At 47.3% G+C, this 72,089-nt stretch overlaps 1 protein-coding gene across 1 annotated transcript; it reads right to left on the bottom strand.

The window, feature by feature from the left end:
- Positions 1-32,409: 32,409 nt before the first annotated feature.
- On the bottom strand, positions 32,410-66,807 carry LOC137430576 (leucine-rich repeat-containing protein 3-like). Its single transcript, XM_068121394.2, has 2 exons — positions 66,545-66,807; positions 32,410-34,110 (listed from the first exon to the last, which is right to left on the bottom strand). Exon 2 carries the CDS (start codon positions 34,091-34,093, stop codon positions 33,251-33,253), a length of 843 nt encoding a protein of 280 aa, XP_067977495.1. The 5' UTR covers positions 34,094-34,110; positions 66,545-66,807; the 3' UTR covers positions 32,410-33,250.
- Between the last annotated feature and the right edge of the window lie 5,282 nt (positions 66,808-72,089).

Here is a 72,089-nt window from a genome sequence, read left to right as displayed (position 1 = left end):
GACCTTTGACCTTAAAATAGTTAATTTCCTAATTTTGTAACTCAATATGCAAATGATGATCACTTTTCAAGTCAATCGGATGAAAAATGACAATTTTAGAAACTTGACTTCAAAATGACATGAGACCTTTGACCTCAAAATCGATAGACTTGTTACTTATGACCAAATCTACCATCTGGTGAAGTTTTGTAAAGATCGGTTGAAAATTGTGACCTGCAGGCGACTGACATACAGAGACAGACAACCAAACAAGAAATATGTCGTGCATAGCACGATACTTTCGAAATCCCGAAAATAAGTTGTTGACCCTTTAGCCTTCACTGACCTCAAAAGTAATTGATGGTTGAATTCAGTGATCAAGTTGCAAATCCTCTTCAAATTTCAAGTCCAAATTTCCAGTTCCTCTTCAAATTTCCAAGCTGGCCTCCAAAGCCAGTCGCCGAATGGGCATTCTCCGTCGTGCGAAGTCCTTCCTTGGCACACCTGAGCTCCTCACTACATACAAGGCTTTCATCCGCAGCTCAATGGAGTACTGCTCTCCCCTCTGGGCCGGTACTCCTGCCTCACACCTAGCTCGGCTTCACGCTGTTGAAACCAAAGCTTTCAGAATCATTGCAATCTCCCGCGATGAAGTTAGCTCCGAGGACCTTTCATTCACTCACCGCAGGCAGGTTGGTGGTCTTTCTGTCTTCTACCGACTCCTCTCCGGCCTTGCTCCCCCAGCTCTGTCTGCTCTGTCCCTCAAATATTCCTACAGGTCGCACAAGATCTGCCAGCAACCCTCCTCTGGTGAAACTGCCAAAATCAAGACTTTCTGCTCACTTTCACTCTTTCATTCCTCTTTTCTCCCGCCTCTGGAACAAACTCCCTCACTCTCTTCAATCCCACTCCTCCCTCCAGGTCTTTAAAACAGCTGTTCACCACCATCTCCTATCTTCCCCCATCCAAAACCTTGATCTTTTCTACCCCCGCTAATTTCACCCCAGATCCACTTTCTGAAATACCGACTTCTTTCCTGGAAGTCCGAGCAGTGTCCATGTGGTTTTTTTTTTTAACCTCTTCCACCGCTCACCCCCCTTCCCATGCCTCCCCCCCCCCCCAAGCCCTCTAACTCCCACAGATCTCCCGATGTCCCTGTTCTCTGCTATTGTACTTGTGTGCTTCCCTCTCACTCCCTATCTTGTCTCCCGCCCCCTTTATTGTATGTTTTGTGTGTCCGTTTGTTTTTTTTGTGATTGATGTTAGCTCTTACACGAGCCTCGATCCTATATACAAAAAAAAAGGAGAAAGAAAAAAAGTCAATCAGATGAAAACTCAGGATTTTAGAAATTCGACCTTAAGTTGTTGACCGTTGGCGTATGTTGACCTTTCGGCCTATGTTGACCTTAATAATTGGTGGTTGAATTCAGTGATCTGATATGTAAATTCTCTTCAAATTTCAAGTCAATCGGATGAAAATTGAGGATTTAAAAGATATGACAAAGTTGTTGACCTTTGACCTATGTTGACCTTTTCAGCTTTTGGCCTCAAAATCAATCCTTATTCCAACTCCACTATTTGGTGAAGTTTCGTAAAGATCGTTTTGAAACTGTGACTTATAAGCGATTGACAGACAAACAGACAAACGACAGACAGAATAAAAAAGAAGACCAACCAATATATTTGAAAAGTCTTCGAATTTCACAAGTAACAGACAAACACCAGCCTGTGAATTATAGTAAGGATTTGTGATGCCTTTTTGAGTAAATCATACTCTTCCTGTGCGAGTTTACCATTTTTATGGTTACCATGGATACCTAACTACAAGAAAATAAAAATGTTGAAAAAAAAACGTCTTTTTCAAAATGAAGCTTCCACTTCAATGCAACTGTAACATTTTCTTTATTTATACATCTCAATACATGAAAAAGGTACAACCAAGACAAATTCAGTTTGGACAACTCCCTCTGACCATGCGTAAACAGTTTTACCTGTGTACACTTGCATCCCACTAATAAAACACCGCCTGTAATCTCTAGTTGTCTTGAAGAAATAGGTATAAAATGACCAGGTAGTTGTGAAAAGTCAGTCAAGATGCCTATGACGTCACACACACATTCCTCCCAGATCAGGGTGCCTGCTCTCATCGTTGATCAGGACTGACAACATTGAGACAAATATCACAGCTTTTGAAAACCTTGCGGTCCAAGATAAAAGACACATGATCGAAAATATGGTACTTTGTGAAATATTCAACGATATATGTGCCTGGGGTGTAAAAACACCCCAAAAGGACAGGATGAAGTTAACGAAACCTATAAAGGTGGATGGGAAAGGGTCGAACTCGTACCCTTATATTAGCGTGGCCAGGCGCGATTATCAAGGGACTTATTACCCTCGCCTGAGGAGGGGGTACTGCATTTGAGTCCGTTTGTTTGTTTGTTTGTTACTTGGCAAAAAAAAATAAAAAAATTGCAAGTATGTTGATCACTCCGGTTTGTGTGTTTGTGTGTGTGTGTTTGTTTGTTTGTCTGTCCGTTCACTTATACTTACCTACAGGACAATTTTAAACCAATCTTCACGAAGTGGTCCGACAAAATCCTATATATTTTTGGGGGCAAAAGGTCAAAAGGTCAAAAGGTCAACATAGGCCAAAGGTCAACCACTTTTTTCAAATTTCCAAAATCCACAATTTTCATCCGATTGACTTGAAATTTGAAGAGGCTTTACATATCGGCTAAGTGAATTCAACCACCAACTATTTTTGAGATCAGCATTGGCCAAAAGGTCAACATAGGCCAAAGGTCAACAACCATTTCAAATTTCTAAAATCCTCAATTTTCATCCGATTGACTTGAAATTTGAAGAGGCTTTACATATCGGCTAAGTGAATTCAACCACCAACTATTTTTGAGATTAGCTTATGCCTAAAGGTCAACATAGGCCAAATGTCAACCACTTTTTCGGAATATCTAAAATCCTCAATTTTCATCCGATTGACTTGAAATTTGAATGGGATTTACATATCAGTAAACTGAATTCAACCACCAACTATTTTTGAGATCACCATAGGCCAAAAGAGCAACATAGGCCAAAAGTCAACAACAATTTCAAATTGCTAAAATCCTCAATTTTCATCCGATTGACATGAAATTTGAATGGGATTTACATATCAGCAAACTGAATTCAACCACCAACTATTTTTGAGATCACCATAGGTCAAAAGAGCAACATAGGCCAAAAGTCAACAACAATTTCAAATTGCTAAAATCCTCAATTTTCATCCGATTCACTTGAAATTTGAATGGGATTTACATGTCAGCAAACTGAATTCAACCACCAACTATTTTTGAGATCACCCTTGGCCAAAAGAGCAGCATAGGCCAAAAGTCAACAACAATTTCAAATTCTAAAATCCTCAATTTTCATACGATTCACTTGAAATTTGAATGGGATATGCACAGTTAACTGAATTTAACCAACAACTATTTTTGAGATCAGCATAGGCCAAAAGGTCAACATAGGCCCAAGGTCAACCACTTTTTCAAATTTCTAAAAGCCTCAATTTTCATCTGATTGACTTGAAATTTGAATAGGATTTACATATCGGCATACTGAATTCAACCACCAACTATTGATGAGATCAACGTAGGCCAAAAGGTCAACATAGGCCAAAGGTCAACAACAATTTCAAATTTTTAAAATCCTCAATTTTCATCCGATTCACTTGAAATTTGAATGGGATTTACATAGCAGCAAACTAAATTCAACCACCAACTATTTTTGGGATCACCATAGGTCAAAGGTCAACAACAATTTTGAAATTTCTAAAATCGTCAATTTTCATCCGATTGGCTTGAAATTTAAAAAGGATTTTCATATCACCTTACTGAAAGCAACCACCAACAATTTTTGAGGTCAACATAGGCCAAAAGGTCAACATAGGTCGAATTTCTAAAATTGTCAATTTTCATCCGATTAGCTTAAACTTTGAAGACAGTTTGCATATCAGGTCACTGAATTCAACCACTAATTATTTTTGAGGTCAAAAGGATGCCCCACTGACATAGGTGGGCACCGGTCCGTTACTCTGTTACTCCGTTCCTAACGAAGTTACTTTTTTGAGTAACTGAGTAACGGACCTGTAACTTTTTTTTTTACTGTAACGGACCAAGTAACGGAAGTTAATTTTTGGTCCGCTACTCCGCTACTTTTTGCTCCATTACTCCGTTAGTTCGCTACTTTTTGGCCACTTGAATAGCCAACAACCAACAGCGTGCGCCGAAACAAATGCAGCCGAGCTGCGGCGACAGCTGACTTCCATTTCCGTTCTGTGTTCAGAACTTCAGTTCTGCAGTGTTCTTACTTCTTAGCAGCAGCAGCAGCATCGTTTCTCTATCGTCCAACTTAACTTGTCTTGAAGGATGACAAGCTGATGGACATGGCCTTCCTCAAGGAGCCAGTCCTGATGCGCGTCTTCGCCAAATACAACACGGCCGTCCCTTCCAGCGCCTCCGTGGAGCGCCTCTTCTCCATGGGCAAGGACGTCATCAGGGCAAAGAGAGCCACCTTCTCCTATGCCAGCTTGGAGCGTCTCATGTTCCTCAAGGTAAATAACGTTAAAAAGATTATATTTAGTGTACTTGCTTTTTTAACGTTTTTGTACTTAAATTAACTACTGTGCGCGATCGGGCAGGTCACACTTCATCCAACAACACAACAACAACATGCATTTAAACGCCATTTTCCCTGCTAGAGCGGGGGTTAGCCTTGCGGTCACCATGACAATCTTCTCCATTTTGCCCTATTTTCTGCATCTCTCCTTGTTAACCCCCTTGCCCGCATTTCTTCTTCCACCATCTTTAGCCAAGTCTTTCTCGGTCTTCCCCGTCCTCTACTTCCTTCTACATTAATTTCCATCACTCTTCTCAACCAGTCACTTTCATCCTTCCTCAACACATGACCAAACCATCTCAACCTGTTCCTCTTCACAGCATCAATCACAGGCAATATTCCCATCATCTTTCGCAATTCATCATTTGTCTTCCTCTCTCTCAACGATACTCCGCACATCCATCAAACCATTCGCATTTCCACCCTTTCCAGCCTTCGTTGCTGCTCTACGTTCATTACCCATGTCTCGCTCCCATAAATCATAACACTTCTCACACCTGCAGCATACACCTTTCCCTTCAGCTTCAGCGACACTCTCCTCTTCATCAGCACGCCACTCAGTTCCCGAAACTTCTTCCATGCACATCTCACTCGAGCAACCGTTGCTGAGTCTGATCCACCTTCTCCATTCAGCATGTCTCCGAGGTAGCAAAATGTTTTCACACCTTCCAGCTTCACGCCGTCTCCAAGATCCAACTCAACATTTCCTCCATCTGAAGCTCCCTCTGTGCACACCTTACATTTGAATGTAGCTGCCACACTGGTAAATGACCCTCTCAGACCACTACATTTTTGATGAACCCACTCAGTGCACATTGTACATTGAATGGAGTTCACTCCGACACCCTTCCTGCACACAGCACACGGCCACTTCCCAGTTCTTTCCACCTCACCACATGCTTTACCACTTGCCATCACCTTCGTCTTTCCGATATTCACCTTCAGACCTTTTGTCTCCATACATTCCTTCCACTTGTTCATCTTTTCCTTCAGTCCATCCATACTTTCCGCAATCAACACCAGATCATCTGCATACAACAACTCCCATGGTAAACCCTCCTTTACGTTCTGAGCCAGCACCTCCATCACAGCTACAAATAGTAGTGGACTTAGTACCGACCCCTGATGCACTCCCACCTTCACCTCAAACTCACCACTGTTCCCGTCCTTCGTCCTTACAGCTGTGCACGCTCTTTTGTACATTGCCATCACTACTCTGATCAACCATTCCTCCACTCCTAACTTCCTCAATGCCCATGTCAATACTTTGCGTGGAACCCTATCGGTACTAAGGGGGAGGGGAGGGGGGAGGGGAGAGGGAAGAGGGGGGATGGGGAGGGTGAGGGATAGGAGGGTGAGGGATAGGAGGGTGAGGGATGGGAAGGGGGAGGGGGTGGGAGGGGAGAGGGGCAGGGGGAGGGGTGGGGGGGAGGGGGGAGGGGAGGAGGGGGAGGGGGGAGTGGGGAGGGGAGGAGGGGGGAGGGGGGAGGGGGGAGGGGAGGGGAGGGGGGAGGGGGAGGGGAGGGGGGAGGGGAGGGGGGAGGGGGGAGGGGGGAGGGGGGATGGGGAGGGTGAGGAATAGGAGGGTGAGGGATAGGAGGGTGAGGGATGGGAAGGGGGAGGGGTGGGAGGGGAGAGGGGGCAGGGGGAGGGGTGGGGGGGAGGGGGGAGGGGTGGGGGGGAGGGTGAGGGATAGGAGGGGGGAGGGGAGGAGGGGGGAGGGGGAGGGGAGGGGAGGGGGGAGGGGGAGGGGAGGGGGGAGGGGAGGGGGGAGGGGGGAGGGGGGAGGGGGGATGGGGAGGGTGAGGAATAGGAGGGTGAGGGATAGGAGGGTGAGGGATGGGAAGGGGGAGGGGTGGGAGGGGAGAGGGGGCAGGGGGAGGGGTGGGGGGGAGGGGGGAGGGGGAGGGGGAGGGTGAGGGATAGGAGGGTGAGGGATGGGAAGGGGGAGGGGGTGGGAGGGGAGAGGGGGCAGGGGGAGGGGTGGGGGGGAGGAGTGGAGGAGGGAGGGGGGAGGGGAGGGGGGAGGAGTGGAGGAGGGAGGGGGAGTGAGGGGGAGAGGAGGGGAGGGGGAGAGGAGGGGAGGGGAGGGGGAGAGGAGGGGAGGGGGGAGGAGGGGTGGGGGGGAGGAGTGGAGGAGGGAGGGGGGAGGGGAGGGGGGAGGAGTGGAGGAGGGAGGGGGAGGGGAGGGGGGACGAGGGGAGGGGTGAGGGGGGGAGGAGTGGGGGAGGGGAGGGGGAGGAGTGGAGGAGGGAGGGGGGAGGGGAGGGGGGAGGAGTGGAGGAGGGAGGGGGAGGGGAGGGGGAGAGGAGGGGAGGGGAGGGGAGAGGAGGGGAGGGGAGGGGGAGAGGAGGGGAGGGGGGAGGAGGGGAGGGGGAGGGGGGAGGGGGAGAGGGGAGGGGGAGGGAAGGGGGAGGGGGGAGGGAAGGGGGGAGGGGGGAGGGAAGGGGGGAGGGGGAGGGGATGGGGGAGGGGGGAGGGGCCGGAGGGGGGGAGGGGCCGGAGGGGGAGGGGAGAGGGAAGAGGGGGGGATGGGGAGGGTGAGGGATAGGAGGGGATGGGGAGGGTGAGGGATAGGAGGGTGAGGGATGGGAAGGGGGAGGGTGAGGGATGGGAAGGGGGAGGGGGTGGGAGGGGAGGAGGGGAGAGGGGGGAGGGGAGGAGGGGAGAGGGGGGAGGGGGGAGAGGGGGGAGGGGGGAGGGGGGAGGGGGAGGGGAGGGGGGAGGGGAGAGGGAAGAGGGGGGATGGGGAGGGTGAGGGATAGGAGGGTGAGGGATGGGAAGGGGGAGGGGGTGGGAGGGGAGAGGGGGCAGGGGGAGGGGTGGGGGGAGGGGGAGGGGTGGGAGGGGGGAGGGGGAGGCGGAGGGAGAGGGGGGAGGGGGGACCCGGCAGAAGTACCCGGCATTGCTGGGCGGGGGAGGGGAGGGGAAGGGAGAAGAGGGGAGGAGGGGAGAAGGGTGGGGGAGGGGAGGGGGAAAAGGGAGGGGGAGGGGAGAAGGGGAGGGGGTTGGGTGGAGGGGGAAGGGGAGGGGGAGGGGGAGGGGGAAAAGGAGGGGGAGGGGGAAAAGGGAGGGGGGAGGGGGAAAAAGGAGGGGGAGGGGGGAAAAGGAGGGGGAGGGGGAGGGGGAAAAAGGAGGGGGAGGGGGAAAATGGAGGGGGAGGGGAGAAGGGGAGGGGAGAAGGGGAGGGGAGAAGGGGAGGGGTAGGGTGGAGGGTGAAGGGAAGGGGGGACGGAGGGGGGAGGGGGGGACAGAGGGGGAAGGGGGGACGGAGGGGGGAGGGGGGGACAGAGGGGGGAGGGGGGAGGGGGAAGGGGGAGGGAAGGGGATGGCCAGTCAACAATGACGTTGCAGTTCTCATGGTCGGAGAGCAGCACAACAATCGGACATAGTCCTGCATATTCGCAACAGCACGAAGCGGATTTTGGAGACTCACCGATCCTGTGACGCCCTCCAGTACCGGCGTTGCCGGGCGGGGGAAGGGAGACCCGTACATTCCCAACCCGTACATTCGCCCTCTCGACTCAAGCTCACTCGGACAAAAGCCTCGCACAAATTACACCGTGAAGGCCCAATGGTCATGTCTACGCCACAAATCACGGGCGCACTGAATTGAAAATATATAGAACGCTCATACTCCATGAAAAGTGAAGCCGCCGTGTCGCCATCTTGGTCAGCACGACTCAACCAACTCGCTTTGCGGATCTCGTTTTGTGCGGCAATAAACTGCTCCAATCGGTTACGGAAGGGTTATGGAAAGACGTTTCACAGCTGTTTCAAAGACATTGAATTCATATCGCACAAAATCGATACAAAACACGATCGCATAAAAGGTGAAAAAACGTGTGACGTGTGACGGGATGGAACATCACGTGATCGCTCTGAGCGAAACGGCTCGACCAACTCGCTTCGCGGATCTCGTTTTGTGCGGCAATAAACTGCTCCAATCGGTTACGGAAGGGTTGTGGAAAGACGTTTCACAGCTGTTTCAAAGACATTTAATTCATATCGCACAAAATCGATACAAAACACGATCGCATAAAAGGTGAAAAAACGTGTGACGTGTGACGGGATGGAACATCACGTGATCGCTCTGAGCGAATCAGTCTGGCAGCGGTAATGGAGCATCACGTGATCGCTCTGAGCGAATCAGCGAGCTGCTCTGGAACCGGCTGAGATTAGCGGGTACTTCGCTGAAATGCGCTGAGGTAAATATGAATAAAAAATATGGATCGTCAAATATTTTGAGTTCGGCCATGTCCGTCCCACGCTCAATGGCCATGTCTATGTCAAATATCAAGCACGTAAGCCTCTCCGTTTCGGAGTCTATCGGTAACATTACACACACACACACACACACACACACACACACACACACACACACACACACACACACACACACACACACAAACTGTGTTTTATATATATAGATTGTGGTGGACACGAAAGCTCACTGGCGCGAGGGCATCATTCCGCGCACCAAGTGGGCGGCGGCCACGCCCGAGGGGTAGGCGTGGCCGCGGGATATACACCGGGTGCACAGCCCGGAACGCTCCAGTGTTACAGTGGAGCTCTTGAATAAAGACTCTTACAACTTACCGCGTTGTCCGCTTCCTCCTTGCTTACAAGCAGCGCGCGTAACACCGCGCTTCATTGGTGACCTCGACGTGATGGTCAGCCGTCTCTGACCACCCGAACCCGCCACAGCCATGGCAACCAATGCGGTAGCGATAAAGCTCCCCGAGTTCTGGGAAGCTCAGGCGGAGATCTGGTTCCTGCAGGCCGAAGCCCAGTTCAGGCTTCGAGGCATCACGGCGGACGAGACACGCTACTGCCACGTCGTCGCCTCCCTCGGGGCCGGCACAGCCGCCCGCGTCGTGTCGGTCCTAAGGAACCCACCGGCCGACGACAGGTACGAGGCGATCAAGCGTCTCCTCCTCGCCACGTTCGGCCTCATGGTGGACGCACGGGCCGATCGCCTCTTGGACCTCCTCGAGCTCGGTGACATGCGACCGTCAGTCCGAATGGACCATATGCTGTCGCTCATGGGCGACGAAACCCCGAACGCTTTATTCCGGGCATTATTTCGATGCCAGCTGCCGGCAGGAGTACGCCTCGCGTTGGCTGGTTCTGCGACAACGGAACCCCGAGCGCTCGCCCCGAGCGCCCCGAGCGCCGACACCGAGCGCCGACAAGTTCTACGCGGCTTTGGACACGCAGGCGAGTTTCGGTGCGGCCATAGCGGCTCCCGAGCCCGAAACTGCTGCGGGTGCCCACCCCTACTACGCGACGCACTGCGTCGCCGCTGAACCTCCTGCGGGTGCCCACCCCTACTCTGAGGGGCGCCTCGTGGTGGCCGCAACGCCCCGCCCACCACCACTGCGGAAACCGCGGCCTCTGGCTTCGCCGCAAACCTGGTGCCATTTCCACGCTAGGTTCGGCCACGAAGCCCGGCAATGTCGCCTGCCATGCTCATTCGGCAGGTCGGGAAACGCCCGGGCCGGCCCTCGGTAGTGGCACTGAGCGCCGGCCGATTAAACAGCCTCCTGAACATAACGGACACCTTATCCGGGCGCTGTTACCTGTGCGACATGGGAGCACAGGTGAGTGTCGTTCCTGCCGGTACGTCCGACAAGCAGACCGCGGGCCGGGGTCCCGCTCTGCTTGCTGCCAACGGTACGCCCATTCGCACATACGGAAAACGCTGCTTTTCTCTGTGGTTCGGAGGGCAGGTTTTCCGATGGTCGTTCCTGACTGCCGACGTGCCTATTGAACTGCTTGGCGCGGACTTCCTTTGTGCCAATGGCCTCTTGGTGGACGTAAAGCACAGAAGGCTTGTCCAGGCTGAGATGTTCAGCTCGCTCGTGTGCGCGCTGCCCGCCTCGTTGAGCAGCTCACGGAGCGGCTCATTGAGCGGCTCGCCAAGCGGCTTGCTGGGCGGTTCGGTTCCGGCCAGGTTCATCTGCACGCTTCCGGCAGCGGACGAATTCACCCGCCTCCTCGCCCGTTTCCCGGCCCTCACGAGGCCCACCTTCTCGGCGGGGACCGTCAAGCACGGGGTGGAACATCACATCCCCACCGCCGGGCCACCGGTCTATGCCCGGGCACGCCGCCCATCCTGGGTGCAGCCAGAGGCATCCCAGCTGGCATCCCTGCACCCCGGACGCCGCCAGTCGCTAGAGGGCGCTTCGGCCGGGTCATCCGTTTGCCCCGCAAACTGGCCCTCCAGGTGCGCGGGAATTCTGGGGGGGCGCGTGTGGCAGACACGAAAGCTCACTGGCGCAAGGGCATCATTCCGCGCACCAAGTGGGCGGCGGCCACGCCCGAGGGGTAGGCGTGGCCGCGGGATATACACCGGGCGCGCAGCCCGGAACGCTCCAGTGTTACAGTGGAGCTCTTGAATAAAGACTCTTACAACTTACCGTGTTGTCCACTTCCTCCTTGCTTACAAGCAGCGCGCGTAACACCGCGCTTCAATATTTTGATTTATTATTTTTGGCCTCTATTGTGCAATCTATCTTGAAGACAACCTGTCATGTATCAGATTCATCAAGTCGTGAGTCTTGTGCAAATTTATTTTACAGAACTCAATAATTTATGGGACAGAAAAATAATCGGCTGTAGTTATGAATGAATTAAACTGGGACGCTAATTACATTGAATGATGATGGAACTGCACATATTGTAAGCACTACTACCGGATAGACGTTTTAAGTCTCGCCTTCCGGCTGTTTAGCCTGGGTTGGAATCCCGAACCAGCTACAAACTGTCATCCTGGTGTCTAACAGGCAGGACGAGGCATCAATGTGTGTGTGGAACCTCGGATGGACGTTAAACTGGGCGTCCCATCTGTTACGTGAATCTGTTACATCTGTTACTTGGTGGACATGAATCATACAGTGTCCTTCACAATGAGTAGGCAAGCTATCGCCGGCACATTGAACAAATTACAAATTCTTGATCTAACCTACAGGGGACACTGCATAAGAAAGGAAATTAATGAATTCTGACAGGAATATAATGTTGAATGTGTAAAAGTCACAAGGTACTCTGCTACTTTTAGTGAGCATTCATAAAACAAACAAAAACAAAACAAAACAAAACCAAAAACCAACAAAATCAACAAAACAAACCGCAACAACAAAACCAACAAAAACCAACAACAACTACTACTACCACTACTACTACTACTACTACTACTACTACTACTACTACTACTACTACTACTACTACTACTACTACTACTACTTTAATGACCCCAATATTATTGCCATCCTTCTTTTGGGTTCCTCCATGGAAAGCTTTTGGCCCAAGTCTTTCACAAACCAGTTGGAGCAGGACGTCAAGGAGTGAACGTCGTCACCGATAAGCTCCGTTTTAACCTTTTTAAGCGCTTTTTTATTTCTTCCCTTTGTATAATAAAAATATATGCTTTCCGGCGTTTCTTTGACTTTATTTAATAAAAGTAGCGGAGTAACGGAGTAACGGTAACTTCCGTTACTTTTTGTAACGGAGTAACGGAGTAATGGATAACGAAGTTACTTTTTTGAGTAACGGAGTAACGGGTAACGAAGTTACTTTTTTGAGTAACGGAGTAACGGGTAACGAAGTTACTTTTTTGAGTAACGGAGTAACGGGTAACGAAGTTACTTTGTAACGATGCCCACCTATGCCCACTGAGTGCCATGCTACTTTGTTCTGTTTTGCCAAGTGTCACTCTATGAGTGATTTTTCATTTGTTTGTTTGTTTGTTTGCTTGTCTGTCTGTCTGTCTGTTTGTTTGTCTGTTTGTCCACACAGAATAAATATGATTTTCCCTGCAACCGTTGGTCCGATTGACAGGAAATTTTCACCATAGGTGCAATTCCACCTGTATAATTTTTTCATGATAATTATGACATCCGAGGTCACGTGGTTCGGCCGCCATTTTGGAAAAAAACAAAAACTTTGCACCTCTATATCTCCGAAAACGGTGAATAGAAAAAATTGAGACATGGCTCATTGTAAAAAATTCTCCATGTGGAATAAAATATGTTAATGATGATGTCATAGGTGCCTCCATTATGACGTCATAATTTGACAAGCACAAAACTTCCTCCGATCAAGATGAAATTTCTTGAGCATAATCTCGGAATAAATTAGTTTAGAAAAAAAACAATGATGACGTCATCGGTCATGTGGTTCGGCCGCCATAATTGTTTCAACACAAAAGCCTTAAAAAACACTGAAAATACATCCTGGCGAGGGTTTGCAATCTCTGATTGCTCTTTCTTGTTTATCCTTGCAACCTGTAAAAAGGTCAATTGAACGGACAAAGATTCATAGTTTCATTCCGCACGAATAGCTTTGGTTTTACCATTCTTCCACTCCACATGACCACAAATCTAGATCTTGGTGTTGGCTGGCTTGAGATGTTAGGGTCTTGAGTCTCGTTGAAATAACACCAGGTGGGTTGACTCAGCCTGTCATCCTTCCAATTCCGAGGTTGGCAAAATGAGTACCAGCTTACTGGTAATGGGGGCACTGCGTCAGCGGCATAGCCGTGCTTCCAGAAATGATAGAGCCAAGCGGCCTCCAGCAGGTGGGAGGAGCATCGCTCGCTTTCTCAAGGCCCCGCCCACCGCTCTGCTGCTGGAACCACCCACCTCGGCGTGCCGCGAAATCACTCAGCAGTAAATGTTCCATTTTTCACGGATGAAAGCTTTTGAAAACACCTCGGCTGCGCTGCTTTTCGGCACGGCCAATCTCCATAAGCTCTAATCCCCAAATGTCGTGCACGATGAGTAATCCTCCATGGGTCCATTACCCTACTGCAAACTTGTGCGGACGTGCAATGGAACGATCTCCTGAAAGTTCAAATCGATGGATCGATCACTCAATATGGCTCAGAGCCAGGAGAGATGCTGCACGATTCATGGGGGCGGTTTGTTTGGTGATTGGGAGTTGGGATTGGGTATAGCAAATAGCAATTTATTATATAATAGAATACTATACATAATTAATCGATACATTTATCGTTTTTCATGATCACCCCGATTTCGAACCTCATGTTCACTAACGTGTTCATTTCAGTAACTTCGTGATTTTTCAAATTTTACAAGTTACAAGTGACTTAGCAATAACTAAAAACTCAAATTTTCAAATTTAGTACTAAATTACCCTTCAGTGTGTAGAATCACAATTCAACACAAAAAAACAGAAACAAATATGTTAAAGTATTAAAATTTGAATATTCAGCATATATGTACATTAGCCTTCATTTAGTTACCATGGCAGCGGTGTGCAATCCTTCAAAACATTGCCATTTCTACACAATTTGAGCAAAAAGTTTACATTTTTTCCCCTCCCAATCTGAAGCTGATACCCCTACCTGCAATTGGAGCAATCCAACACCGACCTTTGGGCTATTTATAGCATATGCACAGGTCACAACAACAATGCATACGGTACATGCGCTATGTCTATGGGGAAATTGTGTGCAGTGCATCACGAAACTGTGTACAACGTATTACCAAATTGTGTGCAGTGCATCACGAAACTGTGTACAACGTATTACCAAATTGTGTACAGTGCATTGCTAAATTGTGTACAGTGCGTCGCCAAATTTGGGACAGTGCGTCAACAAACCACTAAATTGTGTACAGTGCATCGCCAAATTGTGTACAGTGAATCACCAAATTGTGTACAGTGCGTTGCCGGATTGTGTGCAGTGTGTCGCCAAAATGTGTACAGTGCATCACCGAATTGTGTGCAATGCATCACCAAAATGGGTACAGTGCATCACCAAATTGTGTACAGTGCGTCGCCAAATTTGGGACAGTGCGTCAACAAACCACTAAATTGTGTACAGTGCATCGCCAAATTGTGTACAGTGAATCACCAAATTGTGTACAGTGCGTTGCCGGATTGTGTGCCGTGTGTCGCCAAAATGTGTACAGTGCATCACCGAATTGTGTGCAATGCATCAACAAAATGGGTACAGTGCATCCCCAAACTGTGTACAGTGCATCATCGAATTGTGTACAGTGCACCACCAAATTGTGTACAGTGCGTCACCAAATTGGGTGCAGTGCATCATCAAATAGTGTACGGTACATCGCCAAATTGTGTACAGTGCATTGCCATATTGTGTACAGTGCATTGCCAAATGGTGTACAGACAAAATCATGATTAACATGTTTCTTTTGGAAGCACTTATGATTCCGCACTCATAAATCATGAGCGAAACTTTACACGCGCGTTTATCTCAGAATTTATATTCTCAGAATTTATGAAGTGTGTTTAGGATCATTGTCCTGCAACAAGACCCATGACCTTATTTTTTTTTTATTTTTTTTGGATACAGAGTCGAGGCTCGTGAAAGAGCTAACATTTATCAAACAAACAAATCAAACAAACAAGCAAACAAAGTATATAAAAAGGGGAGCGGTCGACAAGATGGGGAGAGAAGGGGAGGAAGCACACAAACACAACATTTGAGAGCAGGGACATCGGGAGATGTGTGGGAGGGAGAGGGCCTGGGGGGAGGCAGGATAGGTATAAAACGCAAGGACACCAAGGACTTCCAGGAAAGAAATCGGCACCTAAAAAAAGTGGATTTGGGGTGAAATTAGCGGGGGTAGAAAAGATCAAGGTTTTGGATTGGGGAAGATAAGAGATGGTGGTGAACAGCCGTTTTAAAGACCTGGAGGGAGGAGTGGGATTGAAGAGAGTGAGGGAGTTTGTTCCAGAGGCGGGAGAAATGAGGAATGAAGGAGTGAAGGTGAGCAGAGAGTCTTGATTTTGGCAGTTTAACCATAAGAGGGTTGCAGGCAGATCTTGTGCGACCTGTAGGAATATTTGGGGGACAGAGCCCAGAGAGAGCTGGGGGAGCAAGGCCGGAGAAGAGTTGGTAGAAGACGGAAAGACAACCAACCTGCCTGCCGTGGTAAGTGAAAGGCCCTCGGAGATAGCGTCATCGCGGGAGATTCCAATGATTCTGAACGCTTTGGTTTCAACAGCGTGAAGACGAGCTAGGTGTGAGGCAGGAGCACCGGCCCAGAGGGGAGAGCAGTACTCCATTGAGCTGTGGATGAAAGCCTTGTATGTGGTGAGGAGCTCAGGTGTGCCAAGGAAGGACTTCGCACGACGGAGGATGCCCAGTCGGCGACTGGCTTTGGAGGCCAGCTTGGAAATGTGGTTTTCCCAGGAAAGATCATGTCAGATAGTGAGACCCAAAAGCTTGAGTGACAGAACTTCTTGGAGAGGATTATTCAGAAAGTAGATGGGAGGGTTGTCCAGTCTTTCTTTTCGGAGAGACATCGTAAGAGTGTGAGATTTGTCAGGATTGAAAGACATGTTCCACTTGTTTGCCCAGTCTGTGATTTTGTCCAGGTCTGCAGACTGTGAGGAGGCTGCAGACTGCCGATCTGAGGGATGAGGAATGGAGCAGCAGAGAGTGGAGTCATCAGCAAAGAGATAGAGAGGATTTTCAATGGAGTCAGAGAGATCATTGATGAAGACCAGAAAAAGCCACAGGGCCCAGAACACTGATTTGGGGAACTCCAGCCTGAATAGGAAAAGGAGATGAGAGAAACCCATTCAGGGCCACATGTTGACTCCGACTGGAGAGGACGTCCGCCAGCCATGTGTGGAGATTTCCATGGATACCAAAGGAGGAGAGTTTGGTGAGCAGAGCGGGGTGCCAGACCGTATCGAAGGCACATGATATGTCGAGGGAGACAGCTATAATTTCCTGTTTGGCATTGAGGACCTCCATCCATTGTTGAGACAGCAGAAGCAGCATGTCCAGAGGAGAGTGACCTGGTCTGAAACCAAATTGATGATCAGAGATCAAGCCATTGGAGAAGAGGAAGGATTTCATATCCGAAGCAATGATGGATTCCATGACTTTGCTGATAATTGGGAGAAGGCTGATTGGTCTGTAGTTGCTAGGATCTGTTTTTGCACCTTTTTTGTGCAAAGCGGTAATGTTGGCTGATTTCTAAGCAGATGGCAGTTGACCTTGAGCAAAAGAGAGGGTGAAGAGAACAGAGAGAGGGAGTGAAAGAGCGGAGGAACAGGATTTTAGGATTTTAGGATTTTAGGATCGGCTGATGCCGTCAGGTCCAGTTGCAGAATCAGAGTCGAGGGTTGACAGAAACTTTTCCACCTAGTCAGGAGGAAAGGACACGGAGTCCAGGAGCAGCTGGGTACGACTGGGTACGGTGGGTACAGAGAGGGATGGGTTTGGGACACAAGATTTAGAGGCAAACACAGAGTTGAGGCATTCAGCTTTTTCACGTGTGGAGTCAGCTGTGTAGCCGTTTGAGGTAAGGGAGGGGATGGAGGGGGAACAAACACCAGAACAGATTTGACCAGACGCCACCAGGATTTGGAAGAGGGAGACAGATAAGAGAGTTCGGTCTTGAGAACGGAGAGATATTGTTTCCTGGCTCTCCTGAGGGTGGACACACACTTGTTTCGGGCTTTGTGAAAGGAAATGAGATTTCCTTCCGAGGGAATTGCTTTCCAGGAGAGGAAGGCAAGTTGTTTCTGGGCAACAGCCTCACCACAAGAATCCATGTACCATGGATGGGAGGAAGGGTATGACAACTGAAGACGAGATGGGATAAATCTGTGCATGAGAGAGAGCAATTTACTTTGGAAGAATTCCCAGGATGAGTTGATGTCAGAGGTGGTAGAGATGGGAGACCAGTCCAGATGATTGATGGCTGCTTGAAGACCATGCCAGTTGGCCTGAGTGAAATGCCAGACTCGTCGACACTGAGCAGGCTCCCTGAGAATGGTCAGAGAGATGTCCACTTTAACAAGCACATGATCAGATGAGCCGATTGGAGCAGAAGAAGAGCAGCAGACATTTTCACGGAAGTTAGTCATAACCAAGTCCAGAAGAGAAGATGCTCCGTTGACTGAGATCCGGATCGGGAAATTGACAGATTGTGTCAGTCCCAGTGAGTCGCAGAAGTCCTTTGCTGAGGAGCCATGGCTGGTGAGAGAGCTACCTACACCCAGCCAACTGGCATGGTGACAATTGAAATCACCACATATGAGGAAGAGAGAGTTGGGATGAGTAGATAGAAGTTGGTCCATATTATCAGACAGCGAGATGTATATGGAGTCATCACTGTTTGGTGGATGGTACAACACACATATGAACAAGAGGTGGGAGCACAGGGGAAGCCGTAGCCAGAGGTATTCCTGGGGGTGAGGTGGAGAGAGTGCAGTGCAGGGCGAGTGAGGAAGAGAGTTTTTGATAAAGATAGCAACCCCACCTCCAGGACGAGGCTCAGGTCTATCATACCGGAGGAGGGAGTAACCCGGGAGAGATACAAAGGAATCAGAGACATCATGAAGAAGGAACGTTTCTGTTAAGCAGATCACGTCTGGTTTGTCAGAAGCAACCTGTATGGAGAGATCAGTTAAGTTTGAACGAAGGCCTCGGATGTTTGAGGTCCATACCGTTAATGAAGAGGAAGGGGGAGCATCGGATACAGAACAGGGGGGAGGAGGGGTAGTGTAAGATGTGGAAGAGGTGGAAGAGGTAGGGAGAGCTGTTGAAGGTGTGTCAGAGATTTTAGAATAGCTCGGAGAAAGGGTTTGATGGTGATTGGGTGAGGCACAATGAGGTGTTATTTGAGGAGGGGGAAGAGCGAGGCAGAAGGTTGGGGTAGATGGAGGTGAGAGTTGGAAGGGGGAAGAAGCGAGGAGGACGCTTTGAGGAGGGGGAGTGAGAGGGGGGAAATTGAGAAGAAATGAGGGTGGGGAGATTTGAAGGGGAGGGGCGAGGGGGGAGGTTGGGAGGGAAGGGACAAGGGGAGGGATTTGAAAGGGATGGGATATGGGGGAGATTTTGAGGGGAGGGGTGAGGGGGGAGTCTAGGAGGGGAGGGGCGAGGGGGAGTCTTGGAGGGGAGGGGTGTGGGGGAAGTTTAGGAGGGAAGGGGCAAGAGGGGAGATTTGAAAGGGATGGGTGATGGGGAGGATTTGGAGGGGAGGGGTGATGGGGAAGATTTGGAGGGGAGGGGTTATGGAGAAGATTTGGAGGGGAGGGGTGAGATTGGATTTTAGAAAGTGTACGATTAATGGGAAACGAACATTTATTGCAAAATGAGTTTCTTGTGACCTTCGAGTCAAAAATACGTTTAAGGACGCTGGAGGGAGGATGGAGTGCAGGAGAGTTTAGGGAATGGAGAAAAGAGGCACTGTAAGAGATGGAATTTTTTTGGGGATGAATAGATTTGGTGAGCAAGTCGAAAGCAACCTTTCTAAAGAAGAAGAAGAAAAAGGTGTTATAATATACGACGGATTACAGAACTTGAGGCGAAAGTGTCAACATTTTAAAGTTTAACAGTGAAAACTATCTGGGGAAATGGGGGAGAAACACGAGGTCGAAGACCGAACGAATGCATAAGAACGAATAAACGAATGAGAACAACGAATAAGAACAGAGAAGGAAATGGTTTTTTTTGTTTTTTTGTTTTTTTTTAGTTGAGATTTTAAACAAGGAAGTAGGCTATGGTGTGAAAAGACTGGGAAAAACAGAGAACGAAAGTTATTGGAGCACAAACGACAGACCGCTGAGAGAAAAACAAAGCCTCAAGGTTGGACACTGTACAAGGCCTCAAAAGACATGACACGAATTAACACGATTTTCTATACAGGTATGAAAGATTTGCACCGAAAATCTTCCTCGGGACACACTATACGTACACACACCATAAAATAAATACAGTTATAACGAAAATACAAATGGGAACAATTACTTAACTTCGATTTCGATGGAAAGCGTGGACAGCTGCGAATAAAAAAAACCACCTTTGACGGAGACCCTGATTTCTGACACTGGGTTGAACATTGCGCTCCAAAATGCCTTGGTAATCTCCTGATTTAATGATGCCATGCACACATTAAAGGCACCCAGTGCCAGAGGCGGCACATCAACCACAAAACATCACTGAACCTCCTCCATGTTTGATTGTAGGGAAAGTGTTCTTTCCTTTGAAGGCTTCATTTTGTTTTCTGTAAACATAGAGATTATGTGCTTACCATAAAGCTCTAATTTGGTCTCATCTGTCCACAGGACATTCTCCCAGAAGGATTTTGGCTTGTTCAGGTGTGTTTTGGCAAACTCCATTCGGGCTTTCTTATGTCTCTCTCTCTGCAGTGGGGTCCTCCTGGGTCTTCAGACATAGAACCCCCTTTCATTGAGTTGGTGACGGATGGTGCGAGTTGAATCTGTTGTACCTTGTGTCTGAAGGTCAGTTTGAATCTGTTTGGCAGTTGATCGAGGTGCTTTCTCTCCCATTCAAACAATCCTTCACTGGAATCTTCGATCAAGTTTTCTCTTGCGGCCACGTCCAGGAAGATTCGCTACAGTGTCATGGGCCTTAAACTTCCTGATAACATTGCATACGGTGGACACAGGAACTTCAAGGTCTCTGGAGATGGACCTGTAGCCTTGAGATTGTCCATGCTTGGCTGCAATCTTGTGTCTGACCTCCTCAGACAATTCTCTGGTTTTCTTTCTTTTCTCCAGGCACATTGTGGTACACACAGTGACATAAAACAGCAGAATGACTCCTTTTCTCCATTCAAACTGGTTGAATGAGTGATTTTTATATTTCAGGCACATGCAACTCACCACAGGTGAGTTCAATTCCAAAGTAAAGGAGAATCACCTGCTTGAAATCTAGTTATTTCTAAAAAGTGCCAATAATATTGTCCGGGCCATTTTCGGATTTCTGTGTGGAATAAGCTAAGATTTAGTAACTTTTTCAGCTTTTTGTTGTTTTGTTCCACTGCAAACCAAAGAATACATTTTTGGATACCAAAATATTTTTTAATTTGAACAATTTTCTGGAAGAAATGGTGCATTATTTGAAAAAAGTGCAAGGGTGCCAATACTTTTGGCCACGACTGTTGCTCCCCCAGCTCTCTCTGTGCTATGTCCCCCAAATTTTCCTGCAGGTCGCACAAGATCTGCCAGCAACCCTCTTCTGGTGAAACAGCCAAAATCAAGAATCTCTGCTCACCTTCACTCTTTCATTCCTCTTTTTTCCCGCCTCTGGAACAAACTCCCTCACTCTCTTCAATCCCTCTCCTCCATCCAGGTCTTTAAAACAGCTGTGCACCACCATGTCTTATTTTCCCCCATTCAAAACGTTGATCTTTTCTACCCCCGTTAAAACACTCCAAATCCACCTCTTTCAATCTCCAACTTCTTTCCTGAAATCCCTAGTTGTGTCGATTTGTTTTATACCATGCACCCCTTCCCTTCCCTGCTCGGCAAAAAAGGCCTTGTATGCTGAGAGTAGTTACGATTTATGAGGAAGAAATATATCAACATGGTGGACGATGCCTCGACTGCAGTTGGCTATAGGATCCCACTTTGATATATGGTCGTGGCTGATGGTGAGGTCTGGAAGTTTGAGAAGTTGAACCTCTTCCAATATCTGATAATGGAAATAGATCAGTAGGTTAATTTGACGATTCATCTGAAGCAACAGGGTGAAAATGAAATTTGCCTTGGTTGAGATTTGCCAGGGTTGAAGGACATGTTTGAAATATTAGGCCAGAATTTGATCCTTTCTAGGCCAGTGGAGAGGGAAGCTGCTGCTGCCTGCCTGTGAGTGGGATGTGGACTTGTACCATATATTGTGGAGTCACCTGCAAAAAGTAAGATAAGGTTTCTAGAGCATCAGAGAGGAGACGTTTATGGAAATGTGGTGCAAGAATAAGCCCAAGATGCAGCTTATGGTCAAAGTGCCCACGGCAGTTAAGATGCTATTTGATAAACCACTATTAATTTTAACAACTTCAATTATTCCCACCTTCTTGTGAGGTGAGCCTGTGATCTCCCTCTCCCCTCTGCCCACAATCTATTTGGCAGGAATTAGTAATTTGTCCAGGGTGCCGGCCATAGCTTATCTACTGCATAAAATAAATCATGGGATCCTTAACGTACACCAATTGATGCTGGCAGACGGGACACCAGTTCAACATCGATCTGAGGGACGATGGACAATTTGATGCCTCGGCCTGCATGTGAAGCACCAACGTGGGGGTTTACAGCTGGACCGAGTTGCAAACCCTGGCTAGATAGCTCAGAATTGAGAGTGCATATCTCGAAGATAACCTGGCAGCCCACCATTTTATAAAATCCTTTGTATTGTCTGAGAGCATGGTTCGACGCGCACAGAGAGATAAGTAGCCCATTGGTTGAGACTTGGTTGACATATAATTTGTATAAGTGAAGGATGCACTCGCCAAGGTGAAGATACAAAGGCCCATTATGTAAATGGAAACCAGTGAAAAAAGTAAACGTTGGGTGTAAAATAGAGGGTGGGAGTTTGAATGGAGAGGTGGAGGGGTGTGAAAAACCTAAACTAAGAAACAAATTGAACATTCTAGAAATCAGGATGGACAGACCTGAGGAAGTTTCAAGGGGAACTCATAAAAGTCATAATTTTGCTTTAATTCATTGATATTTTACTTTCAAGATATTGTTACGTTTATGGGGTTAAATAACAGGATCCCATAGGTAAGGTAGGATTGTATAATTGTAGCATGGACCGTGGATGCGTAGGAGAAATCTCGATGTACTTAAGTAAGGAAACTGTAGCTTAAGCGTGTTTATGTGTCTTCACACGAGGGGTGAAGCAGTGCTAATTAGTTAGGGATTAAGGCTAATTTTCCCCAGTACATGATTTCCCCTCTGTAACTTTCCCTTTACATTTTGCTGATAGGGCCGGCCATGAAAACCTCCTTTAAACAACATTTATAACCGCCGACAAAAGCCAAGCAGAGCCGATCGGACTCCCCGCCTCGAAAGGACCATAGGAAACAGGCCACGCCCCTGAGGGACATGATTAGCCCAGAGGTTGTGGGCGGGGCGAATTGGTAGGCTCACCTGAGTGAAGAAGAGGAGCGTGTCTCTCCCACGATCTTGGCTCTGACAAGAAGAAGGCTTCGCCATTTTTTTGGTCCTGTTGCTTGAAGAAGAAGCTGGCATTTTCAGTACGCTGACGATGAGAGAGAGCGGTTTTTCTGTACTGGCATGAGGAGGGCTCGAGTGAGGCAAAGAGGGCTGTCTTCACTGCTCGCCCCACGGCTATGGGAATCTTTGCCTTCGTCGGTCGGCGCCATCTTGTCTCTTCAGAGGCGTGGGATGCTCTGGGCTTCGCCACCGCCGCTGGCCTTACAAAAAGACTACTTAGGACCAAATAAGTGCACGATAAAAAGGGATTTGATTTTATCTTTCCCCTGTGTGTCCGTTTTTGAGTCCATGGGTGGAGGTACCTCAGTTAGAAATGTAGTTTACCTCGACATTTATTTCGTCTTGCTTTATTTTGTTATTAAATTCATTGTTGTTGAATTTATTGTGGTGTTTGCGTGTGGTTTCAGAATGAACCCGTGTGTTCCGTTCAGATAAACGTTTCACATTCCTTCATCCCGCGCATGTCAAAAATACCGCCATTTTCGGCCTGCCGCCTCGGGAGTAAAAACGTTTGGCTATTCGTCCAAGGCTGATTTTAATCGCTACGGACAGGACAATATTCATCACTGTCTCAGGAACCATTCACTCCTGGCTTTCAGATAGAGCTGGATGGTTTGCGGATGGTGAGGACTGGGTGGTGGACGGTGTCGGCTGGGTGGTGGACGGTGTTGGCTGGGTGGTGGACGGTGTCGGCTGGGTGGTGGACGGTGTCGGCTGGGTGGTGGACGGTGTCGGCTGGGTGGTGGATGGTGTCGGCTGGGTGGTGGCCGGCGTCAGCTGGGTGGCGTACGGTGCCGGCTGGGTGGCGTACGGTGCCAGCTGGGTGGCACACTGGGCAGACAGGTTGCAGGAACGGTCAGCTTGGTTGCAGGTAGAGGTGGCTGGTTTGCAAGTAAGGGCGGCTTGTTTGCAGGTATGGGCGGCTTGTTTGCAGGTAGGGGCAGCTTGTTTGCAGGTAGGAGGCGGCTTGTTTGTAGGTTGGGGCAGCTTGTTTGCAGGTAGGGGCGGCATGTTTGCAGGTAGGGGCAACTTGTTTGCAAGTATGGGCGGCTTGTTTGCAGGTATGGGCGGCTTGTTTGCAGGTAGGGGCAGCTTGTTTGCAGGCTAGTCAGCGTTTTTACTGTGGAACAGTGATGATGCTTACTCTCTTTATTATGGGAAAAAATTATTCATCACTATTCCATAAACTTCCTAACCCCTTACTTCCTAATAAAATACATTGTAGCGGCTGCCGCTGGGTTTTCACAATCGCCTTGCACCTATCAAGGACGCGGAGCGATCACCATGCCGGGCTCGTCCAGGACGCCCGGGCAGGCCCGCGCTCAACTTGCCAGGCCTCGGTCGGGACGCCCGGGCATGCCCGGGCATGCCCGGGCAGGCTCGCCCTCAACTTGCCAGGCCGCAGCCAGGACGCTGGGCCACGCCCCCTGGCGCCGGGCCTGGGCAAACCCCCTGGGTTAATCGATATATATTGCTGCCCGATAAACGGGTTTTCAGAGTGCCTGAGTGTTTGATTTCATTAAAGCAACTCGGATGAATTCTAGCTTTTTGTCGCGTCCATTCTTCCGATCGACGTGGGAGCCCCAGCTCCTTCATTGGTGACCTATCGACATGGACACGGCAGTCGCCCTTAAACTGCCTACCTTCTGGGAGGCTCACGCGGCGGTTTGGTTCGCGCAGGCGGAGTCCCTGTTCGCCCTGCGAGGCGTCACGGCCGACGACACCCGCTTCCACCATGTGGTAGCTGCGCTCGGGTCGGCTACCGCGGCCCGCGCCCTGAGCCTCCTCGAAAGCCCGCCAGCCGCTGACAAATACGGCGCGATTAAGAAGCTGCTCCTCGATGCTTTTGCCCTCCCATCGGCGGAACGCGCACGGCGCCTGCTCGAACTGCCTGAGCTCGGCGACACGCGCCCTTCCGAGCGAATGGACTACATGCTTTCACTGCTCGGCGAGCACTCTCCGGCATTCCTGTTCCGGGAGCTGTTCCTCCGTCAGCTGCCTAACCCGGTACGCCTCGCCCTGGCAAGCACGACGATCACAGATCCCCGGGCCCTTGCCAGAGAAGCCGACAAGATCTCCGCCGCAGGACAGCGCATCGCAGCGGCGACATGGGACCCACCGCCGTCCGACGCAACACCCATGGCGCCCGAGCACCCGGCACGGTCGACGGCCGACCTGCCGACGCAATTGGCGGCCGCTCTACCGAGCCGACCACCTCCAGCACGACGACCGAGGCCTCCACCTGACCAAGCGTGGTGTTACTATTATGCCAGGTTCGGACAGAAGGCCCGGACATGCCGACCCCCGTGCACCTTCGGCAGGCCGGGAAACGGCCGGGCCGGCGTTCATTACCAGCCATGAGCGCCGGCCACACGGGCAACTTACTGTTCATCATGGATAAAGCGTCCGGACGGCGCTTCCTGTGCGACACCGGCGCCCAACTGAGCGTCATACCCGCCTCTGACCAGGACAGGCAATCTGCGGTTTGCGGCCCCTCCTTGGTTGCGGCCAACGGATCGACTATCCGCACCTTCGGCCCGCGCAACGTCACCCTCTGCTTCGGCGGCCAACGCTTTGCTTGGACGTTTGTAACCGCCAACGTGCCCGTGGCTCTGCTCGGCGCCGACTTCCTCTGCGCACACGGACTGCTGGTGGACGTCCAACGGCGTCGTTTAATCAACGCTGAAACCTTCAGCTCCCTGGTATGCACATTGAGCAGCTCCGCGCCGACCGAGCTAGCATGCACCGTCCCGGCGGCGAACGAGTTTGCTCGCCTGCTCACGGAGTTCCCGGCCCTCACGCGGCCGACGTTTTCGGCCGTCGCAGTACGGCATGGGATCGAGCACCACATACCAACCACGGGCCCGCCGGTCTACGCCAGGGCCCGCCGCCTCGACCCAGCCAAGCTCGCCGTAGCGAAGGCCGAATTCGACGCGTTGGAGCACCTCGGCATCGTGCGGCGCTCCGATAGTGCGTGGGCCTCGCCACTGCACATCGTGCCAAAGCCGGGGGGTGGATGGCGCCCGTGTGGCGACTACCGCCGTCTCAATGACGCTACCACCCCCGACAGGTACCCGATCCCGCATATCCAAGACTTCTCCACCCGTCTGGCGGGACGGGTCATTTTTTCGAAAATTGATCTCATACGGGGATATCACCAGGTACCTGTCAGGGCGGCCGACGTCCCTAAAACGGCAGTCATCACGCCGTTCGGCTTATTCGAATTCTTGCGGATGCCGTTTGGTCTCAAGAACGCGGCTCAGGCGTTCCAGCGCTTGATGGACGGCGTGCTGCGTGACCTGCCGTTCCTTTTCGTTTACCTGGACGACATCCTCGTCGCCAGCACGTCCCGGGCCGAGCACCTCCTCCACCTCCGAACACTGTTCGGGCGCCTCAGCGAGCACGGCCTCATCGTCAACCCGGCCAAATGCCACTTCGGCACGACGGCCGTTGATTTTTTGGGCCACCACATCACCAAGAACGGGGCCGTGCCGCTGCCAACCAAGGTCGAGGCCATCACCACGTTCCCGCGTCCCCGCACCATAAAGGCCCTGCAGGAATTCCTGGGAATGGTGAATTTTTATCACCGCTTCGTGCCCCGCGCTGCTCAACTCATGCGGCCCCTCTACGAAGCCCTCCGGGGCAAGCCGGCCAAGCACGACATCGCCTGGTCCGCAGCAATGGATGCGGCCTTCCAACGCTCAAAGCGGGCCCTCGCCGACGCAACACTGCTCGCTCACCCGGTGCTCAACGCTCCCATCGCCCTCACCACGGATGCCTCCGACTACGCGGTGGGCGCCGTACATGAGCAATGGGTGAACGGGGTTTGGCAGCCACTCGCTTTTTTCAGCCGGCAGCTCCGGCCGAACGAGCTCAAATACAGCACGTTTGACCGGGAGCTCCTCGGTCTACACCTGGCCGTCCGCCATTTCCGCCACCTCCTGGAGGGCCGACCTTTCACGGCGTTCGTCGACCACAAGCCGTTGGTTTACGCCATGGCCAAGGTCACGGAGCCATGGTCGGCCCGCCAACAGCGCCACCTCTCCGCCGTGTCGGAGTTTACCACGGACATCCGGCACGTCGCCGGCAAAAACAACGCCGTGGCCGACTGTCTTTCCCGGGCCAGCGCGAACGCGGTCCACCTGGGCGTGGATTTTGCGCTTATGGCGGCGGACCAAACCACCGACACCACGGTGCAAGCCCTCCGGGCGGCGGACACGGGCCTCCGCCTGGCCGACATCCCCTGCGCGGACACTGTCCTGCTCTGCGACGTCTCCCAAGGCCAGCCTCGCCCCATCGTGCCCGTCACCTGGCGACGCCGCATCTTCGCCTCCCTCCACGGCCTTTCCCACCCGGGCCGGAAAGCTTCCCAGAAGCTGGTGTCGGCGCGTTTCGTCTGGCACGGCCTTCGTCGGGACGTCCGCGATTGGACCAGCACCTGCACGGCCTGCCAACAGGCCAAGGTCCACCGACACACCCAGGCCCCGCTGGCACCTTTCACCGTGCCCGAACGACGTTTCGACCACGTCAACGTGGATCTGGTGGGCCCCCTCCCCCCGTCACGGGGGTTCACACACCTGCTCACCATGGTGGACAGGACCACCAGGTGGCCGGAGGCCGTTCCCCTCGTCTCCACCACCACCGCCGACGTGGCGCAGGCTTTCATCGCCACCTGGGTCGCCTGCTTCGGCGCACCGGCGGACATCTCGTCAGACCGCGGACCACAGTTCACCTCCGAGCTGTGGGGCGCGGTCGCCCGCAACCTGGGGGTCAAGCTCCACCGTACTACGGCCTACCACCCCCAAGCAAACGGGTTGTGCGAGCGATTCCACCGCTCCATGAAGGCCGCGCTCATGGCCGGCCTTCAAGACGGCGGTTGGGCCGACCGGCTGCCGTGGGTCCTTTTGGGCCTTCGCACGGCCCCCAAGGAGGACCTCCAGGCATCCACCGCCGAGCTTGTCTATGGCCAGGTGCTACGCGTCCCGGGCGAATTCGTGCCCGACGCTACCAGTCCCTGGTCCGCAGCTCACCAGCGCTCGGACCTCCAGGAGGCCGCCCGACGGTTTGCCCCCGTGCCAACATCCCACCACGGTGACCCCCAGTCCTACGTCCCCCCAGCACTCCGCACAGCGGAGTATGTTTTTGTGCGTCACGACGCACATCGGTGGCCACTCCAGCCGCCGTACGATGGGCCCTTCCGGGTGCTGCGACGGGACGACAAGTCGTTCGTCATCGACATCGGCGGCAGGTCGGACCGGATTGCAGTGGACCGCCTCAAGCCGGCGCACGTGGACGTCGACCACCCACCACGGGTGGCCCTTCCGCCGCGGCGAGGCCGCCCCCCGTCCACGGTGCCCCCCACTCGTCCGCCCACCACCTCACCGGACCCCCTCCCACGACCCGCCAGGGGTCGCTTCGGCCGGGTCATCAGGACCCCCCTCAAATTGACCCTGCCGGTGCAAGTCGATTCTGGGGGGACGTGTGTAGCGGCTGCCGCTGGGTTTTCACAATCGCCTTGCACCTATCAAGGACGCGGAGCGATCACCATGCCGGGCTCGTCCAGGACGCCCGGGCAGGCCCGCGCTCAACTTGCCAGGCCTCGGTCGGGACGCTGGGCCACGCCCCCTGGCGCCGGGCCTGGGCAAACCCCCTGGGTTAATCGATATATATTGCTGCCCGATAAACGGGTTTTCAGAGTGCCTGAGTGTTTGATTTCATTAAAGCAACTCGGATGAATTCTAGCTTTTTGTCGCGTCCATTCTTCCGATCGACGTGGGAGCCCCAGCTCCTTCAACATCACAATACAGAACTGCAAAAATAATTATAAATATGTATAAACCAAATCTTTCAGATTATAAAATTTCCCTTACACAAACCTGAAATAATTTACAAAAGTAGATTGAAAAGAAAATCCCCCCCAAAAAATCAAACAATATGGTTTAGGTTTTTGTACTTTGTGCAAGTCTGTTTGGAATGCTATAAGCCATAAGGCCTAATCAATGAAAAACGAACATTTATGTATGATCAATTGTAATAAATAATGTGTACTAACAACAAATACAATACCAGTAGATGTAAAAGAAGAAAGCATCCCGACATGAATCCAGTATTTAATGCTCCTGAAAAACATTATGAAGACCGATCAATTACCCGAATAGTGCCAATGTGACTGATCGGAAGGGAGCCAAACAGTGAGACACAAAACTCTTTTCAGCATGTTTAAAAAAAACGATTGAGGGAGATCGATTGGACAGACGAGGGAGTAAATAATGATGGAAAATACCTGAACTACGATTCACCGACGATATTACAATCGTTTCACATGATCTCACAAGAAAATACAAGGAAGTTCAGCACAGGTGGCCAACAGGCCCATTATGCCCATGCATTTCTGCCAATATCTATGTACCCCTCTATCCCCAGTGCTTCTAGGTACCTATCTGATTCCATTTATCCAATTTAAATGTAAAATTCCAAGTAGACAGGTACCTATAAGCCTAATTAGAGGAAATGCTCAAATAACTGGACAAAACCAACTAAAATGTGGACTTAACATTAATCTAAACAAAACAAAAATGATTATATAAAGAGAAATAGACAGAAAAGTATATTTAAACAGAGAAAAGATTGAAATGATGGATAATAATATGTGTAGTAGCTACAAACCTGTCCTTGTGGACGGGTTAATTACCCCCATTTGGTGTATTTTGGTATGACTTGTAATACTTACTTCCACCAGGAGTGGTGGTATACGATATGTATTTATATAAATAGGATTGGGACTTCCCCACCCCACCCTGAACCCCCGGTACTACTGTATGATGAATTTTATTTTTACTGCCATAACCTTCCCGGGCACACCCTGAGTACAACCAGTCGTTTCCAATCCATTCCGTAGAGCATTTCAGGAGTGCAGGTAAATAAAGCAAACAAACAAACAACCATTTCTCGATTTATAGTACAACTAGCAGATAACGCAGTTCCACTGGGCTGTTGTAAGGGAATTCGTTCACAATAGTGTGGAATATTCTGGGAGTTTGCTAGGAATATCCTTTGATAACATAATAGCAGGGACCCGTATAAATTATGCATAATGTAAAATGTTTCTTCAAGTCCTCAACCCTCTCTCCCCCTTCCCTGCCCTAAAACCTCAACCTCAAGTGTTAAAACTGCCTCCTCCCCCCCAAGTCCTCAAACCCCCTTTCCCAACACTCTGTCCCCTCTCTGCCCCCCCCCCCCAACTCTCTGACCTCACCTCTCAATTTCTTCTTCAAGTCCTCATGAACTCCCAACCCAAGCTCCGCAACTCCCGATTTCTTCTTCAAGACCCCAACTCCAAGTCCAAGTCCGCATAATATTCATCAACTTTTAACACTGCTAAGGTTTCTTGATGAAGTAAATAGACAAAAAGGTACTTATACGTTCGACGGAATTGTTTGTGGTTATATATATATATATATATATATATATATATATATATATATATATATATATATATATATATATATATATATATTCACTTCCGGTAAGTTACGAAGCAGCGACGCTGAACCTATACACTGCCCGTGTGTGCAAGCAAAATGCACACAACTCGAGATTGCGTGAATATCAATATTTTTAGACCTCCACATGCACTGTCCAGCCCCAAGAACTCTTATACAAGGTATCATCCAGCATTATACGTGCTGTGGTTACGAGGTTTAACCCATTCAGACACAATCGCGCAACTTTTCATGTATTTATGTATGTAGATAATAGAAATACCCACTCCCTATGGGAGCAGCAAGTGGGGGCAACTTTCTTTTGTGTTGTACAACTCTGGGAGTTTGATTTAATGGTTGTGATATATCCAGTTTTCAACTTATTCTGTCCAGCGTTACAGGAGTTCATTGGCATGTATGATAATTATCCCACTTCTTATACTAACACTTCCTCAGCTACTATATAAGAGAGCCGTTGGTCTGTCTTTGTCCGTGTGGCTGTCTGTGTATCGCCATGTTTCTCAGAATTGGCTGAACGGATCTTCGTCAAACTTTCAGAGGTTCATCAGTGAGTGCTTGGGAATGTTTTAGGCAAAAAAAATCTTTCAAAAAAAAAAAAAAAAGTTCGTTTTTTTGGATTAATATATATATATATATATATATATATATATATGCCGCTCAATAGTGCCTCAGCCTTTTGTTAAGTAATGACAGTTATATACAAGTACACATTCGCATAAATAAATACAAAACAATCATCAGATATTTGAACACAAAAAAAATCAAACAATTCCGGAAGTGTACGAAGTTGGTAGTTAGGCTTCTTCTTCCTGATCGCCATCACACTTAACTCAGAAACGTGATGAACGGCACATTCACCAGCATATATTCAACGAAAAGGTGATGAATTCCTTTCCACTCCTCCCCACTCCCTTCCTCGCCCCTTTCTCTCCTGCCTCCTGCCTCCTCCCGCCCCCCAATGCCGGGTAGTCCTGCTAGTTTATCATAAAGCTAAAAAAAACATTTTAACATGAAAGTTTAAAAAAAACATGGAGGTGGCCATTTCAACTTAGTCAAACATTCTCGTGTGTACCCAGAGGAGAGCCACCACTTTTCAACTCATTTCATCCAGCGGTTTAACAGTCCATAAAATACAGAGCACGCCAAGTAGTTTTGGCCAAGTAGCCAAGTAGTTTTGGCCAAGCCAAGCCAATTGGCCAAGTAGTTTTTGATTCTATAAGGTTTTCATACAGAGATGCTATGATACTCGTAATAATATAAACTACTGGGACCTGTAATACACTCTCCCAGTGGTGCTATACAATACACATTTATATAGAGAATAAATTTGTGTCATTGCCCCTCCTATCCTTCCACTCCCTCCCCCCCCCCCCCCCCCCCCCGCCTTTCCAAACCACATAATCATTAATGTTTTATTTATGCTTAAAACTATCCCGAGCACACCACAAGCACAACCACCAAATTTCAACGAACCAGTCCAGCAGTTTAGGAGTGCTTACAAGTCAAACACACACACACACACAAAAAGAATAACGCGCGCACACACACACACACACACACACACACACACACACACACACACACACACACACACACACACACACACACACACACACCTGGGTCGAAGCCTCAGCAAATCAGAGAACAATCGCACCAGTGAGATGAAAAGGACCAAACAAAGGTGGATTTCTCAAGGGAAATGTAGCTTCATATTCAAATGCAATCATCGAATCCGTTTAAAATGAAAGGTGTTCAATCAATACACTTTACCATTGATGGCCCATGCTGCTGAAACTTTCATTTCGACAAAAGCAACGGAAAGAAGACATGTAAACCTCAAGGAAATATGGAAAGTATTTTACGTATCACATTAAAAGGTAATAGGAGAAAAGGTCAATGTAAGGCGAAACACTAGAAAAAGAGATATAATGGAAAGACTGAAATGGCAATGCACAGGACAGGTAATGCGGAGAGAAGTGAAGTAATGGGCAAAAAGAATAACTGAATACGGACACCTCTAGACGGAAAACAAAATAAAGGAAGGCTAAATAAGAGATGGATATGCAAGCTGGCAGACTGCTGTGGAGAACAACAGTGACAAAAGACAATAGTCTGGAACAATTGGGCTGAGGCTATCACCTGCAGTGGACAGAAAAGGCCTAAATGATGAATGATGAACAAAAACATGCAAAGTTTCAAGCAGCTCAATGAAATACATGTGAAAATGTTCACGGTGGGTAAAGACAAATCAAGATAAGAGGTTGGTGTAGCTTCAACTGAGAAACAAAGTCCAAAGCAACACTTTATTTTTCAAATTATTACAACTGGCCAGCACAAGCCAAACCCCAGTACAAAACTTGACCTTTGTCGAACAGACAGGTATCAGTAGCTTGTACAACGGCAGCAGCTTGCAAGAGCAAAGACCCCAAAAAACCTTTAGGCACTTTTTGTACACAAAGTCGATGCTCGTGGAAGAGCTAGAACATAAAAAAAACAAGAAGAGCTAGAATAGAAGAACTGGAACAGAAGACCTGGGACAGAAAGACCTGGAACAGAAAGACCTGGAACAGAAAGACCTGGAACAGAAAGACCTGGAACAGAAAGACCTGGAACAGAAAGACCTGGAACAGAAAGACCTGGAACAGAAAGACCTGGAACAGAAAGACCTGGAACAGAAAGACCTGGAACAGAAAGACCTGGAACATAAGACATGGAACACAAGATGGACAACAGGAAACCTAAAACAGAGTCCGAAGTGAGCAGAGACAGCAACAGTAGGGTAAGGAGATACTGGCAAGAAGAATGAGAGAGTAGGGAGAGGGGAGGAGAATATAGGGGGTGAATAAAGTGGATAAAAGCTCAAATACAGCAAGGAAGGGGCTCAGAAATCAGGAAGGGGAAAACCTGGGAAGGCAAAACACTTGGTTTGTGCTTTAGGAAACACCAAAATGGCAATGTACATCTGTCATATTTTAGACCACAGATAATGAGACCTTGAAACTGGGGTCCAGTTTAAAGATAACTTCCAGCCCATGATTGTAACAATCTCAATAATCAGAGAGAAAGAACACTTCGATTAGTGAACCACGCCTAAAATATCAAAATGTTGTCGTCACATGTTCTACATCCTCCTGGCTTTTGTGCTTGCTGTGCAGCGATTTGAGATACTCTAAGTGCCGACGTGTGTCCTCTTGATTCTGCCGTACATAGTACACCACGTAAGAAATAACCATCGCGAACCAGCCAAACATGGTCACCAGCATGACGAAATCGGTCGTACGACGATTGCAAAACTTGGTGTCCGACAAGATCCTTACAACCGATAGTCCGCGGAAGCGCTCATGTGACGCGGGGTCACATACCATTTCACCAACATTCTCCAGGTTCACCTCTAGCCATCGTAAAACTTCCTGGAGGTCGCAGTCACAGTAAAGTGGGTTCTCAGAGAGGCGCACCTTTGCTTGTATGTCCTGAAATGCCTTGTATGACAGACATCTCAGAAGGTTGTTCGACAGGTCGAGCAAACGGAGGTTTGTGGTCACACCGTGAAAGGCGGAAGAATTAATTTGGGAGATACGGTTGTGGGAAAGGTCCAGTTCTTGCAACATGGTCAGTCCACAAAAAGCTTCATTGGGGATGATGGCGATTTGGTTATGGTCCAGGAGAAGACGTACGGTGTCTGTAGGAATGTCTCTTGGGATCTCCTGCAAACCCTGATCACTGCAGTAAACCACCTTCAGGCCTTCCTCTTGTTGGCAGTCACAAGAGCGTGGACATCCACTGCCCAACTCCAAGCACAGTCCGACAAATAAAATTTTGTAGATGATGAGTGGGTGTCGCCAAAAGGATTTACAAACTTGGTAAGTCGAGGTGATCTCCATTTTGAACGCAAACAGAGGCCACATCAATCCATTCGCTTTGCTGTTTGCTCCATCTTCCATGTTTGGTTCATAACGACCTTTGGAAGACAGGAAGGCAGTAATGGTTGGAGTGCCAACAGGCAAATACACCTTCATGAAAATTACAAGTTCACTTTTATTACAAGTTCTCACTTGTTTTTGGTATTAACTCACTTAGTTTTACCACTCAAGTTAATATTTAGTTGAAAAACAAAACTAAAGGTATCTCAACATGAACAAAACTAGAGGGAATTTTTTAACAACATACACAAAACTACTTATGTTATAATCAACATGAACAAAACTACAGGTATTAAAATCAACAATAACAAAATTACAGGTATATTAATCACGATGAACAAAACTACAGGTATTATAATCAACGATAACAAAACTGCAGGTATTTTAATCAACATTCAACAAAACTATAGGCATATTAATCAACATTAACAAAACTACAGGTATCATAATTAGCATTAATGAAACGACAGTTATATTAATCAATAAGAATGAAACTACAGGTATATTGATCAACAATAACAAAAATACAGATATCGTAATCACCATTCAACACTACAAAGGTATATTAATCAACAATAACAAAACTACAGGTATTATAATCAACGATAACAAAACTGCAGGTATTTTAATCAACATTCAACAAAACTATAGGCATATTAATCAACATTAACAAAACTACAAGTATCATTATAATTAGCATTAATGAAACGACAGTTATATTAATCAATAAGAATGAAACTACAGGTATATTGATCAACAATAACAAAAATACAGATATCGTAATCACCATTCAACACTACAAAGGTATATTAATCAACAATAACAAAACTACAGGTATATTAATCAAAAATAACAAAACTACAGGTATATTGATCAACAATAACAAAAATACAGATATCGTAATCACCATTCAACACTACAAAGGTATATTAATCAACAATAACAAAACTACAGGTATATTAATCAACAATAACAAAACTACAGGTATATTAATCAAGAATAATGAAACTACAGGTATATTATTCAGCATTAACAAAACTACAGGTATATTAATCAATAACAAAACTATAGTTTATGTTAATCAGCATTAACAAAATGGCAGGTATATTGATCAACAATAACAAAACTACAGGTATATTAATCAACAATAACAAAACTACAGGTACATTATCAACAATAACAAAACTACAAGTATATTCATCAACATTAAATTAAATTCGATATCTACGATCACAAAGCGATCGCCAAGGGTACGTACACTTCCCCCAACACCTGTAATCCAAATGATGGCTATATATGTTCCATTCCTACCATTATATGACCTTGACCTTCAACATTTAGAGTATAAATAAAGAAAATGTGTCCCTATATACATACAATCTATCCATAAAACTCAAACAACATGAAAATCAGAGGAAAATTATTCAAGTTTTGATCAAAAAATTGTTTTTTGTAAATTTGGTCAACATCCGAAAAAAGTAGGTCAATGGCACTGATCAAATATCAAGTTCACAACTTCATTGCAAGTCCACTGTTATGATGCAAGAACATCTTGGAAGGCCAAGTGGTCTTTGAGATTCCGCATTGGTAAAATTGAGTGTAGACAAAAATCGCGTTTTTTTTCAGACTACCATTTGAATTTGACCTTTAACTCGGAGGTGTATGATGTCAATTAAGTGTAAATGAAAAAAAAAATACACCTGACTCGAGGCAATTTAAAGAGGACAAATGTGTTCTGATCAGACAAATCGTAGTCGAGTTTTGGAGAAAAATGTTCAATTGTCTATAATCAGGTCATGACCTTTCAAATCATGTCAAGGTCAAAAACATTATGTTGACGTCGCACAACTTTTATTCCCATTATTGATGGAAATTTTAATTTGGAAAATCCCAACCAGATCTGAGATACAGCTTGGACATTAGCAAAAAAAAAAAAAAATCCGAAATGTTGGTTTAGTACTCAGGGTCGAATAAACGAAGTGATACCATTAAAAACTGGGGGCACTAATTGGAGAAACAAACCCTACAACTGGTATCAGCCTCCCCTATCCTATAGGATACCCAATGAGCCATTACCCAATGAGTGAGGACACTCATTGGGTAATGGCGTGATAACAAGAACTGTCTAATGTCTATCCATAACTAAGCCATGACGACCAAGCATGCCTTGTCTATCCATAGCCATACCATGACGACCAAGCATGCCTTGTCTATCCATAACCATACCATGACGACCAAGCATGCTTTGTTTATCCATAGCCATACCATGATGACCAAGCATGCTTTGTCTATCCATAACCATACCATGATGACCAAGCATGCTTTGTTTATCCATAGCCATACCATGAGGACCAAGCATGCTTTGTTTATCCATAGCCATACCATGACGACCAAGCATGCTTTGTTTATCCATAGCCATACCATGATGACCCAACATGCTTTGTCTATCCATAGCCATACCATGATGACCAAGCATGCTTTGTTTATCCATAGCCATACCATGATGACCAAGCATGCTTTGTTTATCCATAGCCATACCATGACGACCAAGCATGCTTTGTCTATCCATAGCCATACCATGATGACCAAGCATGCTTTGTTTATCCATAGCCATGCCATGATGACCAAGCATGCTTTGTTTATCCATAGCCATGCCATTGTTACGGACACGACTTAGATGTTATGATGGGCCGAGCGGAATGGCCGCCGTGTTCGCACAAGTTACCCGATTATACTCGAACGTTGGCCGAGTCGCGCTACGCTAGATCAATGAAGGAAAAGGACACAACGGCTGGGATTAAGGCAACGACACAAGGGGTACAGTTCTCAAGACCTCCGGAGGAGGTTATATTAGTTCGGAACGTTTAGATTACAGGGATGAGAGGTACAGCATAGTAAGGTGGGCACTTAAACACGGTCTTATATTAGCCCCGACAGACGACAGATAAACGGGACAAAACTGACTCACACGGGGATTGATGGCAAGGAAGGCGGGTAGTCGATGGCTCAAGGTGCACCTTGGCTCAGGGACAGAATCGACCCGGTCCGGTCCAAAGATGCGGGGAGGTCGCTCAGCGCTCGGAGGTCGCGACTTGTCTTTTCAAGCTGGGGGCGCATCTCCCGTCACGTCCGGTAAGTGGCTGCGTATATCCGGCGGGGAGTGACACGCCCTCGGCTCGTTAGCTCCGCCCCAGATGGAATCGGCCCGCCGCTTCTCACTGGCTGCGGGGGGTTACCGGGCTCCGCCCCTGACGAGGAGCTGACAGCCAGCCCCTTCGTGGTAACCCCGTGGAGCGCATGGGCAATGGCGGCTAACCAAGCCGGAGTGAGGACGCACACTCCCCGCGCCGCGCCGCGCCGCCCCCCTCTGTTGTTGTAGTTGTTGTTGTAGTTGTTGTTGTAGTTGTTGTTGTAGTTGTTGTTGTTGTTGTTTCATGGGGAAGATGGGAGGAGGTATGGGGAGGTCCTAAACTCACTACTGGTGCCATACGATCACATTCTGGTGCAACGAAGAGTCAGAATTAATGGAAACGAGTCCTTAACTGACATAGACTAAGAATAACTAGCAAGAGGTCCGAAAGTTGTCTACGTGAGATGCGGTGGACCTGGGCACGACATTTAATGGGGGAAAAAGGGGAAGGTCGGTTCTACAGAGTGTTGTTTACAGACAATGGGACTAGGGAATGGGGGATTGGGGATAGTTGGGGAGTATTGGGGAAATAGGGGAATATTTACAAGCGGATATGGAGGCCAAATTCCATATCCGCAACATTGCACCCTTCTCTACCCTCGGGGCGTCCCGACCCGATAAATTTTTACCTATTTTAGTGTGGCACTCAGATGTAGTTCCCTCTACTATTAACTCTACCCTGAGTGCGACAGTTTTACAGATATTCACAAATGAGTAAATATGTCCCTCTGCGACGTTGCACCCTTCTCCTCACAGAAACACACCCACAGGATAACCGAATCACGGAAAGAATTCGCAAACTAAACATACAGCCGGTAGGGAGCATTATTTACAAGACTACGCTGATATTTACACTACCATCCAGGACCTGTTTTTGGAGGAACACATGCAGATGTTATGCATAGAGAGAGCACGCATGCCAGCATCGATACACCAACCCACGAGTGCTCTGTGGCCTTACGGCCTTTAATAATGTGCAGAGCACCCCTTCCAAGCACCAAAAGCACCACCCCATCACACAGTCAGCACCATCCGGTGCAGTCACCATTGTTCATTAAAATAAAAACAACAACCCCTAACCCTGCAGGTGTCTCTTGCTCTTCGTGTGGTGCACTTGGCCTTCTGGCTTCTTTAAAAATAAAGAAAGGCGCCAACCGCATCCATTTCTGTATTGTGGCCTTCAGGGGGCCAACTAAAAGTGGTTCACCTGGATGGCATAGGTGCCACGTTGACCCATAGGTCCATCCACGGGTGGTGCTTGGCCACAAAAGAACTGCGGTCCATTGTGGGTGGCCACCAACATTGCGGTCCATATGGTGTATCGATCCAGGCAGCAAGCAGCGAAAGTGCAGGCCCACAACTGCGAATCCAGCACCTCTCTCTCCTCTCTCTCTGCCCCAAAGCCAGATCCTCGGAGGTGGGAGACAAAAGAAGCAGACAAGTGAGTAAGGTGGTAAGGGCGCAAAAGTGCACGCAATGTAAGGTAATGCACACTGGGGGCACATGGGAACCAGGTGAGACAGGTACGTTCCTACCGTACGCCCCCCCCCCCCACCAGGTAACCTACATGGCCCCTCCCTTACCCCTTACTGCATCCACAAAACACAACACTACCCATAAACATCTACTTTACAAATCAACAAACGTCCCTACTGTCTTCCCCGTTCCTCCCATAAACCAAATTCGTCTTCTCTCCCTCCTAACCAATCAAATTTGCCATTTTCAACTCTCATCAAAATTTGCCATCTCCAACTGAACATCAAAATTTGCCATTACCAATTCATCATCAGTCCCTCCTAAGGAGGGAGAGATGGAATCACCCCAATGTCTCATCCACGTCGTGATGCGTCTCACAAATCCAACAGCAATCCTTACTTCTTGCACACAGAACAAAGAAAACACAGGTGTGGAGTCATCATCATCACCACAGGTAAGTGGCTGCGTATGGTGCGACAGGTTCATCAATCCTAACTATTTCCTAAATGACTAACAACTTTACATTACCCGGGGTCTTTCTCCTGCCAAACCATTGGCCCTCTTACACTATGGGTTCTAAAAACCAATTTCCATTGACCAAACTGTGGTGCTTGTCAATTTGGGGTCTCACTCCCCCGATTCATCTCCCGGTGCCCTCGCACAATTTCTGGGCCGCGACGTGTAGCTCTCCCAGCAGGTCTACCCACCTGCACACCTCCACCACTGCAGTTGCCTCCGAGCTTATCTGCTCCTTACCCTAACCTAACTACCTGGGGAAGGCCCTCTGGCGCTCTCCCCACTCGGTGCCCTCTCTGGCACTGGGCTACCCGGGTCCGTCCTCCGGATCCTCGGGCCCCACTGACACTAACGGCTCCCAGAGCCCACCTGCGGCCTCACCTGGCCGACATCCTCACAGTGGTGGAGGGCCCAACCAGCTACACACACTAACAGGCTACACGCCCAGCCATTTCCACAACACTAATGCACCCATCCACAATACCATTCTGCAACCGCACCACAAATGCCAATATCCAACCACAATTTACCTATACCCTCTACCTAACACTTACACTACCCGCCCCGGGTATTCGTGAAAGGGGTCCACTCTTCCCCCATCCACACCTTCGCACCATGCACACCACTCCGTACCACTTACTCCAACTCTCTCCACACCACTCATTCCTTACACACCTGTGCTCTCACACCTGGTGCCACCTGCACCCTTCTCTCCCCAAGCGCATTCGCGCTGATCCACAACACTCACTACTCATCCACTGCTCCACACACCTGTCCAGTTCTCACTTGTGCAATCACACCTGTTCAATCCTCACACACACGGCATCATCTCATCTAACTACTCCCCTCTGAAACTTGCGCTTCCCAGTCGCCCCTTTAAACTATTGCGCTCCCTCGTCATTATCATCCATACTAATCTACCTGCGTCCCCACTACAGGTATCAGTCACTAACTAATCTTAACGTTACCTACTGTCATCTTCGCTAGATCCCTATCAATATCCTAACCCACCCGGGCTAGTTTTCACTGCCATAAACCCCATAAGCTATTGCTCCTTTGCCCCCACTATGGGAAGGGTGGCAGGGATGCCACCCTTACCCACCGGGCCCATCGCTCACTACCAATTTTGCACATCAAATTTCAACATATTAAAAATTTGCCAATCACTACCCATCATGTGCCAATCACTACTGCCAATCCCGTGCCAATCATCAAATTTTGTTTTTTTTTTCTAATTTTGGGTCCAAAACACTAACCTCATCACCCAGCCTACTCACTAATGCCTCTCGGTGCGCCAATTCCTGTCCAAAGCCCGGCTTCGTAAAGCCAAGCCATGAATGCGGGTTGTTCTGTGCCAGCAGCTGGATGCGTCCGGCACTCGGTGCAGGGACGGGGGCTTACCCGGGCCGAGATCCCACGCACCATCTCGGCGTGGAGCCATCCAATGTCCCGATCTCGACCTGCCGGACTGCCTCAACAAAAAGTGGTCGCCATGACGACCCTTTCTATCGGGCTGCCCGCTCCGCCTAGTGGAGCACGGACGCGGCCGTTCAAAGCGAGGCCCAGCACGCACCGAGGGCCCGATTCGGCCAAAAGTCGCTCTAACCTCTAAACCGGTTACCGTCGATGCTTCACCTGGACGCTTACACCCCGCAGCCCGTTCCTTGCTCACACATCCAGCCGTTTCCATGCTCCTCGTACCTTTCCTTACACACCCAGGTACACCCATTCCACTCACAGCCTTGGTCACACACCTGACCACCGAACACTTTGGCACACATTCGTTGGTCGCACACCTCACCAACACACCTCTTCGCGCCCCCTCCTCTGTCACCTCCTCTGTGACAATCACAGGTGTGCTCTCATTCGCACACCCAACCACGTGCCTCACTACCAATTCCAGCGTGCATTCCCACTCACGCTCTACCATTCCAGGTGTGCATCCTTTCTCACCTGTCACAACCAACTCACGCTCCTTGTCACTCTCACTACTCTCACCTCCATTCTTGACAGCGCACTCACCCTTACTCTTGACAGCGCACTCTTTCCTCATGCACCCGTCCGTTACACACCTTTCTCGCACACACTCTCCCGTTACACACCTTTCTCGCGCACACTCTCCCGTTACACCCTCTGTAACACTCACCACAGGGGCGCATTCTTCCTTGCCTTTGACAGCGCACTCTTTCCCCATGCACCTGTCCGTCACACACCTTTCTCGCGCACACTCCTGCGCACACTCTCCCATCACACCCTCTGTAACACTTACCACACCGCGCTTCCATGTGCTCCCTCGCACACGCGCTACGACCGACTCACTCTCGCCAGCACCCTCACTCCTTGGCACGCACTTTTTCCTCACACACCCCAGAGTCGGACTTTCTCGCACACCTCCTTTTTCGCACACCAGACCTGTCGCACACTTCACCAACGGCCTCTCACGAACACCCGAGTCCATCTCGACCCCCAAGCTTCTTAAATCCCCTGGCGCATCATACGCACGACCATATTGGTCACCACTTACACCGGGTCCTCTTCCTCTTCGCTTCTCCTCCATCACCTGCGAATCCCTCATCCGGTTAATGAGCACATCATCACGATCCAAACACAGACTTTGGACCAATTCTTTTATCTCCTCTTTTATCTCTTTCTTATCCCCTCTCCGTCGCTTCTTAATTTCGCTCACCCCTTCTTCCACTTCTTCTAATTTCTGCTTCACCTCTTTTATTCCCCGGTACGTCTCCTCAAGCTCGTCCTCCAAGGCTACCTTGACCGTTTCCATGTGCGTCCTCACCTGCCGGTCCTTCGTCTCCATTACCTCTACCACCTCGTCCAACCTCGCTGTCAGTCCCTCACGTACCATCTGACATTCCCTCTTCGTCGCTATCAAGTCATCTTTTAGTTCTTTCTGTGTCGCCTTTAACCCTCCTAATACCGCAGTGTTCCTTTGAACCTGCTCCGTTAGTCCTTTTTGTCCCTCCGTCAGCTGTTCTACTTCCTGCGTCAGGTCCTCTATGCCCCCTTGTAACTTTACAGTCCCTTTTCTCACCTCCTTCTCCATGTGCTCCTTACAGTGCCTCACCTCCTCGCACACTCCTCCGACCTCCTCACTCACTCCTCTCCTGATCTCCTCTCCCATCACTTGCATCTCCTGCCCAGATGCCACCCTCATCTGCTCCATTTCCTCCCTGTGAGCATCCAGTTTGGTTTCTACCCCCATTCTGGCCCCCTCTATCCGCTGCTCCATTTGTTTAACTTCCCTTTCCGCTTGGTCCCTCATGTCCCTTAATTTGCCTTCCATACTGTTTTCTAACCCCTCTAACCCCTTTTGCATCCCTTCCATTTGATTCTCTTGAGCGGCCATTCTGTTTTCTACCCCCATTAACCCATTTCTCACCTCTTTTATCCCGTTGTCTAACCCCTCAAAATTATTGTCTAACTTCCCAAATTTCTTGTCTAACTCCTCAAAATTATTGTCTAACTTCCCAAATTTCTTGTCTAACTCCTCAAAATTATTGTCTAACTTCCCAAATTTCTTGTCTAACCCCTCACCAGTACCCCTCGCTTCGTCCCTCATTACTCCCAATTGCTCACTCTGAGCATCCATCCGGTTCCCCAACCGCTCACTATCAGCCCTCATTCCCACAATTTGGTCTCCCATTCGTTCCATAAGGGCCCTCATTTGCAACATAAAAAGGTTCGAATCCACCAGGGGCGCTGCCACGGTCGCGGGCGCGGTCGCCGTGACCAGCGAGGCGCCATTTTGCGCGCCCGCAACGTCGGGCGCAACGACGCTATTTTGTGCATCTGCTACCCTCACTGCTTCGCTCTCCCCTTGTCCCTCATTTTGGTCCTGGATCGACCCTGCCTCACTCTCCTCTACCGGACCCCAGCCGACTTGGTCTGCCATAGCGCGACTTTCAAAATTCGGGTTTTTATATTTTGTAAAACACAATCAAATTTCGCCGTTATAATTTCGAGCGCGTAAAACGCGCTCCGGATCGAATCTCACTCCTCGACACCAATTGTTACCCTAATGGTACAATTGGTGTTCCAAAATTTGGGCTAAATGAATTTAGTCCCAGGTCCGAATCCGACACTCCTGACACCAATTGTTACGGACACGACTTAGATGTTATGATGGGCCGAGCGGAATGGCCGCCGTGTTCGCACAAGTTACCCGATTATACTCGAACGTTGGCCGAGTCGCGCTACGCTAGATCAATGAAGGAAAAGGACACAACGGATTAAGGCAACGACACAAGGGGTACAGTTCTCAAGACCTCCGGAGGAGGTTATATTAGTTCGGAACGTTTAGATTACAGGGATGAGAGGTACAGCATAGTAAGGTGGGCACTTAAACACGGTCTTATATTAGCCCCGACAGACGACAGATAAACGGGACAAAACTGACTCACACGGGGATTGATGGCAAGGAAGGCGGGTAGTCGATGGCTCAAGGTGCACCTTGGCTCAGGGACAGAATCGACCCGGTCCGGTCCAAAGATGCGGGGAGGTCGCTCAGCGCTCGGAGGTCGCGACTTGTCTTTTCAAGCTGGGGGCGCATCTCCCGTCACGTCCGGTAAGTGGCTGCGTATATCCGGCGGGGAGTGACACGCCCTCGGCTCGTTAGCTCCGCCCCAGATGGAATCGGCCCGCCGCTTCTCACTGGCTGCGGGGGGTTACCGGGCTCCGCCCCTGACGAGGAGCTGACAGCCAGCCCCTTCGTGGTAACCCCGTGGAGCGCATGGGCAATGGCGGCTAACCAAGCCGGAGTGAGGACGCACACTCCCCGCGCCGCGCCGCGCCGCCCCCCTCTGTTGTTGTAGTTGTTGTTGTAGTTGTTGTTGTAGTTGTTGTTGTAGTTGTTGTTGTTGTTGTTTCATGGGGAAGATGGGAGGAGGTATGGGGAGGTCCTAAACTCACTACTGGTGCCATACGATCACATTCTGGTGCAACGAAGAGTCAGAATTAATGGAAACGAGTCCTTAACTGACATAGACTAAGAATAACTAGCAAGAGGTCCGAAAGTTGTCTACGTGAGATGCGGTGGACCTGGGCACGACATTTAATGGGGGAAAAAGGGGAAGGTCGGTTCTACAGAGTGTTGTTTACAGACAATGGGACTAGGGAATGGGGGATTGGGGATAGTTGGGGAGTATTGGGGAAATAGGGGAATATTTACAAGCGGATATGGAGGCCAAATTCCATATCCGCAACACCATGATGACCAAGCATGCTTTGTCTATCCATAGCCATACCATGACGACCAAGCATGCTTTGTTTATCCATAGCCATACCATGATGACCAAGCATGCTTTGTTTATCCATAGCCATACCATGACGACCAAGCATTCTTTGTCTATCCATAGCCATACCATGACGACCAAGCATTCTTTGTCTATCCATAGCCATACCATGACGACCAAGCATGCTTTGTCTATCCATAGCCATACCATGATGACCAAGCATGCTTTGTCTATCCATAGCCATACCATGATGACCAAGCATGCTTTGTCTATCCATAGCCATACCATGACGACGAAGCATGCTTTGTTTATCCACAGCCATACCATGACGACCAACAATGCTTTGTTTATCCACAGCCATACCATGATGACCAAGCATGCTTTGTCTATCCATAGCCATACCATGATGACCAAGCATGCTTTGTTTATCCACAGCCATACCATGATGACCAAGCATGCTTTGTCTATCCATAGCCAAACCATGATGACCAAGCATGCTTTGTCTATCCATAGCCATACCATGATGACCAAGCATGCTTTGTCTATCCATAGCCATACCATGATGACCAAACATGCTTTGTCTATCCATAGCCATACCATGACGACCAAGCATGCCTTGTCTATCCATAGCCATACCATGATGACCAAGCATGCTTTGTTTATCCATAGCCATACCATGACGACCAAGCATGCTTTGTTTATCCATAGCCATACCATGACGACCAAGCATGCTTTGTTTATCCATAGCCATACCATGACGACCAAGCATGCTTTGTTTATCCATAGCCATGCCATGACGACCAAGCATGCTTTGTTTATCCATAGCCATACCATGACGACCAACAATGCTTTGTTTATCCACAGCCATACCATGATGACCAAGCATGCTTTGTCTATCCATAGCCATACCATGATGACCAAGCATGCTTTGTTTATCCACAGCCATACCATGATGACCAAGCATGCTTTGTTTATCCACAGCCATACCATGATGACCAAGCATGCTTTGTTTATCCACAGCCATACCATGATGACCAAGCATGCTTTGTTTATCCACAGCCATACCATGACGACCAAGCATGCTTTGTTTATCCATAGCCATGCCATGATGACCAAGCATGCTTTGTCTATCCATAGTGTTACGTGGTCCCCTCGGTGACTACCTGGTCTCGGTGACCCCCGGACCGTGAGAGGAACTTCGCCAGAAAGTAGTGTTATATATGCGCCTTCGCAACGCAATCCCTATGAATTCCACCCAAGAGAAAACTGATGTTCAATGATATATTTCAAGGGTAATGATACCATACAATTTCAATGATACAATCAAGGATATATTCCCCGAGCAATCCACCATCCACAATTCACACTCAACAATCAATCAATCCCCTAGATGATTAAGATGGCCATCTTACATACGTGTGTCCCCTTTTGTACTCACGACCCCCTTTGGTCTCTGTCCCTCACAATGTCTCTGGGCCCCTCCTGACCAAGATGATGGTCGGCTTCGCCGCTTTCGGGCGGTTGAACGAACCCCGGGTGGACGTTTTCCCACCGGGCATGTATCGTACCGGGAACCAAGGTTGCAGCCCCCTCTTGGCCACGCGAAGCGGGTACTGTACAGCAGGCAAAAGCCACACGCCGTTTGCAACGCGGGTTAGGCCCCAACGTGCGACCCGTACGCGTCTTTGTAGACGGTGCCGCGAACGGTGCCAGACGCTGGGTCGGTGCACGGCCACACGGTAGCTTGACGTGTCCACCGGGCAGGTATCCGTCCCGGTAACTCCTCTCGCCAGACGGGCTCAGGAACGCTGCTTTTCCACATGGCTCAATATCGGTCCCACCTCTCGTCGGAGCGGGGCGAGGAAGAAGAATCCTCGTCGCTTCTCTCCCTCGTGTCTTTTCTTCCTCAGTTTCCGGTCTCTTTTTCCAGAAGGGCTCCTGACCCTCCAACCACAACAACCCTTAATCGACTACACATTGATAAGCAAAGACTTGAATAGGAATTCACATACATTCCCATAAATATGTAACACTCCCCCCCTTCAAGAAAGAAAGTTTGAACCCAGCGAAAACTTTCTTTGCCGGCCAACTTGGATAAACCAACCAGATAACTCAACCCCCCCACCCACATTATCAGTTCCCCCCGGGCCCAGTTATCACTTAAAAATAAAGCAACCAAAATTTCACCACAACCCCCCCCAGATTAACTCACTCTGGACTAAGCACCAGCCACGACATTGTCCCTGCCCTTTACATGTTCAATTTCCCGTTGGACTCCTGCCCAGCCAAACTCCATCTCATGACCCTCTGACTTTGACTGTCAGTTTCTTGTGAATGAAGGTTAAGGGGTTGATCAAAGATCCAAGTTAAGCAACTCGATAGCACTTTTTCCGGGAGGCCAAGCCGAGTATTCACTACATGGATGCCTTTAGGAACGTGGAGTTCACGGTTAGTCCGTGCAGGAAAGTTCTCTACATGGGCGCCTTGAGGAACGTGGAGTTCACGGTTAGTCCGTGCATGAAAGTTCACTACATGGACGCCTTTAGGAACGGCGTTCACGGTTAATCCGTGTAGGAATCTTGGCTCGGCGGCTCCGCCGCATTCAGTGCTTCAACTTCTCAGAACTTCCCTAATAATTATGGTGGGACCGCTTGTCCCTGTAGTCCCATGAATAGCGGTCTCCTTCTCGGCCACTACTTTGACAATCCTTCCTTCGGGAGCTGCCGTAACTCAGGGAGCCTCCATAATAATATTGATTGCGGCCACCACCAAAACTACCGCCCAGTTGTCCTCTCCTGTAGACCTCTCGACGCCTACAAAATGCCTTCCCTACTGTTATGGTCCGACCCTCCAAATCCTTGCCATTCCAATTCTTCTCTGCCTCTCTGGCGTCTTTTGTGCTTGCAAACGTGACAAAGCCGAACCCTCTTGACTGTTGCGTTTCCCTGTCTCTTACCAACCGCACTTCCACCAGCGGCCCATATCTGTTGAAGACAGAGGTCAGAACTTCTTCCTCTGTTTTGAAGTTCAGTCCCCCTACAAATAACTTGGTACTTTTGTCGCCATCCCGAGCTGGTGTGGTGTTATTTTCCCTGCTGGGCTCTTTACCAACCCTCAGGTTACCATAAACTTGACCCCCGGCCAAATCATTCCCGATAACCACAGATACACCCTCTACAGGAAGCGTGGCTTGTAAACCGACGGTGACCGGTCCTGACACCAAATCGGACTCCAAATGGATGACATGAAGTGGAGCACTAACACCGCCCCCGATCCCCTGTAAACGAACACTATCTCCCGTTGCCGTCTCCTCGGACCATGGCAAAATGCCTTCAAGCATTAAAGATTGATGTGCTCCTGTGTCCCTCAATATCCTAACCGGTCTCCGGTTAGTCGAGGCTCCATCCAGTGACACAAACCCCTCTGAAATAAATGGTTGGTAACCCTTTTGATGGCGATTTCTCACAATGGCCATTGCATTTGGAGTCGTAATAGTCGGACTCCGCTCTGGGTCTTCCCTTTTCATGCGGTAACAACTGCACATCAAGTGTCCAGGTTTCTTGCAAAAAGCGCAAGTAGGCCCGGAGGAAAAACTCGTGGTCTGCCTCGGGCCCCCCGAAATATAAGTTTGTCTTGGGCCCGCATCCCTCTGATTTCGAACCAGTGGGGTATCCGCGTTGTCCCCATAATCCTCTCGAGGCCGCCGCCATGTATTGTCGTTCTCCGCACCTGCTGTTCCCCACCTCCCCTGCGGAGATCTAGGCGAGGAGTTAGGTTCGTGGACCCCTATTCGGTGGGTTAAGGCATAATCATCTGCCATGGTGGCTGCGTCCCACAACTTTGGTACTTTCTTTTCCTGCAGGTACACTTTGATGTCCTCGTGGACACACTGCTGAAATTCCTCCACCAGGATCAAGTCACGCAATGTTTCGAAGTCTTTCCCGACTCCTTTTGACTCACACCACCGATCAAACATGTTTTCTTTCACTCTGGCAAACTCCACATGGGTCTCACTCTCCCTCTTCCTGGCATTCCTGAATTTTTGCCTGTAAGCTTCCGGAACCAACTCATAGGCTTTGAGGATGTGCTTCTTCAGTACCTCATAATCTGCACATTGGTCCATTGGTAGCGCCGAATAAATCTCTTGAGCTTTTCCCACCAGCACACTTTGCACTAGTATGGTCCAGGCCTCCTCCGGCCAGTTTAATTGTCGAGCCACTTTCTCAAAGTGTGGAAAAAATTTCGCGACTTCCTTTTCACTGAACGGTGGAACCAGCCTCACATGTCTGCCCACATCCCAGGTTTTCTGGTTAGGTGTCGACCCCGTCAGCAAGGGTGGTGCCTCTCCCCGTTCTCTCATTAACTCCAGCTCCTTGAATTTAATTTCTTGCTGAAGCTCCATGTCACGTTCCTTTAATTCCCTTTCCGCTTTTCTCTCCTCTGCTTCGAGGTCCCTTGCAGCTCTCCTCTCCTCTGCTTTTCTCCCTTCTAACCTTTCCTGGAGTTCTCGTTCCACTCTCCATTCCTCTGCTTGTCTCTCTTCTCTCCTCTCTTCTGCTTTCCTTTCCTCTTCTGATCTTTCCTTTTCTGCTTTCCTTTCTTCTTCTGCTCTTTCCTTTTCTGCTTTCCTTTCTTCTTCTTTTAACCTTTCCTGGAGTTCTCGTTCCACTCTCCTTTCCTCTGCTTGTTTCTCTTCTCTCCTCTCTTCTGCTTTCCTTTCTTCTTCTTTTACCCTTTCCTGGAGTTCTCGTTCCACTCTCCTTTCCTCTGCTTGTTTCTCTTCTCTCCTCTCTTCTGCTTTCCTTTCTTCTTCTTTGATCCGTTCCTGGCTCCGTAATTGCAACTCCAGTTTCCGGGGCTCAACGTCTTCTGGTTCTTCGGGTAGCCACTCCCAGGCTAACTCGTCCCATGTTCCTAATCCCACCATAGATTGTATCACCGTGGCCTGCAACTCTGCCTTCCTCAAATTAGTTCGGACCTCCAAGTTAAAATGTTTGGCCAATTTCAAGAGGTCCGACTTTAGTAACGCTCGGAACTGTGCCTCACTCGGGGTTACCGCAAAGTTCTGTGCCACAAACGCCATGGTGCCTATCGTTAACACCTGTTAACCTTCACCCAATACTTTATCCCCAATTTCCCCAAAATTTACCAATTAATACTTAATTAATAAATTTTAATTAATAAAAATATTATTTTATTATTTTATACAATTTTAGATCCCGGACGTAGACCCAATTGCGAATCCGCAAATCGTAATTTGGACGAGCCCCCAATTCTGTTACGTGGTCCCCTCGGTGACCCCCGGACCGTGAGAGGAACTTCGCCAGAAAGTAGTGTTATATATGCGCCTTCGCAACGCAATCCCTATGAATTCCACCCAAGAGAAAACTGATGTTCAATGATATATTTCAAGGGTAATGATACCATACAATTTCAATGATACAATCAAGGATATATTCCCCGAGCAATCCACCATCCACAATTCACACTCAACAATCAATCAATCCCCTAGATGATTAAGATGGCCATCTTACATACGTGTGTCCCCTTTTGTACTCACGACCCCCTTTGGTCTCTGTCCCTCACAATGTCTCTGGGCCCCTCCTGACCAAGATGATGGTCGGCTTCGCCGCTTTCGGGCGGTTGAACGAACCCCGGGTGGACGTTTTCCCACCGGGCATGTATCGTACCGGGAACCAAGGTTGCAGCCCCCTCTTGGCCACGCGAAGCGGGTACTGTACAGCAGGCAAAAGCCACACGCCGTTTGCAACGCGGGTTAGGCCCCAACGTGCGACCCGTACGCGTCTTTGTAGACGGTGCCGCGAACGGTGCCAGACGCTGGGTCGGTGCACGGCCACACGGTAGCTTGACGTGTCCACCGGGCAGGTATCCGTCCCGGTAACTCCTCTCGCCAGACGGGCTCGGGAACGCCGCTTTTCCACACGGCTCAATATCGGTCCCACCTCTCGTCGGAGCGGGGCGAGGAAGAAGAATCCTCGTCGCTTCTCTCCCTCGTGTCTTTTCTTCCTCCGTTTCCGGTCTCTTTTTCCAGAAGGGCTCCTGACCCTCCAACCACAACAACCCTTAATCGACTACACATTGATAAGCAAAGACCTGAATAGGAATTCACATACATTCCCATAAATATGTAACAATAGCCATACCATGACGACCAACAATGCTTTGTTTATCCATAGCCATACCATGACGACCAAGCATGCTTTGTTTATCCATAGCCATACCATGACGACCAAGCATGCTTTGTTTATCCATAGCCATACCATGACGACCAAGCATGCTTTGTTTATCCATAGCCATACCATGACGACCAAGCATGCTTTGTTTATCCATAGCCATACCATGACGACCAAGCATGCTTTGTTTATCCACAGCCATACCATGATGACCAAGCATGCTTTGTTTATCCATAGCCATACCATGATGACCAAGCATGCTTTGTTTATCCATAGCCATACCATGACGACCAAGCATGCTTTGTTTATCCATAGCCATGCCATGATGACCAAGCATGCTTTGTCTATCCATAGCCATGCCATGACGATCAACAATGCTTTGTTTATCCATAGCCATACCATGACGACCAAGCATGCTTTGTTTATCCATAGCCATACCATGACGACAAAGCATGCTTTGTTTATCCACAGCCATACCATGATGACCAAGCATGCTTTGTTTATCCATAGCCATACCATGACGACCAAGCATGCTTTGTTTATCCATAGCCATGCCATGATGACCAAGCATGCTTTGTCTATCCATAGCCATGCCATGACGACCAACAATGCTTTGTTTATCCATAGCCATGCCATGACGACAAAGCATGCTTTGTTTATCCATAGCCATACCATGATGACCAAGCATGCTTTGTTTATCCACAGCCATACCATGATGACCAAGCATGCTTTGTCTATCCATAGCCATACCATGATGACCAAGCATGCTTTGTTTATCCATAGCCATACCATGATGAACAAGCATGCTTTGTTTATCCACAGCCATACCATGACGACCAAGCATGCTTTGTCTATCCATAGCCATACCATGATGACCAAGCATGCTTTGTTTATCCATAGCCATACCATGATGAACAAGCATGCTTTGTTTATCCATAGCCATACCATGACGACCAACAATGCTTTGTTTATCCATAGCCATACCATGACGACCAAGCATGCTTTGTTTATCCATAGCCATACCATGACGACCAAGCATGCTTTGTTTATCCATAGCCATACCATGACGACCAAGCATGCTTTGTTTATCCATAGCCATACCGTGTCTATTCACACATTTTGTCTCTCCATTACCAAACCGTGTCTATTCAGCACACTTTGTCTGTCCATTACCAAACCGTGTCTATTCAGCACACTTTGTCTATCCACAACCAAACCGTGTCTATTCAGCACACTTTGTCTATCCACAACCAAACCGTGTCTATTCAGCACACTTTGTCTATCCACAACCAAACCGTGTCTATTCAGCACACTTTGTCTATCCACAACCAAACCGTGTCTATTCAGCACACTTTGTCTCTCCATTACCAAACCGTGTCTATTCAACACACTTTGTCTATCCATTACCAAACCGTGTCTATTCAGCACACTTTGTCTATCCATTACCAAACCGTGTCTATTCAGCACACTTTGTCTATCTATTACCAAACCGTGTCTATTCAGCACACTTTGTCTATCCACAACCAAACCGTGTCTATTCAGCACACTTTGTCTATCTATTACCAAACCGTGTCTATTCAGCACGCTTTGTCTATCCATTACCATACCGTGTCTATTCAGCACACTTTGTCTATCCATTACCAAACCGTGTCTTCCAGTATTCTTCTAACCGCCAATCAGCAACAATTAAAAATGGCGCCTTGTGCAGCAAATATATGGACGGACTCGATTCGAGACGTTGTGGAGGTTGCCGAAGGAATCCCAGCGATCGCGATCCCGTAACGAACACCGATGTCCGCTAGATTGCTACAAGACGAATCGAGGCACGGACGTGCGTCTCCCGACGACCAGAGCAGCGTGCATTCTGCACGAGGTGCACATAGATCGCGCACGAATGTGGACGCGCTATGCACGAATTCGCACGGGCTTTGCACACTCCAGACGCGCGTGCCGCGTTCCTTCCATCATCAGCAATTTGAGCGCTTGTTGCCATGGAAATCACGCGCCGCGAAACTCATTCGACTGAGGCCACGGTCATGACGTAACAATTGCATATATTTTGTTACATCACACCTTCAGGAATGGCTTTCCTGTTACATTTGTCTATTTGATATCCTTTGTTCATTCTCTGATCGCTGCGAGTTTTGATCAACTTTCCATGTCCAAAAATTAACATTTAATATCGGAAATTGTGCAATTTCACAAATTTATTCATAACAAAACGCGTGAAGGATTATTTTTCAAAGAACACAATCGATATAGCTGTTTGAATGACCCAATTGGGATTTTTATAGCTCTCTCGGATGACCTGAAGGAATTGATAGCTGTTTTGGATGACCTAATGTGATTGATAGCTGTTTTGGATGACCTAATGTGATTGATAGCTGTTTTGGATAACCTAATGTGATTGATAGCTGTTTTGGATGACCTAATGTGATTGATAGCTGTTTTGGATAACCTAATGTGATTGATAGCTGTTTTGGATAACCTAATGTGATTGATAGCTGTTTTGGATAACCTAATGTGATTGATAGCTGTTTTGGATAACCTAATGTGATTGATAGCTGTTTTGGATAACCTAATGTGATTGATAGCTGTTTTGGATAACCTAATGTGATTGATAGCTGTTTTGGATAACCTAATGTGATTGATAGCTGTTTTGGATAACCTAATGTGATTGATAGCTGTTTTGGATGACGTAATGTGATTGATAGCTGTTTTGGATGACCTAATGTGATTGATAGCTGTTTTGGATGACGTAATGTGATTGATAGCTGTTTTGGATGACCTAATGTGATTGATAGCTGTTTTGGATGACCTAATGTGATTGATAGCTGTTTTGGATGACGTAATGTGATTGATAGCTGTTTTGGATGACCTAATGTGATTGATAGCTGTTTTGGATGACGTAATGTGATTGATAGCTGTTTTGGATGACCTAATGTGATTGATAGCTGTTTTGGATGACCTAATGTGATTGATAGCTGTTTTGGATGACCTAATGTGATTGATAGCTGTTTTGGATGACGTAATGTGATTGATAGCTGTTTTGGATGACCTAATGCGATTTATAGCTGTTTTGGATAACCTAATGTGATTGATAGCTGTTTTGGATGACCTAATGTGATTGATAGCTGTTTTGGATGACCTAATGTGATTGATAGCTGTTTTGGATGACCTAATGTGATTGATAGCTGTTTTGGATGACCTAATGTGATTGATAGCTGTTTTGGATGACCTAATGTGATTGATAGCTGTTTTAGATGACCTGAAGGAATTGCTAGCTGTTTTGGATGACCTAATGTGATTGATAGCTGTTTTGGATGACCTAATGTGATTGATAGCTGTTTTGGATGACCTAATGTGATTGATAGCTGTTTTGGATGACGTAATGTGATTGATAGCTGTTTTGGATGACCTAATGTGATTGATAGCTGTTTTGGATGACGTAATGTGATTGATAGCTGTTTTGGATGACCTAATGTGATTGATAGCTGTTTTGGATGACCTAATGTGATTGATAGCTGTTTTGGATGACCTAATGTGATTGATAGCTGTTTTGGATGACGTAATGTGATTGATAGCTGTTTTGGATGACGTAATGTGATTGATAGCTGTTTTGGATGACCTAATGTGATTTATAGCTGTTTTGGATAACCTAATGTGATTGATAGCTGTTTTGGATGACCTAATGTGATTGATAGCTGTTTTGGATGACGTAATGTGATTGATAGCTGTTTTGGATGACCTAATGTGATTGATAGCTGTTTTGGATGACCTAATGTGATTGATAGCTGTTTTGGATGACCTAATGTGATTGATAGCTGTTTAGGATGACCTAATGTGATTGATAGCTGTTTTGGATGACCTAATGTGATTGATAGCTGTTTTAGATGACCTGAAGGAATTGCTAGCTGTTTTGGATGACCTGGAGGAGTTGCGAGCTGTTTTGGATGACCTGAAGGCCTTATGGCTGTTTTGGATGACCTGAAGGAATTGCTAGCTGTTTTGGATGACCTGGAGGAATTGCAAGCTGTTTTGGATGACCTGAAGGAATTGCTAGCTGTTTTGGATGACCTGGAGGAATTGCTAGATGTTTTGGATGACCTGGAGGAGTTGCGAGCTGTTTTGGATGACCTGAAGGCCTTATGGCTGTTTTGGATGACCTGAAGGAATTGCTAGCTGTTTTGGATGACCTGGAGGAATTGCAAGCTGTTTTGGATGACCTGAAGGAATTGCTAGCTGTTTTGGATGACCTGGAGGAATTGCAAGCTGTTTTGGATGACCTGAAGGAATTGCAAGCTGTTTTGGATGACCTGAAGGAATTGCAAGCTGTTTTGGATGACGTGAAGGAATTGCAAGCTGTTTTGGATGACCTGAAGGAATTGCTAGCTGTTTTGGATGACCTGGAGGAATTGCTGGATGTTTTGGATGACCTGAAGGAATTGCGAGCTGTTTTGGATGACCTGAAGGCCTTACGGCTGTTTTGAATGACCTGAAGTGATTGATAGCTGTTTTGGATGACCTGAAGGAATTGCTAGCTGTTTTGGATGACCTGAAGGAATTGCTAGCTGTTTTGGATGACCTGAAGGAATTGCTCGCTGTTTTGGATGACCTGAAGGAATTGCTCGCTGTTTTGGATGACCTGAAGGCCTTATGGCTGTTTTCGATGACCTGAATGAATTTCAAGCTGTTTTGGATGACCTGAAGGAATTCATAGCTGTTTCGGATGACCTAATGTGAGTGATAGCTGTTTTAGAAGACCTAAGGGGAATGATAGCTGTTTTAGAAGACCTAAGGGGAATGATAGCTGTTTCTGAAGACCTAAGGGGATTGATAGCTGTTTTGGAAGACCAAAGGGGCTTGATAGCTGTTTCTGATGACTTAATGGGAATGGTAGCTGTTTCGGATGACTTAATGGGAATGATAGCTGTTTCGGATGACTTAATGGGAATTATAGCTGTTTCGGATGACTTAATGGGAATGATAGCTGTTTTGGATGACCTGAAGGAATTGCTAGCTGTTTTGGATGATCTGAAGTGATTGCTCGCTGTTTTGGATGACCTGAAGGAATTGATAGCTGTTTTGGATGACCTGAAGGAATTGCTAGCTGTTTTGGATGACCTGGAGGAATTGATAGCTGTTTTGGATGACCTGAAGTGATTGCTCGCTGTTTTGGATGACCTGAAGGAATTGATAGCTGTTTTGGATGACCTGAAGGAATTGCTAGCTGTTTTGGATGACCTGAAGGAATTGCTAGCTGTTTTGGATGACCTGGAGGAATTGCTCGCTGTTTTGGATGACCTGAAGTGATTGCTCGCTGTTTTGGATGACTTAATGGGATTGATAGCTGTTTTAGAAGACCTAAGGGGAATGATAGCTGTTTTAGAAGACCTAAGGGGCATGATAGCTGTTTCTGAAGACCTAAGGGGATTGATAGCTGTTTTGGAAGACCAAAGGGGCTTGATAGCTGTTTCTGATGACTTAATGGGAATGGTAGCTGTTTCGGATGACTTAATGGGAATGATAGCTGTTTCGGATGACTTAATGGGAATTATAGCTGTTTCGGATGACTTAATGGGAATGATAGCTGTTTTGGATGACCTGAAGGAATTGCTAGCTGTTTTGGATGATCTGAAGTGATTGCTCGCTGTTTTGGATGACCTGAAGGAATTGATAGCTGTTTTGGATGACCTGAAGGAATTGCTAGCTGTTTTGGATGACCTGGAGGAATTGATAGCTGTTTTGGATGACCTGAAGTGATTGCTCGCTGTTTTGGATGACCTGGAGGAATTGATAGCTGTTTTGGATGACCTGAAGTGATTCCTCGCTGTTTTGGATGACCTGGAGGAATTGCTAGCTGTTTTGGATGACCTGGAGGAATTGCTCGCTGTTTTGGATGACCTGAAGTGATTGCTCGCTGTTTTGGATGACCTGGAGGAATTGCTAGCTGTTTTGGGTGACCTGGAGGAATTGATAGCTGTTTTGGATGACCTGAAGGAATTGCTAGCTGTTTTGGATGACCTGGAGTAATTGATAGCTGTTTTGGATGACCTGAAGGAATTGATAGCTGTTTTGGATGACCTGGAGGAATTGATAGCTGTTTTGGATGACCTGAAGGAATTGCTAGCTGTTTTGGATGACCTGGAGTAATTGATAGCTGTTTTGGATGACCTGAAGGAATTGCTAGCTGTTTTGGATGACCTGGAGTAATTGATAGCTGTTTTGGATGACCTGAAGGAATTGATAGCTGTTTTGGATGACCTGAAGGAATTGCTCGCTGTTTCGGATGATCTGAAGTGATTGCTCGCTGTTTTGGATGACCTGAAGGAATTGATAGCTGTTTTGGATGACCTGAAGGAATTGATAGCTGTTTTGGATGACCTGAAGGAATTGCTAGCTGTTTTGGATGACCTGAAGGAATTGCTAGCTGTTTTGGATGACCTGAAGTGATTGCTCGCTGTTTTGGATGACCTGGAGGAATTGCTAGCTGTTTTGGATGACCTGGAGGAATTGCTCGCTGTTTTGGATGACCTGAAGTGATTGCTCGCTGTTTTGGATGACCTGAAGGAATTGATAGCTGTTTTGGATGACCTGAAGTGATTGCTCGCTGTTTTGGATGACCTGAAGGAATTGATAGCTGTTTTGGATGACCTGGAGGAATTGATAGCTGTTTTGGATGACCTGAAGTGATTGCTCGCTGTTTTGGATGACCTGAAGGAATTGATAGCTGTTTTGGATGACCTGGAGGAATTGATAGCTGTTTTGGATGACCTGAAGTGATTGCTCGCTGTTTTGGATGACCTGGAGGAATTGATAGCTGTTTTGGATGACCTGAAGTGATTGCTCGCTGTTTTGGATGACCTGGAGGAATTGCTAGCTGTTTTGGATGACCTGGAGGAATTGATAGCTGTTTTGGATGACCTGAAGGAATTGCTAGCTGTTTTGGATGACCTGGAGGAATTGCTAGCTGTTTTGGATGACCTGGAGGAATTGCTCGCTGTTTTGGATGACCTGAAGTGATTGCTCGCTGTTTTGGATGACCTGGAGGAATTGCTAGCTGTTTTGGGTGACCTGGAGGAATTGCTCGCTGTTTTGGATGACCTGAAGTGATTGCTCGCTGTTTTGGATGACCTGAAGGAATTGATAGCTGTTTTGGATGACCTGAAGGAATTGCTAGCTGTTTTGGATGACCTGAAGGAATTGATAGCTGTTTTGGATGACCTGAAGTGATTGCTCGCTGTTTTGGATGACCTGAAGGAATTGATAGCTGTTTCGGATGACTTAATGGGAATGATAGCTGTTTCGGATGACTTAATGGGAATGATAGCTGTTTTGGATGACCTGAAGGAATTGCTAGCTGTTTTGGATGATCTGAAGTGATTGCTCGCTGTTTTGGATGACCTGAAGGAATTGATAGCTGTTTTGGATGACCTGAAGGAATTGATAGCTGATTTGGATGACCTGAAGTGATTGCTCGCTGTTTTGGATGACCTGAAGGAATTGATAGCTGTTTTGGATGACCTGAAGGAATTGCTCGCTGTTTTGGATGACCTGAAGGAATTGATAGCTGATTTGGATGACCTGAAGTGATTGCTCGCTGTTTTGGATGACCTGAAGGAATTGATAGCTGTTTTGGATGACCTGAAGGAATTGATAGCTGATTTGGATGACCTGAAGTGATTGCTCGCTGTTTTGGATGACCTGAAGGAATTGATAGCTGTTTTGGATGACCTGAAGGAATTGATAGCTGATTTGGATGACCTGAAGTGATTGCTCGCTGTTTTGGATGACCTGAAGGAATTGATAGCTGTTTTGGATGACCTGGAGGAATTGATAGCTGTTTTGGATGACCTGAAGTGATTGCTCGCTGTTTTGGATGACCTGAAGGAATTGCTAGCTGTTTTGGATGACCTGGAGGAATTGATAGCTGTTTTGGATGACCTGAAGGAATTGCTAGCTGTTTTGGATGACCTGAAGGAATTGCTAGCTGTTTTGGATGACCTGAAGTGATTGCTCGCTGTTTTGGATGACCTGAAGGAATTGATAGCTGTTTTGGATGACCTGAAGGAATTGCTAGCTGATTTGGATGACCTGAAGGAATTGCTAGCTGTTTTGGATGATCTGAAGTGATTGCTCGCTGTTTTGGATGACCTGAAGGAATTGATAGCTGTTTTGGATGACCTGAAGGAATTGCTAGCTGTTTTGGATGACCTGAAGGAATTGATAGCTGTTTTGGATGATCTGAAGGAATTGATAGCTGTTTTGGATGACCTGAAGGAATTGCGAGCTGTTTTGGATGACCTGAAGGAATTGCTAGCTGTTTTGGATGACCTGAAGGAATTGATAGCTGTTTTGGATGACCTGAAGGAATTGCGAGCTGTTTTGGATGACCTGAAGGAATTGCTAGCTGTTTTGGATGACCTGAAGGAATTGCTAGCTGTTTCGGATGATCTGAAGGAATTGCTAGCTGTTTCGGATGATCTGAAGTGATTGCTCGCTGTTTTGGATGACCTGAAGGAATTGATAGCTGTTTTGGATGACCTGAAGGAATTGCTAGCTGTTTTGGATGACCTGAAGGAATTGATAGCTGTTTTGGATGACCTGGAGGAATTGATAGCTGTTTTGGATGACCTGAAGGAATTGCTAGCTGTTTTGGATGACCTGAAGGAATTGATAGCTGTTTTGGATGACCTGAAGGAATTGCTAGCTGTTTTGGATGACCTGAAGGAATTGATAGCTGTTTTGGATGACCTGAAGGAATTGCTAGCTGTTTTGGATGACCTGAAGGAATTGATAGCTGTTTTGGATGACCTGGAGGAATTGATAGCTGTTTTGGATGATCTGAAGGAATTGCTAGCTGTTTCGGATGATCTGAAGTGATTGCTCGCTGTTTTGGATGACCTGAAGGAATTGATAGCTGTTTTGGATGACCTGAAGGAATTGCTAGCTGTTTTGGATGACCTGAAGGAATTGCTAGCTGTTTTGGATGACCTGAAGGAATTGCTAGCTGTTTTGGATGACCTGAAGGAATTGATAGCTGTTTTGGATGACCTGAAGGAATTGCTAGCTGTTTTGGATGACCTGAAGGAATTGATAGCTGTTTCGGATGACCTGGAGGAATTGATAGCTGTTTTGGATGACCTGAAGGAATTGCTAGCTGTTTTGGATGACCTGAAGGAATTGATAGCTGTTTTGGATGACCTGAAGGAATTGATAGCTGTTTTGGATGACCTGGAGGAATTGATAGCTGTTTTGGATGACCTGAAGGAATTGATAGCTGTTTTGGATGACCTGGAGGAATTGATAGCTGTTTTGGATGACCTGAAGGAATTGCTAGCTGTTTTGGATGACCTGAAGGAATTGATAGCTGTTTTGGATGACCTGAAGGAATTGCGAGCTGTTTTGGATGACCTGGAGGAATTGATAGCTGTTTTGGATGACCTGAAGGAATTGCTAGCTGTTTTGGATGACCTGAAGGAATTGCTCGCTGTTTTGGATGACCTGGAGGAATTGATAGCTGTTTTGGATGACCTGAAGGAATTGCTAGCTGTTTTGGATGACCTGAAGGAATTGCTAGCTGTTTTGGATGACCTGAAGTGATTGCGAGCTGTTTTGGATGACCTGAAGGAATTGATAGCTGTTTTGGATGACCTGAAGGAATTGATAGCTGTTTCGGATGACTTAATGGGAATTATAGCTGTTTCGGATGACTTAATGGGAATGATAGCTGTTTTGGATGACCTGAATGAATTGCTAGCTGTTTTGGATGACCTGAAGGAATTGCTAGCTGTTTTGGATGACCTGAAGGAATTGCTAGCTGTTTTGGATGACCTGGAGGAATTGCTCGCTGTTTTGGATGACCTGAAGGAATTGATAGCTGTTTTGGATGACCTGAAGGAATTGATAGCTGATTTGGATGACCTGAAGTGATTGCTCGCTGTTTTGGATGACCTGAAGGAATTGATAGCTGTTTTGGATGACCTGAAGGAATTGCTAGCTGTTTTGGATGACCTGGAGGAATTGATAGCTGTTTTGGATGACCTGAAGTGATTGCTCGCTGTTTTGGATGACCTGGAGGAATTGATAGCTGTTTTGGATGACCTGAAGTGATTGCTCGCTGTTTTGGATGACCTGGAGGAATTGCTAGCTGTTTTGGATGACCTGGAGGAATTGATAGCTGTTTTGGATGACCTGAAGGAATTGCTAGCTGTTTTGGATGACCTGGAGGAATTGATAGCTGTTTTGGATGACCTGAAGGAATTGATAGCTGTTTTGGATGACCTGAAGGAATTGCTAGCTGTTTTGGATGACCTGGAGGAATTGATAGCTGTTTTGGATGACCTGAAGGAATTGCTAGCTGTTTTGGATGACCTGGAGGAATTGATAGCTGTTTTGGATGACCTGAAGGAATTGATAGCTGTTTTGGATGACCTGAAGTGATTGCTCGCTGTTTTGGATGACCTGAAGGAATTGATAGCTGTTTTGGATGACCTGAAGGAATTGCTAGCTGTTTTGGATGACCTGGAGGAATTGATAGCTGTTTTGGATGACCTGAAGGAATTGATAGCTGTTTTGGATGACCTGAAGTGATTGCTCGCTGTTTTGGATGACCTGGAGGAATTGATAGCTGTTTTGGATGACCTGGAGGAATTGATAGCTGTTTTGGATGACCTGAAGGAATTGCTAGCTGTTTTGGATGACCTGAAGTGATTGCGAGCTGTTTTGGATGACCTGAAGGAATTGATAGCTGTTTTGGATGACCTGAAGGAATGGATAGCTGTTTCGGATGACTTAATGGGAATGATAGCTGTTTCGGATGACTTAATGGGAATGATAGCTGTTTCGGATGACTTAATGGGAATGATAGCTGTTTCGGATGACTTAATGGGAATGATAGCTGTTTCGGATGACTTAATGGGATTGATAGCTGTTTCGGATGACTTAATGGGAATTATAGCTGTTTCGGATGACTTAATGGGAATTATAGCTGTTTCGGATGACTTAATGGGAATGATAGCTGTTTCGGATGACTTAATGGGAATGATAGCTGTTTCGGATGACTTAATGGGAATGATAGCTGTTTCGGATGACCTGAAGGAATTGCTAGCTGTTTTGGATGACCTGAAGGAATTGATAGCTGTTTTGGATGACCTGGAGGAATTGCTAGCTGTTTTGGATGACCTGAAGTGATTGCTCGCTGTTTTGGATGACCTGAAGGAATTGATAGCTGTTTTGGATGACCTGAAGGAATTGCTAGCTGTTTTGGATGACCTGGAGGAATTGATAGCTGTTTTGGATGACCTGAAGGAATTGCTAGCTGTTTTGGATGACCTGGAGGAATTGCTAGCTGTTTTGGATGACCTGAAGTGATTGCTCGCTGTTTTGGATGACCTGAAGGAATTGATAGCTGTTTTGGATGACCTGAAGGAATTGCTAGCTGTTTTGGATGACCTGGAGGAATTGATAGCTGTTTTGGATGACCTGAAGGAATTGCTAGCTGTTTTGGATGACCTGAAGGAATTGATAGCTGTTTTGGATGACCTGAAGGAATTGCTAGCTGTTTTGGATGACCTGGAGGAATTGATAGCTGTTTTGGATGACCTGAAGGAATTGCTAGCTGTTTTGGATGACCTGAAGGAATTGATAGCTGTTTTGGATGACCTGAAGTGATTGCGAGCTGTTTTGGATGACCTGAAGGAATTGATAGCTGTTTTGGATGACCTGAAGGAATTGATAGCTGTTTCGGATGACTTAATGGGAATTATAGCTGTTTCGGATGACTTAATGGGAATGATAGCTGTTTTGGATGACCTGAAGGAATTGATAGCTGATTTGGATGACCTGAAGGAATTGATAGCTGTTTCGGATGACTTAATGGGAATTATAGCTGTTTCGGATGACTTAATGGGAATGATAGCTGTTTTGGATGACCTGAAGGAATTGATAGCTGATTTGGATGACCTGAAGGAATTGATAGCTGTTTCGGATGACTTAATGGGAATTATAGCTGTTTCGGATGACTTAATGGGAATGATAGCTGTTTTGGATGACCTGAAGGAATTGATAGCTGATTTGGATGACCTGAAGGAATTGATAGCTGTTTCGGATGACTTAATGGGAATTATAGCTGTTTCGGATGACTTAATGGGACTGATAGCTGTTTTGGATGACCTGAAGGAATTGCTAGCTGTTTTGGATGACCTGAAGGAATTGCTCGCTGTTTTGGATGACCTGAAGTGATTGCTCGCTGTTTTGGATGACCTGAAGGAATTGATAGGTGATTTGGATGACCTGAAGGAATTGCTAGCTGTTTTGGATGATCTAAAGTGATTGCTCGCTGTTTTGGATGACCTGAAGGAATTGATAGCAGTTTTGGATGACCTGAAGGAATTGCTAGCTGTTTTGGATGACCTGGAGGAATTGATAGCTGTTTTGGATGACCTGAAGTGATTGCTCGCTGTTTTGGATGACCTGAAGGAATTGCTAGCTGTTTTGGATGACCTGGAGGAATTGATAGCTGTTTTGGATGACCTGAAGGAATTGCTAGCTGTTTTGGATGACCTGAAGGAATTGATAGCTGTTTTGGATGACCTGAAGTGATTGCGAGCTGTTTTGGATGACCTGAAGGAATTGATAGCTGTTTTGGATGACCTGAAGGAATTGATAGCTGTTTTGGATGACCTGAAGGAATTGCTAGCTGTTTTGGATGACCTGGAGGAGCTGCGAGCTGTTTTGGATGACCTGGAGGAATTGCTAGATGTTTCAGATGACCTAATGTGATTGATAGCAGATATTTTAGATGACTTAATGGGAACAATAGCTGTTTTCGAAGACCTAAAGGGAATGATAGCTTGATAGCTGTGTCGGAAGACCGAAGGGGCTCGATAGCTGTTTCGGAAGACCGAAGGGGATTGATAGCTGTTTCGGATGACGTAATGGGATTGATAGCTGTTTCGGATGACTTAATGGGATTGATAGCTGTTTCGGATGACTTAATGGGAATGATAGCTGTTTCGGATGACTTAATGGGGATTGATAGCTGTTTCTGAAGACCTAAGGGGATTGATAGCTGTTTCGGAAGACCGTAGGAGATTGATAGCTGTTTCGGATGACTTAATGGGGATTGATAGCTGTTTCTGAAGACCTAAGGGGATTGATAGCTGTTTCGGAAGACCAAAGGGGCTTGATAGCTGTTTCGGATGACTTAATGGGAATGATAGCTGTTTCGGATGACTTAATGGGAATGATAGCTGTTTCGGATGACTTAATGGGGATTGATAGCTGTTTCTGAAGACCGTAGGGGATTGATAGCTGTTTCGGATGACTTAATGGGGATTGATAGCTGTTTCTGAAGACCTAAGGGGATTGATAGCTGTTTCGGAAGACCAAAGGGGATTGATAGCTGTTTCGGATGACTTAATGGGATTGATAGCTGTTTCAGAAGACCAAAGGGGATTGATAGCTGTTTCGGATGACTTAATGGGATTGATAGCTGTTTCGGAAGACCAAAGGGGCTTGATAGCTGTTTCGGATGACTTAATGGGATTGATAGCTGTTTCGGATCACTTAATGGGATTGATAGCTGTTTCGGAAGACCAAAGGGGCTTGATAGCTGTTTCGGATGACTTAATGGGATTGATCGCTGTTTCGGATGACTTAATGGGATTGATCGCTGTTTCGGATGACTTAATGGGGATTGATAGCTGTTTCTGAAGACCTAAGGGGATTGATAGCTGTTTCGGAAGACCGTAGGGGATTGATAGCTGTTTCGGATGACTTAATGGGGATTGATAGCTGTTTCTGAAGACCTAAGGGGATTGATAGCTGTTTCGGAAGACCAAAGGGGATTGATAGCTGTTTTGGATGACCTGAAGGAATTGCTAGATGTTTTGGATGACCTGAAGGAATTGCTAGCTGTTTTGGATGACCTGAAGGAATTGCTCGCTGTTTTGGATGACCTGAAGGAATTGATATCTGTTTTGGATGACCTCAAGTGATTGCTAGCTGTTTTGGATGACCTGAAGGAATTGCTAGCTGTTTTGGATGACCTGGAGGAGCTGCGAGCTGTTTTGGATGACCTGAAGGAATTGATAGCTGTTTTGGATGACCTGGAGGAATTGCTAGATGTTTCAGATGACCTAATGTGATGGATAGCAGATATTTTAGATGACTTAATGGGAACAATAGCTGTTTTCGAAGACCTAAAGGGAATGATAGCTTGATAGCTGTGTCGGAAGATCGAAGGGGATCGATAGCTGTTTCGGATGACTTCATGGGAATGATAGCTGTTTCGGAAGACCGAAGGGGATTGATAGCTGTTTCGGATGACTTAATGGGATTGATAGCTGTTTCGGATGACTTAATGGGAATGATAGCTGTTTCGGATGACTTAATGGGGATTGATAGCTGTTTCTGAAGACCTAAGGGGATTGATAGCTGTTTCGGAAGACCGTAGGGGATTGATAGCTGTTTCGGATGACTTAATGGGGATTGATAGCTGTTTCTGAAGACCTAAGGGGATTGATAGCTGTTTCGGAAGACCAAAGGGGTTTGATCGCTGTTTCGGATGACTTAATGGGAATGATAGCTGTTTCGGATGACTTAATGGGGATTGATAGCTGTTTCTGAAGACCGTAGGGGATTGATAGCTGTTTCGGATGACTTAATGGGGATTGATAGCTGTTTCTGAAGACCTAAGGGGATTGATAGCTGTTTCGGAAGACCAAAGGGGATTGATAGCTGTTTCGGATGACTTAATGGGATTGATAGCTGTTTCAGAAGACCAAAGGGGATTGATAGCTGTTTCGGATGACTTAATGGGATTGATAGCTGTTTCGGAAGACCAAAGGGGATTGATAGCTGTTTCGGATGACTTAATGGGATTGATCGCTGTTTCGGATGACTTAATGGGATTGATCGCTGTTTCGGATGACTTAATGGGGATTGATAGCTGTTTCTGAAGACCTAAGGGGATTGATAGCTGTTTCGGAAGACCGTAGGGGATTGATAGCTGTTTCGGATGACTTAATGGGGATTGATAGCTGTTTCTGAAGACCTAAGGGGATTGATAGCTGTTTCGGAAGACCGTAGGGGATTGATAGCTGTTTCGGATGACTTAATGGGGATTGATAGCTGTTTCTGAAGACCTAAGGGGATTGATAGCTGTTTCGGATGACTTAATGGGATTGATAGCTGTTTCGGAAGACCAAAGGGGATTGATAGCTGTTTCGGATGACTTAATGGGGATTGATAGCTGTTTCGGAAGACCAAAGGGGATTGATAGCTGTTTCGGATGACTTAATGGGATTGATAGCTGTTTCGGAAGACCAAAGGGGATTGATAGCTGTTTCGGACGACTTAATGGGATTGATAGCTGTTTCGGACGACTTAATGGGATTGATCGCTGTTTCGGATGACTTAATGGGAATGATAGCTGTTTCGGAAGACCTAGTGGGATTGATCACTGTTTCAGATGACATGCTATTTGATTGATAGCTGTTTTGGATTATCTAATGGGATTACTGAAAGCCCTCCCCCCCCGCAGCGCCCTCCCTCGTCCGTCTCAGTATTCGTGTACACAACAAATGTGTATGAGAGGAAACCAAATCTTCATGGCTTATGACACGTGCCAGGCAACCTTGCAACGAGGACATGTGGATTTGTCACGTTGGTGTGGATGACGATCATGTTGTTTCACGATACGTCTACTTCGTATAAAAGATGTCCGTGGGCTGGCGAGTAAAAATAAACACACCTGTTGAAGATGTGTTTTGTAAACCAGTTAACAAACAAATACTTAGATGTAAAGGAGCATGTCACACACGGACGGTTGTTCATAACTCACCTCGTCCAGATCCAGTGCTCTCACCTCCATGTCCTTCCCAGCCTCCTCGGTGTACCTGGGGTTCATACTGACCAACGGGGCTATGCGAATTGACAACGGACGGAGGTTAAACCTCGGGAGTCGGTCTCGCTTCCCGCCATGGGAGACCGGTCGGGCAGGAGGACGAGTCCGTCACCGTGGACGAGTCCGAATCTGACGGACAATACCGCGGCGTGTTCTCCACGAAGTCAAACGGCTCCCTCGTTTTCACTCCGCCCCCACACACCTTTTCACAGCCTTACACTCCTCCCACCTCCGTTGCGGGGTCCGCCTCCTTCTTTGCTTCGCACACGTGCTGACAAATCCAGCCTGGAGTAGGTCGATCCGGAGATTAATCGGAGTGCCACGACCCACTTTCGAGTGGCCATTCCTCCAGGATCTCAGCGGCTCTCGTTAGTGTCCCGAGCACCTTGATTTGCTCTCTCTCTGCTCTTAAGAGGGCGAATTGATTTTGTGCTCCTCGCGATTAATACCTCCTCCCTCTGGCAGGGATCAGTAAACTACGTACGTTGTGCTGCATGTACAGACGAAAATCGCAAATCGACAACCCACCCTTGCAGACGATGGAGGGAGAGTTGTTTTATGCCCATGCCTTGACCCAGCTCACCCCCATCAAGTAGGCAAACATAGGGGCAATACACCTGGCGCTCACCTGGTAGAATAAACAGTAAACTGCACTGACTAAGGGTAATTTAAACCAATTTCAGTGGTTGGTAGAAGACAGGGCAGCATGTAGAATCATACTAACATAATCAAAAGACTTTAAACAAACAAACAAACAAAAAAATACCTATTTGGGGGGGGGCAACCCCCACCCCTCCCACCCGTGGGTACCTCCTCAGACCGCAATTTTTCCCATGCCTTGAACAAACCTTGGTACATCACGGGTGTTGAAGGTTGTGGTCAATTTTCATCGAAATTGTGTGTGTACGTTCTGAGAAGAAAGCATATACCTATTTTGGGGTGCAACCCCCCCCTCCCCCACTCCCCCCGTATATCCCCAAAGGGGCAGATTTTTTTAAATGTCGTGAACAAACTTTGGTACATCGCGGGTGATGAAGGTTGTCGTAAAGTTTCATCGAAATAGTGTTTGTAGTTTCAGAGGAAAAAGCAAATTCCTATTTGGGGGGGGGGGGGGGATCCACTTTGACCCCCAGTAGACCCCCTTAAACCCCGACTTTTTAATCCCATGAACAAACTTTAGTCACAACACAACAAATATCATTTGTGCCAAATTTGGTCGCAATCCCCCATCAGCGGTTTCGGAGAAGAAGTTTCAAGTGTTTACAGACGGACGGACGGACTGACGGACTGACGGGCTGACGGACTGACGAACGGACGGACTGACTGACTGACGGACGGACGGACTGACTGACTGACTGACTGACTGACGGACGGATGGACTGACGGACGGAGTCATTGACGGACGGATGGACTGACGGACGGACTGACTGACTGACGCACTGACGGACGCACTGACGGACGGACGCACTGATGGACTGATGGACTGACTGACTGACGGATGGACTGATGGACTGACTGACTGACTGACGGACTGACGGACGGACGCACTGACGGACGGACGGACTGACGGACTGACGACGCGCCATCGCATAAGCTCTCCTGAAATTGGTTCCAGGTGAGCTAAAAATAGGTTGTGATCAGGTAAGCCGTTTCAGCGAACAAAAAGACACGTTGTATTTGTACACGATTTGCACCTTATGTACAATACCATAAAGGTTCAAATTCACGATGCACCTTACTAATGGACTCCAAACATAATTGCATCAAAATCTATTCATTGCGATGAACTCCGAGATCGAGCAACAGGTGGATCCACCACCCAAAGATACAAAGATGACATTATACACTTGGTCCTTGACGTCGTGGTTGCGTTCTTGTGAAACCAAGACGTTAAGTGAAACGACGTTAAATAGATGAATTTATCTCATAATAATTAATGTCAATAGAGGGAAGGATTAGCGTAACGGTTAGGGTGCTGGCTTGGGACTCCAGGATCCCGATTTCCAAATCCAGGTTGGTTATTGAATTAACACCAGGTGGGTTGACTCAGCCTGTCATCCCTCCCAGGTCGGCAAAATGAGCATCAGCTTACTGGGATGAACGAGCCACTCGAGTGTCCTGCGTAGGAGTGACGCCCCGACTAGGATTGTGCCCGATAGACAAGATAGACAAGAAACCGCCTTATCATCCATATGCATCTGATGAGGCGGGAGTGGAAATCATCATATATTCAGTATTTTACATTGTAATACAATACTGTAAATAAATGCAGAATAAACTGTAAAAAAAATCACCCTTTAGTACAATAAAACAATCTACTGGTGGGTGGTGGAGAGAGGGAGCGTGACGAGTCAGAGACCCGGAGGATCCCTTGCTGTGACGTGAAGGCTTCTGCTAGTTGTTAAGATGACCGTTTTCCTCCCTCCCGAAAAAAAGCATCAATGGTTGACTGCTTGCTGCTCTGCCTCTTCTTTTCTTTATAAACTACATAGTAGCACCGAAGACGTTTCATCACATTTGTATAGCTGACGACATAATAGCGAGTAGCAGGTAAATAATCACGACTTTCTGTGAAGCCTTGGCATCTAATTAGTATCGACGTTATAACGAAACAACGTTAACCGGGACGATGTTAAGCGGTAACACCCCGCATGCACATATACTTGCAGAAAAGCCCGTGAAAATGACGGCGGACCCCCTTCTGTATTTTAATACCATATTCAGCATTGAAAAATCGGACAAAAACTCAAATTACGCACAAAAAACTTCATTTATTACACAAATTGCTCACCCCTTTATTTGGGAAGTGTATAGGCAACAGACCGCTGCCTCAATCACTCACGAAATAATAACAAAAACTCAGGTTATGTACATGAAGTTAAAAATGCCCACTGATGATGACCCCCCCCCCCCCCCTTCCCACGTATCCTCCCCCCAGGCCCTCTCCCTCCCGCGCTTCTCCCTGCTCTCAGGTGTTGTGTTTGTGTGCTTCCCCTCCTCTCCCCATCTTGTTTTCCGCTCCCTCCTTTTGTATGTTTTGTTTGTCTGGTTGATTTGTTTGTGGAATAAATGTTAGCTCTTTCACGAGCCTCGATTCAGTATACAAAAAAAAAAAAATCTATTATATAAGAGAGATGTCTGTCTGTCTATGTGTCGACATTTTTCTCAGAGATGGCTAAACGGATCTTCGTCAAACTTTCAGAGGTTCATCAGTGAGTGCCTGGGAGTGTTTTAGGCAAAAAAAGAAAAACATTAATGAAAAAAAGTCTTTTTTTTGGAGTAAAAAAAAAAATCACTCGATAGTGCCTACGCCTTTTAAAATTAATGACAGTTATATACAAGTACACATTCGCAAAAATAAAAACAAAACAATCACCAAACATTTGAATACAAATAAATCAAACAATTCCGGAAGTGTACGAAGTTGGTAGTACGGCTTCTTCTTCTTCCTGATCGGCTCACACTTAACTCAGAAACGTGATGAACGCCACATTCACCCACCAGCATATATATGAACCCCCTTCCTCTCCTGCTTCCCCCCTCCCCTTCCCCCCCTCCCTCTCTTCCTCTCTCCTCCCCCCTTATTTCCCCTCTCCCTCCTCCCCTCCCCTTCCCCTCCTCCTCCTCCCCCCTCCTCCCCCTACCATTCTCTCCCCACCCCTCCCCTTCTCCCCCTCCCCTGTCCCTCCACCCCTCCCCCGCCCGGCAACGCCGGGTACTTCTGCTTGTATATAATACATCGTGGTTATATAGCTCGGATCTTTACCCCGCGTCCGTGCAGCGAAAAGCAGGGTTAAGCAATTGGGTCCATTTGTATGTCTGTCTACAGATGTCAGTTTATGACCCAGGAACAACTTAATTTCAATTGAATACTATATTTTGAATACTGTAGCACACGATTCGGAACATAAATCGAACATAAATCTGCAGCTTAGCAGTACTTTGACTCTGAAATTGTCAGAGTGTACGGAAGCTTATCCCGATTGCCCATGCTCAGAGAGGAGGAAGGTAATTTTTAAAGTCTGTCTGTGTCTGTCTGTCAAACAAAATTGAAAAGCATTCCAAATAGGAAACATTGTTTTTAGGGACATCACAAAGGACACAAACAACCGGCACAGATAAGTAATGTAATGTGCTAAAAAAAAAAGGTGAAAAACAGGTGAAAGATGAAAAAAAGTGCAAAAAGGTGCATCAACAGTGGTAAAGTTCCAAAAAAAAGTTTTTGTTTTATAAACGCCTTTTAAATCTTTCTTTTATTTCAATTGAATTATATACTTGAACACTGAAGAACACGAATCACCTTCTTGGCACTTTCAAAAAACCCTCCATTAAGCAGTACTTGGAAAAATATTTACACTGCCTCATGCCCTGAGGACAGAGTCACTGTGATTCAGCGTTCAGACAAATATGGTGGCACCACACACTGTTTCTTTTGTGCAAAACACAAAGCAAGAGTTCAAAAGACCCTTCCCGTGTCCTTTTTCGAATGTGTGGGATAAGGTCTGATAAAAACACCAACATGGGAGAAAGACATTTTTCTTGATAGCCAAATACAATTTAAATGCAGTATCTCTATTTCATAGTTTTGTTTTTTTTCTCCTTATAATTATATATTTTCTTCACTCGTTCCTCATGTTCACTGTCTATCTTTTACCTCTGCCACCAAAGGTGGATGGAGGTTATGTTTTCACCCCAGAATTCCCCCCCCCCCCCCTTCCCACGCCTCCTGCCCCCAAGCCCTCTCCCTCCCACACTTCTCCCTGCTCTCAAATGTTGTGGTTGTGTGCTTCCCCTTCTCTCCCCATCTTGTCTTCCGCTCCCTCTTTTTGTATATTTTGTTTGTCTGGTTGATTTGTTTGTGAAATAAATGTTAGCTCTTTCACGAGCCTCGATTCAGTATACAAAAAAAAACCAAAAAAAAAACTCGTCTGTCTGTTTGTTACTTGCAAAATCGAATATTTTTCAAGTGTATTGGTTGGTCTTGTGCGTTATTGTTTGTCCGTCAATTGCTTACAGGTCACAATTTTAACCCGATCTTCACGAAACTTCACGAGATGGTAGAGTTGGTAATAAGGAAGAAGCCTATTGATTTGAGATCAAAGGTCAAAGGTCATCTTGAGGTCGAATTTCTAAAATTGCCATTTTTCATCCGATTGACTTCAAAATTGAACAGCATTTGCATATTGAGTTACTAAATTGGGAAATTAACTATTTGAGGTCAAAAGGTCAACTCAAGGTCAAACTTCAAATATCAATTTTCATCTGAAAAGTCATCACTTTTCATCCTATTAACTTGAAAATTAAAGAGAAATTACATAGTGCCTCACTGAATTGGGAAACAAACTATTTTTGAGGTAAAAGGTCAAGGGTCAACTCAAGGTTAAACTTCTAATATCAATTTTCATCTGAAAAATCATCAATTTTAATCCGATTGACCCGAGCTTTGATTAAGATCGTCAATTATAATCTTAATGAATTGGAC

This window comes from Myxine glutinosa, chromosome 7, assembly GCF_964187855.1.
Source record: "Myxine glutinosa chromosome 7, kmMyxGlut1.1, whole genome shotgun sequence".
In the NCBI taxonomy this organism is placed as follows: Eukaryota; Metazoa; Chordata; class Myxini; order Myxiniformes; family Myxinidae; genus Myxine; species Myxine glutinosa.
The sequence above is the reverse complement of the archived record's forward strand: the minus strand, read 5'-3'. Positions and strand labels throughout refer to the sequence as shown.

What these genes read in the sequence shown, in the direction of transcription:
- LOC137430576 (XM_068121394.2), bottom strand. Translation starts at nt 34,093, where the DNA reads ATGGAAGATGGAGCAAACAGCAAAGCGAATGGATTGATGTGGCCTCTG.